Source organism: Myodes glareolus, chromosome 7 (genome assembly GCF_982192425.1).
Source record: "Myodes glareolus chromosome 7, mMyoGla1.1, whole genome shotgun sequence".
NCBI lineage: Eukaryota > Metazoa > Chordata > Mammalia > Rodentia > Cricetidae > Myodes > Myodes glareolus.
In genome coordinates, this window is record NC_142032.1 from 49,758,623 (window position 1) to 49,820,770 (window position 62,148).

At 38.5% G+C, this 62,148-nt stretch overlaps 3 protein-coding genes across 4 annotated transcripts; all 3 read right to left on the reverse strand.

Moving 5' to 3' along the window:
* Positions 1-412: 412 nt before the first annotated feature.
* On the reverse strand, positions 413-28,616 carry LOC125397994 (glycine N-acyltransferase-like protein Keg1). Of its 2 annotated transcripts, none has more exons than XM_048430550.3 (6): positions 28,464-28,616; positions 18,302-18,391; positions 16,539-16,646; positions 8,281-8,407; positions 4,075-4,246; positions 413-1,708 (listed from the first exon to the last, which is right to left on the reverse strand). In XM_048430550.3, exons 2-6 carry the CDS (start codon positions 18,377-18,379, stop codon positions 1,306-1,308), a joined length of 888 nt encoding a protein of 295 aa, XP_048286507.3. In that variant the 5' UTR covers positions 18,380-18,391; positions 28,464-28,616; the 3' UTR covers positions 413-1,305. The 2 variants fall into 2 exon arrangements, with proteins under 2 accessions (XP_048286507.3, XP_085549779.2); XM_085693653.2 differs by lacking the exon at positions 28,464-28,616 and adding an exon at positions 26,674-26,796.
* Positions 28,617-37,661: 9,045 nt separating this feature from the next.
* On the reverse strand, positions 37,662-38,612 carry LOC125398022 (olfactory receptor 5B3-like). The gene has a single exon (XM_048430579.2). It carries the CDS (start codon positions 38,598-38,600, stop codon positions 37,662-37,664), a length of 939 nt encoding a protein of 312 aa, XP_048286536.1. The 5' UTR covers positions 38,601-38,612.
* A 6,861-nt stretch (positions 38,613-45,473) lies between these two features.
* Positions 45,474-46,412, reverse strand: LOC125398021 (olfactory receptor 5B3-like). Its single transcript, XM_048430578.3, has one exon. It carries the CDS (start codon positions 46,410-46,412, stop codon positions 45,474-45,476), a length of 939 nt encoding a protein of 312 aa, XP_048286535.3.
* Between the last annotated feature and the right edge of the window lie 15,736 nt (positions 46,413-62,148).

Below are 62,148 nucleotides of genomic sequence, written 5' to 3' on the forward strand. Positions count from 1 at the left end.
TGAATGTGGCTGGCCTGCAGTCTTTCTGAGAAGCCATTGACAATGACACTGGGACTGGTTTCTTCTGCATATACTGGATTTTTGGGATCCAGTCTGTTTGGATGCTCACCTTCCTGGACCTGGATGGAGGGGGGAGGAACTTGGACTTCCCACAGGGCAGGAGACCCTGACTGCCCTTGGGGACAAAGAGGGAGGAGGAGAGGGAGGGGGGGAGTAGGAGGGCGTTGGGAGGAGGGGCGTAAATGGAAACTTTTTATAATTTAATAAAATTACTTTCAAAAAAAAGAATAGTTTTATTAAATATGAATGCTAGAATGAAGAAACAAAGCTCAACTGTTAGAACAATGCTAATTTCTTCTTCCTAGTGTGGTAACAAATGGTGAACGTCATTGTAAATTACAGAAAACTAGTCTTTTTCTTAAAATTGCATTTATTTACTTATGATTATACATGCCACAGAACAACTGTGGATGTCAGAGGACAACTTGATGGAATTGGTTTTCTTCTTGATTGCAAGCATCTGTACTTGATGATCCCAGGTTTATTTCTTAATAATTCTACAATTTCACCACACACATTGTGCATCTATGTATGCATATGTAGTAGTTTTACATAAAAAATATAGCAGCTAGGAACTGACCTGATAGAGAATAATTTTGAATAGGTATTTATAGATGACAAGCTACTCCTCCAGTCAATAAAAGAAAAACAACAGAATACAGAAGCTGTATGAATGTGTGTGGTGCAGCAGGTCACAAAACAAATCTACTTGCTAATGGGCATGGATCAGAAGCTATAAAAGCAAAGTAGAAAGGAAAATGATTTAGTTAATGCATTAGAGCAGTGTTCTCAACCTTCAGATTGTAAAACCATTGGGGTTTGAATGACCCTTTCACAAGAGTTGCCTAAGACCTTCAGAAAACACAGATATATATTTTATGATTCATAACAGTAGCAAAATTACAGTTGTAAAGTAGCAACAAAAATAATTTTATGGTTAGGGTTCACCACAACATAAAGAACTGTATTAAAGGGTCACAAACTAGGAAGTTTGAGAATCACTCTGTTAGAGGCATCCTGAGAATGTGAGACTTGTGACAGAGTTAGAGCAGGAGACAGTGACCTTCTGCATGACAAAGAAATGGAATTAAGTGTGTGAGCAATGTGAGGGCAGAGAAACAGTGTGTGCAGTTCATGATATACCCCTGCTTTCTAGAAACATTTGTCCACCTAATGACAATTTAGGTGTTCACTCAGCTGTTTTCTTCATCTACAAGGATGGTACCCTCACCACTCTTTTCAGCTTCATAGAGGCTCATAATTCCACTGGTTCCAAGTACAGGGCATGGGGACATGAGCCAGCCTGGCAACTACTCTCTGTACATTGAAGTTAGCTTTATCCACATGTGCATACATGGGGAAGCCGAGATCATTTATAGTCTGAATCTGGTGAGAGGCAACGTGGTGAATGAGACCCTGGTTCCGGTACTGAGGCAAGGTGCCTCCCATTCTCAATTCTCCAGTGTGGTCCATCAGGCCCCAAGACACAGGAATCCCCTCAGGCCCCATAATACAGGAGCTGGGGAAGGTTTGGATACAGCGTTCAATGAACTTCTGACTTTTCTCATTGCCACCAAAGTGCCAGATGCTATTCACCAACACAGCATGTGTAACATTCAGGGAGGTGAATTTGAACAATTCTTGATTACTGTTGGGAACAAGAGGAAAGAGCAGCCCTTAGTCACATAGGTTATGAATAATTTTATTCATTTTCCCCTAAATTGCTGCAAGAGGCAGAGAGTAGAATCACTAAGACTGTGTGCTCTGTAGCCAGACTGACTGAGCTCCTTTCAACATTGTGTGTATGAAGTACTGATTAATTGTTCTTCACCTTTTGTGTTTCCCCATTTAGTGAGTAGGGCTAATAAGCAACTTGCAATGGTGTGGGAGGCTTCAGGACTCATTTTGGAATGAGCTCTGTTGGTGGAGTTAGACACTCTTTTTCAACTCTGGTCCACTCATCCATGTGCTAATCAAACTATTCCACCACTAGATTCTGCTTTCTGTCAAGAGATTGGGCTAACTTTAACTAGGACAAAAGTTCCCAGTAGCTTTTGGATGGGTGTTCTCCAGGTTGCCGTGTAGTATACAGGAGAACAGGGTACTTTCAGGAGGAAAATTCCACAAAGGGCTTTAGAATTGAGCATCCTCAAGTCACATACTCACTGCTGGCTTCTGGATCTCCTCAGCATTATGTTAAACATAAGTGGGGACAATGTAAAATGTGTTCAAAATATTTTTATTAGGATTCAGTTGTTGCATGAAGAGAATTCACAGAACACTGTGTGCCAGCTCCTGATGATCCTAACTCTTGCAGGGTTTTCCTTATTGGTAGAGGATGAATCAAATATCAAATCTGTAGAATAAATTAACTAGTTTCAAATACTCATGAGTGCCATGAGTAAAATAAATGTGAACCCTGTGCAGTGGTGACTTACTGAAGTGTTTTACCCAAGACTCTGATGAAGTAACTTGTGAGTAGATGTAGATAACAAAGTAAGCCATTAGTGTAAAGACTGGTCTTCATAGGAGAGACATTTTAGACAGAGAGGAGTTAATCTTGGAGACCTGAGCTCATGAAGGTCAAGTAGATATTGCAGTAAAGCTATGGCATAGCATCAATACCTTCTGCATTTAGCTCCAACACTAGAAACAATATTAAATCATTCACATAATGCTTCATGTCGTCTAACCAATATTACAGTGTTAATTGACTTTCTGAGAGAGAGAAGGAAAGAGCATGAGAGTGAGCTAGTGAGTGAGTAATAGAGAGAGATAAGAGAATTTGAATGAGGGTCCCTTTCCTCTAAATTTAACCAAAATAATTAACTTGAAGTAAACTGATTTGAACCAATCTGTCAAATTCTAATGTGTGTCTTCCTTTTCTATGTTATGTGGGAAATAACACTGAAATGACAAAAGTTTGCTTGTGTTATTTTATCTTACCTCAGTCTTTAAAATTAACCTTTAGTCTGTAAAATCAACTCTTTATACTATATCCATAAGAAAACTAGTTTGAAAGAGTGACTCAACCTCTGACTTTAGACTCATGTCTATAATACAGGTTATGTTTTAAAATTAAACATGTAGTTTTTTTTTAAATGACTGGATGCTTTTGTAGGTAAGAAACAAGATAAGGCCTAAGAAGTAGATAAAAATCTCTGCTTAGAGGGCTGAAGATTTCAGAAAGATTTGAAAGCATGTCAGAAAGCATTGAAATCAAGTTAGCAGGACAGAGATGTGATCCTTATTTAAATTTTATTGTGATTAGAAAGCTATTCTGCAGAATATGGTTGGATAGGTTCCAGGGCAAAAGCTAGCAGAGGTAATGAGGGCATGGCTAGTTAAACAGTAAGCTGCATTCAATTGTATAGAGAAGTAAAATTTTTAATTGCGTGTGTATATATGTATCTGTATATATATGGATGTTACATGTTCATGTATGAAAATCAGAATACAAATTTTGGGAGCTGGTTATCTTTCTCATCATGTAGGCACTAGGAATTGAATTCAGGTAATCAGATTTGTTAGCAAGCACCTTTACCAGCTGAGACATCTTGTTAGTCCTTTATGCAGATAATATAGCTTTAAAAAGGATTTTTGAACATCAAATCTAAGACTTCAATATAAGCTCATCTCAGTTATTCTGTGCATCCCATATCTATTGACAAGTGTCATCACAACAAATAGGAAAAGACACAGAGGACAAAGAAGGTAATGTGAAAGTGAGTTTAGTGAGTGGAGCATTGCAGCCCAAAGCCAAGGTACTCCTGGAATGGCAATGTGTGTTAGAAAAGACTATAAGGAAATCTATCCTGTGGATTCCTATGTAGCACAGCCTTGCTCAGATCTTGATTTCTACCTTCTAGACTCCAAAACAATGATGAATCACATGTGCTCTGATTTTTGCCCTATCCTTTAAGGTGGCCTTCTAACGATCACTTCAGAAATCTAACACAGAAGGCTGTCATTAGTAAGACAGTGATTGGTGCAGAACAGCTTTGAAACACTTACATGGGCTTGTACTTGTCCCAGCTGCGTACTAAGTTCTTCCCATCCAGCAAGGAAGGAGCCAGTTTCTTTGCTGTTTCAAGTATCATATAGAGAAAGCACTGTGTATGCTTCACCTTGCCCAAGTTAATGGCTCCAAGAGTTTCTATCACTTTGTCCAGACTTGACTGTGAACCTTGATGGGGAAACGGGTCAGAAAATGATATACCATTATTCATCTTAACATTTGGGAAAGACTATTCAGTGGAATCAAAGGGAATATGAGCATAGAATCATCAAATCTTGTGTTAAATCATGACCAGCTTCATATAATAAAGGTTATATCCCTCTCTTTTTCTAAATTTAAGTTTTGGATGATATCACAAACCTTAACTACTTAAGACTACAGTTATATTCAGGAGTTATGAAATTAGGGAGAAACATGGTGCCAGGGAATCTCCCAGGAAAACACAAGGATGACCCAAGCTAAGGCCCCTAGCAAGAGTGGAATTGATGCCTGAACTAGGCTTTCCCTGTAATCAGACTGGTGACTTCCCTAATGTTCATCATAGAGACTTCATCCAGTAACTGATGGAAACAGATGCAGAGGTCCACAACCAAGAACTGTGCCAAGCTCCAATAGTCCAGCTGTAGAACGATGAGGGATTATAATGAGCAAGGAGCTTCAAGATCATGATGGGACACCCACAGAGACTACTGACACTGACCCGAGTCTCTGGGAGCTCAGGACTCTAAAAAGGCAGCTAGACAGCCTGCATCGGACTGACCTCAGCGTTCTGCATCTGGGTGAGAGCTGAGTAGCTTGGTCTGTTTGTGGGCCCCTAATAGTGGGACTAGGATCTGTCTCTGATGCATGAGGTGGCTCTTTGGGATCTATTCTCTATGGTGGAATGCCTTATCCAGCTGTGATGCAGTGGGGAGGATCTTGGTCCTGCTTCAATTTGATATGCCCTGCTTTGTTGACTACCATGGGAGGAATTACCACTTCTGAATGAAGACTGAGAAAAAGTGGATTGTTGGTATTGTAGAAGGAAGATGGGAGAGGGAATGAGAAGAGAGGAGGAAGGGGAAGCTGTGGTTGGTATGTACACATATAGCTACGAAACAAGATGCGGTAGAAGTATGGTAACTGAAATTGAAGGGACATTTCTATGTACTTAATCCATTAAATTGTCACTATAAGGTTCTCAGTATCTTCTATTGCACTAATATGACTTCCTTAACCCTTAATTACTTTGGTTCAGTCATAAAACTTGCTTGGGTTTGTGGGAAGAATGTGATTTAGTAAACATGGTTCAAAGAGTGCACTGAAGTTGACTTTCACTTTCTGTTCCTGATCCTGTGACATTTGCATGTCACTCAATTCCCTTCCAATCCAATAACAGCATTATTATGAAATACCAGACTTGGGATCAAAGTGTGCTATTTCTATGAGTTCATCATTACCCTCCAGGCAACTGAACTCATATGGGTGAATCCAGGAGCGACTAACAGAGCTGTCTAATGGAAATCGATCCAATTTTCCTACCCATACAATTGTAAGCTAAAATAATTGTTTTAACAGATATTGAAAATTTGAGCCAGGCAGTGGTGGCGCACACCTTTAATCTCAGCATTCGGGAGGCAAAGGCAGGAGAATCTCTGTGAGTTCGAGGACAGCCTGGTGTACAAAAGTTAGTTCCAAACAGACTCCAAAACTACAGAGAAACCCTGTCTTGAAAAACAAACAAAAAAAAACCCAAAAACAAAAGAAGCAGCAGCAGCAGCAGAAAAAGAAGGAGGAGGAGGAGGAGGAGGAGGAGGAGGAGGAGGAGGAGGAGGAGGAGAACAAGGAGGAGGAGGACAAGGAGGAGGAGGAGGAGAAGAAGAAGAAGAAGAAGAAGAAGAAGAAGAAGAAGAAGAAGAAGAAGAAGAAGAAGAAGAAGAAGAAGAAGAGAAAGAAAGAAAAATGAAAATTTGAAATTCTCTCAAAGTAGATAGAATATTACTGAGAAGTTTCTATTAAATGTCTCATTTAGTCCTTAAAGAGTCTATGTTTGGAATAGTATTATAATCTTTTTTTTCTCACAAATCTTTGGTCTCTAAAACAGAAATTACTTAGTCCTTCTCACACAGCTTACAACTGTTTCCGTCAGGATTCAATCTTAGATCATACCTCTTTAGAAGGCATAGTCCTATTTACTAAAATATTTCTTTGAAAATGTGACAATATAATAAAACAGTGATGGAATGTGAGGTTACATTGCCACCATGTTTATGTTCTTTAGTAAAATATGGGCATGCTAAAGGAGAAATCTTAAGTCCTAAGGCAGTAAGAAATTACATTAAAATTTCCTTTGTATACTTTACACCCCGCAGCTCTTTTTTTTTCCATTCAAAAAATTTCCACTTCCTCCCCTCCTCCCATTCCCCTCTGGCTCTCCCACTCCCTCTCTTTCTTCCTTCTCTAGTCTTAAGAGAGCTAAGGGTACCCTGCCTTGTGGAAAGTCCAAGGCCCTCCCCAATCCATCCAGGCCTAGAAAGGTTTGCATCCAAATAGACTAGGGTCCCAAAAACCAGTACACACAGTAGAAACAAATTCCAGTGCCATTATCAATGGCTTCTCAGTCAGCCCCCATTGGCAGCCACATTCAGAGAGTCAGGTTTGATCACATGCTTATTCAATCCCAGTCAAACTGGATTTGGTGAGCTCCCATTAGATCAGACACACTATCTCAGTGGGTGGACCAACCCCTCGTGGTCCTGACTTCCTTGCTCCTCTACTCCCTATGTTCTTCAACTGTTCTTCAACTGGACCTTGAGAACTCAGTTCAGTGTTCTGATGTGGGGCTCTGTCTCTATCTCCATCCATCCCCAGACGAAGGTTCTATGGTGATATTCGAGATATTCAGAAGAAGGTTCTATGGTGATATTCAAGATATTCATCAGTGTGACTATGGGACAAGGTCAGTTCAGGCACCCTCTCCTCTGCTGCCCTAGCACCTAGCTGGGGACATCCTCGTGGATACCTGGGATCCCCTCTAGAGTCAAGTCTCTTGCCAATCCTAAAATGGCTCCCTTAATTAAGATATCTTCTTCCCTGCTCCTATATCCACCCTTCCTCCATCTCAACCCTCTCACCCTCCCAAGCTCTCCCCAATCCTTCCCTTCTCCTTTCTCTCTCCCCCTCTCCCCTTCCCTCCACCCCACTCCCATACCAACCCCCATGCTCCCAACTTTTCCCCGGCGATCTTGTCTGTTTCCAGTTTCCAGGAGGATCTATACATGTTTTTCTTTGGGTTCTCTAGGTTTGTGAACTATAGGCTCAATGTTCATTATTTATGGCTAGAATCCACTAATGAGTGAGTACATACCATATTCATCTTTTTGGGTCCTGGTTATCTCAGTCAGGATAGTGTTTTTTATTTCCTTCCATTTGCATTCAAAATTCAGGATGTCATTTTTTTTTACCACTGAACAGTACTCTAATGTGTACATGTGCCACACTTTCTTTATCCATTCTTCCATTGCGGGGCATCTAGGTTGATTCCAGGTTCTGGCTATTACAAATAATGCTGCTATGAACTTAGTTGAACAAATGCTTTTGTAGTATGATTGGGCATCTCTTGGATATATTGCCAAGAATGGTATTGCTGGATTCTGAGGTAGGTTAATTTTCAGTTTTCTGAGAAACTGCTACACTGATTTCCAAAGTGGTTGCACAAGTTTGCATTCCCACCACCAACGAATGAGTGTTCCCCTTACTCCACATCCTCTCCAGCATAGGCTATCATTGGTAATTTTGATTTTAGGCATTCTGACATGTGAAAGATGGTATCTCAAAGTTGTTTGATTTGCATTTCCCTGATCGCTAAGGAAGTTGAACATGACCTTAAGTATCTATTGTCCATTTGAACTTCTTCTGTTGAGAATTCTCTGTTCAGTTCAGTACCCCCATTTTTAAATTAGGTTATTTAGAATTTGAATGTTTAGTTTTTTTAGTTCTTCATATATTTTGGAAATCAGACCTTTGCCTGATTCGACACCTTGCAGCTCTTGATAGTTCCCCCTGCAGATGGTAGACGCTGAGCAAAGAAACAGATAACAGCATGCTAATTGTCTATACCTTGCAAAAATGTGTGTGGGATGGAAGATGTTCAAAAGGAACAGTGACTTCCACCATGTGTACACAGCAGATAACAACAGCCACATATACCCTGGTTCTCTTACTTTGAATCTGTAGATGTTGTTTCCAGTTAATGACTTCTGATGAGCTGAGGAACTTCTGACAATTCTCGGGATCCTTAGAGTAGATTAGGTAAGTATTGGTGTAGTGGTCAAGATCATCTTGCATGTCCTGTTTTCAAAAAGAATGAACCAAAATGTTTATGGATGTGTTTGTGTTCGGTTATGATGGTATTCAGAATTCAACTCCACTGTGAGAAATTAAAATTCTAAAAGTAATGGCTCCTGTGGATTTATGTTGTAATTATTTACAGTGCAAAAACAAGAAAAGTCTTGACTCAATTCAAAGTAAAATCACCCTGAAAAACATTACCCAAACTCAAGGGAAACTAGAGTGCTATAAAATTCATTAGAAAAATCAAATTAGCAAATTAAAAGAATATATTGCTAAAAGAATACTCCTTGCTCTGGGCTATGAATACTCTGCTATTAAAGTCTATACTGAAAACAGAATCAGAATATGAACCCATAAATATGGAAGCATTCTTAAAGCTAGTAAACTAGGTAATCCTTCAAAAATAGCTTATTATTATTTAGTAAATGACAACCTCATAAAGCAAGTAAATGAGCATATATATATGTATATACATATATGTGTACATATATATATATACAAATTTACAAACCCAAAATGGGACTACTTAATTATCAAAGAATATATTGCAGAAATATTACTTCTACTAACATATAATCTGAATGCTTTTACTCTTCAAATTTTGATGAGATATTGACTAAAATGTTGTATACTGTATAATGATACTGATGATCAAACTATTAATTTTATTGTTCTGCCTTATTAAATATTTAAGTTATCTTCAACACTCCTGTTGGCAAATTTTTTTCACTTGGTATTGAGGGTAAATTCTAATTCTCTCCCTGTAACATCAACCACCCAAACCATTCTTTTTTCTGCCTTCTTTTATTGACTTTGCTGTAGATAACTGATATAGAAAGCAGAGTAGCATCTCAATGGGAAGTTGATATTACAATGAAAATTCATGATGGACTGAGAATGAGCTGGATTATTTTAAGTCCAGTTATCCTTAAAGACAAGAAATCTGGGTGCGCTGGGCCTGGGCTGTAAGCACAACCTGGCAGAAGGCAGTTCCTGTGCTTCAATAGACTGCCTGAGGAAAGGTAGGCCCTGTGTCAGCTCAGCGACATTCCAGGACAGCAAGGGGCACTGATCCTCTAGCAGACATCCTTTGGAGGGGTGAGTTTGCTCCTGACCCATGGCAGAAGCCCAGCAAGGAGGAGTTCAGACTTTCCCCAACCCCCTTGACTCCCAGGTCACCCTGCAGGGGTGGCCCCACCCTGCTAAGTTCTCTTGCCTCCTATCCCAGCTTTCACCCAGGTACCCCTTCCTCTATTTCTCCCTTCCTCCTGGGGCCAGAAAATTTCCCCAGGGCCTGGGTTGTAAGCGCAACCCGGCAGGAGGCAGCTCCTGTGTTTCAATAGCCTGCCTGCAGAAAGGTAGGCCTTCTGTCAGTGAAGTCCCTGCCCAACAAGGGAACCTGACCTGGTATCAGAAGATCTAATAGAGAGCATTTGAAGGAAGAGATGGGCAGACACCAAGGCAACAACTCCTCCACAATCTGAAAAACAACATGAAAACACCAGATCCTAGCAACCCTACAATAAAAGGACTTGAACACCTTAATCCAGAAGAAGTGGGAAAAAGTGCCATTATGAAAGCAATAGATTCCTTTAAACAGGATATGATTAACTCCCTTAAAGAATTGGATGAGAAGTATAACAAAAATTTGAAGAAATGAGTAAATCCGTAAATGATACCCTGGGAAACCAAGAAAAAACAATCAAACAGGTAATGGAAACAGTTCAAGAATTGAAAACTGAAATGGAGGAAATGAAGAAAACACAAACCGAGGGCCGACTGGATATGGAAAATCTAGGTAAATGAACAGAGACTAAAGAATCAAGCATAACCAATAGAATATAAGAGATAGAAGAACGAATCTCACATTCTGAAGACACCATAGAGAAAATAAATGCTCTGATCAAAGAAAACAGCAAATCCAACAAATTCTCATCACAAAACATTCAAGAAATCTGGGACACAATAAAAAAAACCAAATCTAAGAATAATAGGGATTGAAAAAGGAGAAGAATTGCAGATCAAAGGCCCAGAAAACATATTCAACAAAATTATAGAAGAAAACTTTCCCAACCTAAAGAACGATATTCCTATGAAGGTTCAAGAAGCATACAGAACACCGAATAGACTTGATCAAAAAAAAATCTCCTCACCATATAATAATCAAAATACAAAACATACAGATTAAAGAAAGATTATTAAGAGCTGCAAAGGAAAAAGGTCAAGTAACTTATAAAGGTAAACCTATCAGACTTACACCAGACTTCTCTATGGAAACCATGAAAGCCAGAAGGTCCTGGATAGAGGTACTGCAGAAACTAAGAGACCATAGATGCAAACCCAGACTACTATACCCAACCAAGCTATCGTTCACTGTCAATGGAGAGAACAAAATATTACAGGATAAAAACAAATTTAAACAATTCATAGCTACAAATCCAGCCTTACAGAAAGTAATAGAAGGAAAATGCAACCCAAGGAATCCAACATTGCCAACACGTCCTATAATAACTCAGGCATCTAGCAGCCCTTCACAAGCACAACTCAAAAAAGGGAAGCACACAAACTCTAATACACAAAAATAAAATAAAATAAAAAATAATAACTGGAGTCAATAACCACTGGTCATTAATATCACTTGATATTAATGGACTCAACTCAACTATAAAAAGGCACAGACTAAGAGATTGGATACGAAAACAGGATCCAACATTCTGTTTACAAGAAACACACCTCAACCACAAAGACAGACATCTACTCAGAGTAAAGGGTTTGGAAAAGGTTTTCCAAGCAAACGAACCTAAGAAAAAAGTGGGTGTGGCCATTCTCATTTCCAACAAAATTGACTTCAAACTAAAATCAATCAGAGGAGACGGAGATGGACATTTTATACTCATAATAGGAACAATTCATCAGGAGGAAGTCTCAATCCTGAATATCTATGCCCCTAATATATAAACACCCACTTATGTAAAAGAAAAACTTTTAGATATGAAGGCAGTCATCAAACCACACACACTAATAGTAGGAGACTTCAACACACCTCTCTCACACCTGTCAATGGACAGGTCAATCAGACAGAAACCCAGAAGAGAAATAAGAGAATTAATGGAGGTATTGAATCAAATGGACTTAACATATATCTACAGAACATTCCACCCAAATAGGAAAGAATGTACTTTCTTCTCTGCATCTCATGGAACCTTCTCGAAAATTGACCACATACTTGGCAACAAAGCAAACTTCCACAGATACAAAAAATATTAGTAACTGCCTGTGTCTTGTCGGATCACCATGAAATAAAGTTAGAATTCAATAACAATTCTAACACCAGAAAGCCTACAAACTCATGGAAGCTGAACAGACAACGACTGAATCACCCTTGGGTCAAGGAAGAAATAAAGAAATTAAATCTTCCTTGAATTTATTGAAAATAAAGACACAACATACTCAGGCTGGAGATGGCTCAGTGGTTAAGACAACTGGCTGCTCTTCTAGAGGTCCTGAGTTCAATTCCCAGCACCCACATGGTGGCTCACAATCATCTGTAATGGGATCTGGAGCCCTCCTCTGGCATGCGGGCGTACATGGAGGAAGAATGTTGTATACATAGTAAATAAATAAATCTTTGGGAGTGGGGGGAGCGGGAGGGTATTGGGAGGATGGGAGAAAGTGGAAAGAGTGTTTTCAGATACTTGAATAAACAAAAAAAAACCACAACATACTCAAACCTATGGGACACTATGAAAGCAGTTCTAAGAGGAAAGTTCATAGCACTAAGTGCCCAATTAAAGAAAATGGAGAAAGCACACATTGGAGACTTAACAACACACCTGAAAGCTCTAGAAAAAAATGAAGCAGACTCACCCAGGAGGAGTAAAAGACTGGAAATAATCACACTGAGGGCTTAAATCAACAAAATAGAAACACAGAAAACAATCCAAAGAATCAACGAAACAAAAAGTTGGTTCTTGGAGAAAATAAACAAGATTGACAAACCCCTAGACAAACTAATCAAACGGCAGAGAGAGAACACTCAAATTAATAAGATCAGAAATGAAAAGGGGGACATAACCACAGACACAGAGGAAATTCAGAGAATCATTAGATCTTACTACGAAAGTTTATATGCCACAAACTTGGAAAATGTACAAGAAATGGACTGGTTTTTAGATAAGTACCATTTACCAAAGTTAAATCAAGACCAGGTGAACAATCTAAATAGACGTGTTAGTCATGAAGGATTAGAAGCTGTTATTAAAAACCTCCCGACCAAAAAAAGCCCAGGACCAGATGGTATCAATGCAAAATTCTAACAGAACTTCCAAGAAGTGCTAATACCTATACTCCTTAATGTATTTCACAATATAGAAACAGAAGAGTTATTGCCAAATTCTTTTTATGAAGCTACGGTTACGCAGATACCAAAACCACATAAAGACACAACCAAGAAAGAGAATTACAGGCCAATCTCAGTCATGAACATCGATGCAAAAATTCTCAACAAAATCCTGGCAAACCGAATCCAAGAACACATTAGAAAAATAATCCATTATGATCAAGTAGGCTTCATCCCAGAGAACCAAAGAACTCCTACAGCTGATTAACACCTTTAGTAATGTGGCAGGGTACAAGATCAACTCCAAAAAATCAGTTGACCTCCTATACACAAAGGATAAAGAAGCTGGGAGGGAAATCAGAGAAACGTAACATTTCACGGTAGCCACAAATAGCATAAAATATCTTGGGATAACTCTAACCAAGGAAGTGAAAGTCCTATTTGACAAGAACTTTAAGCCTCTGAAGAATGAAATTGAAGAATATACCAGAAAATGGAAAGATCTCCCCTGCTCCAGGATTGGGAGGCTCAACGTAGTTAAAATGGCAATTCTACCAAAAGCAATCTATAGATTCAATGCAATCCCCATCAAAATACCATTAAAATTCTTCACAGACCTTGAGAGAACAATAATCAAGTTTATATGGCAAAACAAAAAACCCAGGATAGCCAAAACAATCTTATACAATAAAGGAACTTCTGGAGGTATAACCATCCCTGACTCAAACTCTATTACAAAGCTACAGTATTGAAAACAGCTTGGTATTGGCATAAGAACACAGAAGTCGACCTATGGAATTGAATAGAAGACCCAGATATTAACCCACAAACCTATGAACACCTGATTTTCCACAAGGGAGCTAAAGGTATGAAATGGAAGAAAGAAAGAATCTTTAACAAATGGTGCTAGCATAACTGGATGTCAACCTGTAGAAGAATGAAAGTAGATCCATATCTATCACCATGCATAAAACTCAAGTCCAAATGGATTAAAGACCTCAACATTAATCTGACCACTTTGAACCAGACAGAAGAGAAAGTGGAAAGTAGTCTACAAGACATAGGCACAGGAGAGCACTTCCTAGGTAGACCCCAGTAGCACAGACAATAAGGGAATCAATGAATAAATGGGACCTCCTGAAACTGAGAAGCTTCGGTAAAGCAAAGGACACTGTCAGTAAGACAAAAAGGCAACCTACTGACTGGGAGAAGATATTCACAAACCCCTCATCAGACAAAGGTCTCATCTCAAAAATATACAAAGAACTCAAGAAACTAGACACTAAAACTCTAATTAAAAATGGGGTACCGATCTGAACAGAGAATTCTCAACAGAAGAACTTTGAATGGCCAAAAGGCACTTAAGGTCGTGCTCAACATCCTTAGAGATCAGGGAAATGCAAATCAAAACAACTATGAGATACCATTTTACACCGGTCAGATTAGCTAAACTCAAAAATACCAATGACAGCCTATGCTGGAAAGGATGTTGAGTGAGGGGAACACTCATCCATTGTGGGTGGAAATGCAAACTTGTACAGCCACTGTGGAAATCAGTGTGGCGGTTTCTCAGGAAACTGGGAGTCAACCTCCCTCAAGACCCAGCAATTCCACTCTTGGGAATATACCCAAGAGATGCCCTATCATACTACAAAAGCATTTGTTCAACTATGTTCATAACAACACTATTTGTAGTATCCAGAACCTGGAAACAACCTCGGTGCCCCTCGATAGAAGAATGGTTAAAGAACGTGTGGGACATATATACATTAGAGTTTTACTCAGCGGTAAAAAACAATGACATCTTGAATTTTGCATGCAAATGGTGGAAATAGAAAATGCTTTACTGAGTGAGGTAACCCAGACTCAAAACAGGAATATGGTATGTACTCACTCATAAGTGGATTCTAGCCATAATTAAAGGTCTTTGAGCGTATTAGTCGTGATCCTAGAGAAACTAAATAAGAAGGTGAACCTGAAGAAAATCACGTAGTTATCCTCCTGGATATTGGAAGTAGATAAGATTGCCAGGCAAACTTGGGTGCACGGGGGTGGGGGCGAATGGAAGGGAAGAGGGTTAGTGAAAGGGAATTAGGGGAGGGTTGAGGAAAGCTTGGGGGATTGGGATGGGGGGAGGGAGGAAAAATGGATATGGGAGCAGGGAAGTATATATCTCAACTAAGGGAGCCATTTTAGGGTTGGAAAGAGACTTTTCTCTAGAGGGGTTCCCAGGTCCAAGGAGAGGTCCCCAGATTGTTCCCTGGACAACAGAGGAGAGGGTGCCTGAACTGTCCTTGGCCCATAACCAAACTGATCAATATTTTGCATATCATAAATAGAACCTTCAGCTGGCGATGGATGGAGATAGAGACAGAGACCCACATTGGAACACTGGACTTAAATCCCTAGGTCCAAACGAGAAGCAGAAGAAGGGAGAACGTGAGCAAGGAAGGCAGGATCAGAGGGAACCTTCATGCGACGATGGATGGAGATTGAGACAGAGACCCACATTGGAGCACTGGACTGAGCCCCCAAAGTCCAAATGAGGAGCAGAAGGAGGAAGAACATGAACAAGGAAGGCAGAACCGTGAGGAGTGCGTTCATCCACTGATACAAGGGGACTGATCTAATGAGAGCTCACCATGGCCAGCTGGACTGGGACTGAACGAGCACGTGATCAAACCGAATTCCATGAATGTGGCTGGCACTGGGACTGTCTGAGAAGCCATTGATAATGGCACTGGGACTTGTTTCCTCTGCATGTACTGGCGTTTTGGGATCCTAGTCTGTTTGGATGCTCACCTTCCTAGACCTGGAGGGAGGGGGGAGGAACTTGAACTTCCCACAGGGCAGGAAACCCTGACTGCTCTTAGAGCTGGAGAGGGAGGAGGAGAGGGAGTGGGAGGAGTGGGAGAGTATTGGGAGGAGGGGCGGAAGTGGAAACTTTTATAAATTAATAAAATAAAATAAAATAAAATAAATGAACTCAGAGATAATAGAAAAAAAAAGACAAGAATTCTGTTTTACCCCAGGATAACAGTTGAAAATAGAACTAAGAACTAACTTGTTACAATATACAAACCTAGCTTAGGTGATGCATTTTTCTTTACAGATTTCCTTCTTTTATTGTATAAATATAAATATTTTGCTTTCACATATGTATGTATATCACATGTGAGTGATGCTTGTTGAGATCAAAAGAGGGTGTCAGATTCCATATAACCACGTGGGTGCCTGGATCCAAATCCCAGTCCTCTGCAAGAACAGCAAGTGCTCTTAACCACTGAGTGATCTCTCCAGCCCTCGGGAAATGTTGTTTTGATGTTTATAACAAAGTATCAAGCCGTTTTTTGTGTATCAACATGATCTTACATTGATAATACTTTTCATCAGTTGCTTCTAAATCCTACAAACAAGACGTAAGAAATAATGAAGCGATAAAGTGTGCTTGCAGTTCAAATCAGTCATACTGATGGAGGAACTATGGTGCTAAGTAAAACAAAAGCGTGGATAAAAATGAAAGTGTTCCATCTGTACCTTTAGTTACATTCTCCATGGCTTATTACTATACGTTTGTGTATTTCCCTTCTTGAAAGTTTTATAACATTCTGTAATTTTTGTAGACTTTTGTGAATTATCCTTTAGGCAGGGTATTGGTTGACATCAGTATAATTCATTTCTATTTTTCATGATGGGAATAGGCGGTGGCATCAACCATCCAGTCAGACACATGCTAGGAATGCAACACGTGTAGAGATCCAGGCATATTTACTCTATATTGCAACTTACCTCCTCCTGGGGTCGAATAACAACAGTGTTAAAATCAGGCCACTTGTCCACCAGAGCCTTGAGCTTGAATGGGTTTCCCTGATTCATGTGGAAGACAGTCCCATAAACCTAAGTATTACAAGTCAGCAGAAATGTCATCATATTACAAAGAGATAGGAAGATGCGGCATATTTGACTAGAACAATGATCATTCCTATGAAAATATGAAAATTTGTTGGAAAGATGTACTAGATGAATTTTTCAAATGGTTCCTAGTGTACAGTTGCTTGTTCTAACAAAAGTGTCTTTTAAAAATTGAGATAAAATATAAAAAATGATGTGATTTACTAATAAACTCATTAACTCTCTTCATGTACAATCTAATAAAAATTTGTTTATGGATATAAGATTTATTTCTTTTCACGTGCAGACAAATTTTATGAAGCTGAGACATTGCAGAAATGGTTTCCATTCATGGCAAGTGGTTTTTTTTACTATGCCTAGAAGAATTTTGTAATTGCTGCATTAATATTCATACTATGTCATTTTTAGATCTGCATCATCTAGATGTTGATATGTGTTTCATATCAACTATTTCTCATCTAAGTTAAGATTTAGCCAGGGTTAGTGATACATGTCTGTTAAGTCAGATAATAGGGAGGCTGAGGCGCTCAGGTTGAAAATTCAAGGACTGCCTGGAATAAACAGGGAGTCCCAGGTCAACTTATAAAAATTGGGTTTCCATGTCATTAGTATATTTTATGTCAGACAATTTTACCTCATCTCTTCTGAGAATATATATAGGCCAAATCCTAGTTCACTAAAAATTTCCATAGTGAGTTATGTCAAACATAAAAAGAGAGCTAGAAGTTCTTATACATTAAATCATTTTCTCATTGAAATAATATATGCTACAGAGGCATCTGGTGATACATATTTTAACAGATTTTATACTTTAAAAAAGCTTCCTCTCATGGGAATGCAAGCTTGTACAGGCCCTTTGTATGTCAGTGTGGCAATTTCTCAGAAAATTAGGAAACAACTTATCTCAAGACTCAGTAATAAAGCTTTAGATTATGTATCCAAAGGATGCTCAATACTGCCACAAGGACATGTGCCCAGCCCACAGATCACAATCCAGAGAACCTAGACAACAATGAGGACACTAAGAGAGATTTACATAGATCTAATCTACATGGGAAGTAGAAAAAGACAAGATCTCCTGAGTAAATTGGAATCATGGGGACCATGGGGGAGGATAAGGGGGGAAGGGGAGAGGCAGGAAGAGGAACAGAGAAAATGTAGAACTCAATAAAAATAAATTTAAAAAACATCCTGATAGTAGCCACAAAAAAAATCTTCCCCTGCTAGAGCCATGTTGGGGATACAACTAAATCAAATTTTAAATAAGATCAAAATCCTTATTACTTAATTTCTTATGATTTCAACTAAATAGTGATTTGTCATTTAAGACTCAGGAAAATTATTTATTCTCCACTGGCAATTAAACCTAGAACCTTGCACAGGTTAGGCAAACACTATTGTTGATGTATATCTTCCACATTCTTTCAAGTTTTTATTTTGTGACTGAGTCTCACAAAAATTTTGAATTGTCCTTTGAGAGTAAACAGTGACATTTGTTTTTGGCTATGGGGAGCAGCAATTTGCCTTTTTAATGTTGTGCAGTTGACATTATTGAGACTTCTTTATGCTCTGGTAGTATAAGCATAGGTGAAAGGAGTGTCATGGTGCCAGTTTTCTCTAAGAAAACATTCTACTCTCACCTTTAAGGTCTCAGGCAAGTGCTTCCTCAGGGAGTTCTCCAGAACCTGGAGCATCTGAGAACCCTGTAAGTAGAACATCTCTTCTGATACCTAAGATGAAAAGATCAGCGACAATAGCAAGTCAGGAGTGGGAATATCTTTACCATGTGTCCAGACTACCTCTAAAATAAGGAGTCACAGACATATAAACATCAGGAATTTATTTCTCACAGGACTGGTAAATCCATGCTCAAGACATTGGCATGTTTCTTGTCCTGTAGAACTCTGTTTTCTGTTAGATACACCCTCTAGCTGTGCCTTCTTGGGATGGAAAAAGTAGGTTTGCTCTCAGGAGCTTAACCTATGAAGGCATTCAAAACATCTGAAAAGGTAGCACAGAACCATTCCGAAGGGCCTCCAGCTCCTTCTATAACCCATCATTTTGGCAAGACCTTCCAACATAGGACCCTTAAAGAGATGCAAAGATTTAGATCATAGCAATGCTAAACCAGTAGGATCTGGATCTACACAAGACTTTCCTCATATCTTCTTTTTAGGACATATGATTTCATGGTCATATCCAGTTTCTTCACTGCTGAAGGTATGTATCAACTGTATGAGTTCCCTGGTAGAATTGTAGAATTTTTGTGGATATATATGTATGTATATATATAAAATCTTACCATCTGTAAATTGTAAATCTTACAATCTTACCTTGACTTTTTCCTTTCTAACTTGTATTTTCCTTGATTTTATTCAGTTGTTATTGCACTAGCTAGATCTCCTAGTACTCTATTGAATTTTTATTGCGAGTGTGGACAACCTTGTCTTGTTCGAATTTACTAGAATTGTGTTTAGTTTTTCACTATTTAATTTGAGTTTGGATACAAGTTTGCTGTAAGTTGCCTTTATTATATTGAGGTATATTTCTTGTATCCCTATGCTCTCCAAGACGTTAATCATGAAGGAGCTTTGAATTTTCTTAAAAGGCTTTTTTTTGGTAGGGGACATCTGATGAGATAATCGTAAGATTTTTTTTGACATCAGTTTGTTTATATGTGGGACTACATTGATTGAATTTTAGATGCAAAGCAGTCCATTCATCTCTGGGGTGAAACCTACTTGGGTATGATGGATAATATTTTTGATGTGTTCTTAGATTTGGTTTGCATTCTAAAAAGTAGTTTAACATCTGTTCTCATAAAGGAAATTAGTCTGTAATTCTCATTCTTTGTTGAATCATTGTGTGGTTTGGATATTAGGGTGACTGTGCCCTCATAAAATGCATTTGGCAATGTTCCATCTGTTTCTATTGTGAAATAATTTGATGACTATTGGCATTAGCTTGTCTTTGTATGTTTGGTAGATTTCTATGCTCAAAACATCTGACTGTGGGCATTTTTTTGGATTGGGAGACTTTAATTTAGAGGTTAGAGGTCTATTTAAGTTTATGCCCCTTTTCGTTTTTTTATTAGAAACTGTTGTTCATGAAATACATTTTGATCTTCTTTCCTTCTGCCCCAACCCCAATTTCTTCCAGGTCCTCCCCACCTCCTTACCCACTCAATTTTATGTTCTCTGTCTCTGTCTCTCTCTCTTTCTCTCTCAAATATAAACCAGCTCAATTTTATGTTCTGTCTCTGTCTCTCTCTCTTTCTCTCTCAAATATAAACCAAACATGAATGAAAAATAAACAAAAATGAAAAAGCACAGCATGAAACAAAAAATGAAACTAATAGAAAAAGTGGCAAAATAACAATAAAAATGGCAAAAAAGAAAAAAAAAGTTTCAAATAAAGGTTTTTTGTGTGTAGTTAGTATACACAGTGACACCTCCTTTTAGAATACTTCTGACAGAGGCTTTTTCCAAAAAGAGTCATTTTCCAAAAGCTATCTCCTTGATTGTAGGTGGGAACCTGTGCTCACAGTGTTTTCCTATCTCATGGTGGGACCCCATCGGATCTGAATCTATGAAAGTTTTGGTTTGCTGTCATAGTCTCTGTGGGTTCACGAATACATTAGATCCATTTTGTCTGAAAGACACCATCGCCTTGGCGTCATCAATCCTCTCTGACTATTATGATCTTTTAGCCTTCTCTTTAGACTTCTCTGAGTCTTGAAGGGGGTGTTGATGAATATAAGAGGGTATAAGAGGGATAATAGGGAGGGGAGAAGAGAAAAATGTAGAGCTCAATTAAAAATAATAAAAAGAAATAAAAAAGAAAATGTCTTATTTATGAAAAAGACCTCCAAAATCATCCTCAGCACATTGTCTAGTTTTGGATCTCTGGGCTAATTCCCATTTACTAGATGAAGAACTTTCTATGATATGAGTTGAGAGAGTACTGATCTATGGGTATAGCAGTATGTCATTACAAATAATTTTATTTCTATGTTCCTTTAGTAGAAAATACAATATGTTTTCTTCAAGGTCATGGTCTATCCAAACTTGGGTTCTTGGCCATAGTATATCCATCAGGCATGTGCTACATTTCACAGAGAAGACCTTAAAGGTGATTTGACAAAGTGGTCGGTTACTCCTATAACATTTGTGCCATTATTGCACTGGTATGTCTTGTAGGTAGGTCGCTGTTTTATGTCACATGGTTTGTGGCAAGGAAATGTTAATGACTGCCTTTCTCTTCCAGTGTTGTGCAAAGTATCTCCCAGTAACATGGACACTATTCAGAAGTGTGGAAGTTCTAGTCCAGCAACAGCTTAACGTCTCTATTCTCAATGCTATAAGTAAGTGTTGGTCTTAGCATTAGGGCCTTAACATTAGATTACAGAGAGGAACCAATTAATTTAGCAATAGTCTGTGATATTTGGGGATTCCATGGGACCCCTTGGCCATTAAGTCAAAAAGATGCTAAGTGATCCAGGCTCAGGAGGTTTAATTTCATGGCTTATGATATCTAGTTGGGGCTCTGTCTCCCATATTATTTAGAGACTCCGTTTAAATTAATTTCATATACATGTATATTTTAAGAAGCTTCTACATCAGTAAATTTCTGTTTTTCAAGCAACATTTAGCACTCCTTGTCTTGCTCTTTTCTTACCATTCTTTTATTGTCTGTAGTTTCTATATAGTATTCTTTTCCTCATTTATGGTAATGTTAATACATGCGTTTTATTTGTATTTCTTGGTAACATTAGAGTAGAGATATTCAAATTGGACTCTATAGTATTTTGACCAAGATAATTCAGTCTTTGTTTTTGAAGACAATCGTGTATACTGTTGATCATATAACAAAATCCACAAATTTTTAGTAGATGCTAGTAACAACACTTTATCTATTGGTAAAAAGCAGTGAAAAGGTTTCTTACATTTCTTCTAATGTCCTGAAGCATAACAAAATAGTAGGGGGCTAATATTCCTATAGGCAACTGTTTTTTTCTCTGGAAACATTTCTCTGAAACTGTCATAGACACAAAAGGCAAAGTAAATTTGATACAAAACCATAGGCATTGTTATAATGTCAGCAAATTGGATAGCATGAGAATGCTTGAGAAAGAGTGCTGAGGAGTTCCATCCAGACTGGTGAGTCTGTGCTATTCAGGGCAGACTGTCCTGGTAGAGAGCACAGTCCCCCTGCCCAGCTTCTACTGCAGGGTCTTCTGTATTCCACTTGGCCCTGCCCTGACCCCACGGTCGCTTTTTTGTCTCCTGTGTCCTTGGAATACTAGATGTCCCTATTTCAGTGCTGAGGTGTTCCATCCAGAGGGTGCTGAGGAATACCATCTATAGGGACAGGAACAGTTCCTGCTCCTGCACTGAAGAGATCCACCCAGAGAGTCAGTCACAGCAAAAACTGAACCAAGACACCAAGACACTCCTGGCTCCATTTGAAGGAAGAGATGGGCAGGCGCCAAAGAAAAAATTCTTTCAACAACCTGAAAGGCAACATGACATCACCAGAATCCAGGGACCACGAAACTAGGAGAATTGAACACCCTACTCCAGAAGAAATAGAAGAAATCGACTCTAAGAGGGACTATATGAAAATATAAGAGAAACTTAAACAGGGGGTGAAAAATCTGCCATAAAGAAATGAAGATAACAAACAAAAAAGTAGATGAAATGAATAAATCTCTCAAAGATACCCAAAAAAATAAGAGATCCAAGAAAAAGCAATCAAACAGGTAAGGAAAACAGTTCAAGACTTGAAAAATGAAATGGAGGTAATGAAGAAAACACAAACCAAGGTAAGGCTGAATATGGAAAATCTGGGCAAACAAATAGGAACTGCAGAGACAAGTATTACCACGAGAATACAAAAGATAGAAGAAAGAATCTCAGACACTGAAGATACTGTAGAGGAAATAAACTCACTGATTAAAGAACAAAACAAATCCAACAAATTCTTAACACAAAACATCCAGGAAATCCGGGACACCATGAAAAAGCCAAACCTAAGAATAATAGGTGTAGAAGAAGGAAAAGATTTACAGCTCAAAGGCCCAGAAAATATATACACCAAAATTATTGAAGAAAACTTTCCCAACGAAAAAAAGAAGAATATTCCTATGAAGGTACAAGAAGCATACAGAACACCAAATAGACTGGATCAAAAAAAAAAAAAACCTCCCTCAGGACCCAGCAATTCCACTTTTGGGAATATACCCAAGAGATGTCCTATCATACTACAAAAGTATTTGTTCAACTATGTTCATAGCTGCACTATTTGTAATAGCCAGAACCTGGAAACAACCTAGGTGCCCCTCAATAGAAGAATGGTTAAAGAAGGTGTGGAACATATATACATTAGAGTTTTACTCAGCGGTAAAGAACAATGACATCTTGAATTTTGCATGCAAATGGATGGAAATAGAAAACGCTTTACTGAGTGAGGTAACCCAGACCCAAAAAGAAGAATATGGTATGTACTCACTCATAAGTGGATTCTAGCCATAGTTAAAGGTCTTTGGGTCTATAATTTGTGATCCTAGAGAAGCTAGATAAAAAGGTGAACCTGAAGAAAATTTATATAGTAGAAGACTGGAAATAATCAAACTGAGGGCTGAAATCAACAAAATAGAAACACAGAAAACAATCCAAAGAACCAATGAAACAAAAAGCTGATTTCTAGAGAAAATCAACAAGATTGATAAACCCCTATCCAAACTAATCAAACGGCAGAGAGAGAACATGCAAATTAACAAGATCAGAAATGAAAAGGGGGACATAACCACAGACACAGAGGAAATTCAGAGAATCGTTAGATCTTACTACAAAAGCTTGTATGCCCCAAAATTGGAAAACATGGAAGAAATGGACACTTTTTTATATAAATACAATTTTCCAAAATTAAGTGAAGACCAGGTGAGCAGTTTAAATAGACCTGTAAGTTGAAAGGAAATAGAAGCTGTCATCAGAAGCCTCCCTACCAAAAAAAGCCCTGGCCCAGATGGTTTCAATGCAGAATTCTATCAGATCTTCCAAGTAGAGTTAATACCTATACTCCTTAATGAGTTTCACAAAATAGAAACAGAAGAGTCATTGTCTAACTCCTTTTATGAAGTTACAGTCACCCTGATACCCAAACCACATAAAGACTTAACCAAGAAAGCGAATTACAGACCAATCTCCCTCATGAACATTGATGCAAAAATTCTCAATAAAATACTGGCAAACAGAATCCAAGAACACATCCAAAAAAATTATCCATTACGATCAAGTAGGCTTCATCCCAGAGAGGCAGGGCTGGTACAACATACGAAAATCTATCAGCGTAATCCATCATATAAATAAACTGAAGAAAAAAAACCATATGATCATTTCATTAGATGCTGAAAAAGCATTTGACAAAATTCAACACCCCTTTATGATAAAGGTCTTGGAGAGATCAGGGATACAAGGTTCATTCCTAAATATAATAAAGGCAATATACAGCAAGCTGACAGCTAACATTAAATTAAATGGAGAGAAACTCAAAGCCATCCCACTAAAATCTGGAACAAGACAAGGCTGTCCACTCTCTCCAGACCTCTTCAATATAGTGTTTGAAGTTCTAGCAATAGCAATAAGGCAGCATAAAGAGATCAAGGGGATTCAAATTGGAAAGAAAGAAGTCAAACTTTCATTATTTGCAGATGATATGATAGTATACAAAAGCGACCCCAAATATTCTACCAAAGAACTCCTACAGCTGATCAACACCTTTAGTACTGTGGCAGGATACAAGATCAACTCCAAAAATTTAGTTGTCCTCCTATACATAAAGAACAAAGATACAGAGAAGGAAATCAGAGAAACATCATCTTTCACAATAGCCACAAATAGCATAAAATATCTTGGGGTAACTGTAACCAAGGAAGTGAAAGATCTGTTTGACAAGAACGTTAAGGTTTTGAAGAAAGAAATTGAAGAGGATACCAGAAAATGGAAAAATCTCCAATGCTCTTGGATTGGGAGGATTAACATAGTAAAAATGGCAATTTTACCAAAAGCAGTCTATAGATTCAATGCAATCCCCATCAAAATCCCAGCAAAATTTTTCACAGACCTTAAGAGAACAACAATCAAGTTTATATGGAAAAACAAAAAAACCCAGGATTGTCAAAACAATCCTATACAATAAAAGTACTTCTGGAGGCATTACCATTCCTGACTTCAAATTCTATTACAGAGCTACAGTAATGAAAACTGCTTGGTATTGGCACAAAAACAGAGATGTTGACGAATGGAATTGAATTGAAGATGCAGATCTTAATCCACAAACCTATGAACACCTGATTTTCGACAAAGGAGCTAAAACTATACAATGGAAGAAAGAAAGCATCTTTAACAAATGGTGCTGGCATAACTAGATGTCAACCTGTAGAAGAATGAAAATAGATACATATTTATCACCATGCACAAAACTCAAGTCCAAATGGATTAAAGACCTCAACATTAATCTGACCACATAGAACCTCATAGAAGAGAAAGTGGGAAGTAGTCTACAAGACATGGGCACAGGAGAGCACTTCCTAGGTAGAACCCCAGTAGCACAGACAATAAGAGCAACAATGAATAAGTGGGACCTCCTGAAACTGAGAAGCTTCTGTAAAACAAACGACACTGTCACTAAAACCAAAAGGCAACTTACTGATTAGGAAAAGATCTTCACCAATCCCTCATCAGACAAAGGTCTGATCTCTAAAATATAGAAAGAACTCAAGAAACTAGACACTAAAACTATAATTAACCCAATTAAAAAATGGGGTACTGAACTGAACAGAGAATTCTCCACAGAAGTTCAAATGGCCAAAAGACACTTAAGCTCAACTTCCTTAGCAATCAGGAAAATGCAAATCAAAACCACTTTGAGATACCATCTTATACCTGTCAAAATAGCTAAACTCAAAAACACCAATGATAACCTATGCTGGAGAGGATGTGGAGAGAGGGGAACACTCATCCATTGGTGGGAATGCAAACTTGTGCTGCTACTGTGGAAATCAGTGTGGCGGTTTCTCAGGAAACTGGAAGTCAACCCCCCTCAGGACCCAGCAATTCCATTCTTGGGAATATACCCAAGAGATGCCTTATCATACTACAAAAGCATTTGTTCAACTATGTTCATAGCAGCACTATCTGTAATAGCCAGAACCTAAAAACAACCTAGGTGCCCCTCAATAGAAGAATGGTTAAAGAAGGTATGGAACATATACACATTAGAGTTTTACTCAGCAGTAAAAAACAATGACATCTTGAATTTTGCATGCAAATGGATGGAAATAGAAAACACTTTACTGAGTGAGGTATCCCAGACCCAAAAAGAGGAATATAGTATATACTCACTCATAAGTGAATTCTAGCCATAATTTAAGGACTTCGAGCCTATAATTTGTGATTCTAGAGAAGCTAAATAAGAAGGTGAACCTAAAGAAAATCATATAGTTATCCTCCTGGATATTGGAAGTAGACAAGATTTCCAGGCAAAACTTGGGTGCATGAGGGTGGGAGGTGGATGTAAGGGGAGATCGGTAGAGAGAGGGGAGAAGGGGAGGATTGGGGAAAACTTGGGGGAATGTGATGGGTGGGATGGAGGAAGGATGGATATGGGAGTAGGAAAGTAAATATCTTAATTAAGGGAGCCATTTTAGTGTTTGCTAGGGGCTTTTCTGTAGAGGGGTTCCCAGGTCCAAGAATAGGTCCCCAGATTGTTCCTTCGGCAGCAGAGAAGAGGGTGCAGTGCCTGAACTGGCCTTGTCCCATAGCCACACTGATGAATATCTTGCATATCACCATAGAACCTTCATCTGGCGATAAATGGAGATAAAGACAGAGACCCACATTGGAGTACTGGACTTATCTCCCAAGGTCCAAATGAGGAGCAGAAGGAGGGAGAACATGAAGGATGTCAGGATCACGAGGATTGTGTCTACCACTGAGACATTGGGACTTACCTAATGGGAGCTCACCAAGGCCAGCTGGACTGGGAGTGTTGGAGCATGTGATCAAAATTGACACTCTGAATGTGGCTGGCAGTGAAGGCTGACTGAGAAGCCTAGGACAATGGCACTGGATTTTTATTCTACTTCATGGACTGATTTTGTGGGAGCCTGGTTTGTTTGGATGCCTACCTTTATAGACCTGGATGGAGGGGGGAGGACCTTGGACTTCCCACGGGGCCGGGAACCCTGACTGTTCTTAAGGATAGAGAGGGAGAGGGAGATGGGGAGGGGGAGGGAAAAGGAAGAGGGGGAGGAGGTGAAAATTTTTCATAAATAAAAATAAATAAATTTTCAATAAATAAATTAATTAATTAAAAAAAAGAATATTTGAGAAATATGGAGAAACATACACAGACAAATAACAAATAATACTGTGCAATGGCAACACAAGTGATGTCCAGTTAAAGGAGCAGATTGCAGTCTGAAGAGGCTTTAGGAATGGGAACTCTTAGCATTGTTAGTGGATATAATTCATTGTGGTCTTTGGGGTCTTCAGACAGAGTTTTTACTTTATTGAAAATATATGCAGAACTAGTCTGAGATAATGAATCCAAAGAATAGATTTTATAAAACTTTAAGGAATGGAACAAAAATTCAGTGATTTTATCCAAACTATAATGAGATTGTATAATCATAAGGTCATGGTCTGTCACTACTCAAAGTAACAATTAATATAAAAACTATTATACATATGTAGAAGTGGAGACGTATTAAATTAAAAGGATGAAACATAAAATAAAGTAGTGCACAGACTTTGGTTAGTTATGCATGAGTTTATGTACATTTCACATGCATTAATCATCAGAATATGGAAGAATACAAAAAATAAGATAAAAATAAAAATTTTAGAAATAGCTCAACACATGAGCAATATAGATCAAATCTTTTAGGTTAGCTTTCTTTTTAAATAATATCGATTAGCAGTGAAAGCACTTTATGTTCTTCATATTTCTCATCATATTACATCATACATTTGTCTGAGACATTTTACTCTCCTGGTAAGTATCCAATGAAAAACAAAAAGAATTAAAGACATTATCATCTGCCCAGCATCTCTGTGTCATTGGAACTGAATAACAGTTGCTGGAGCATAATACTTCTTTGCAAATTTTGCTAACGAAATGTACTGCCAAGCTTTCACAATATCTCCACAGTTTTTATCTGTTTGGAATGGAAACCTGCCATAGATCTTTCAAGAATTTTGACATCAACAAACACACCTAACTGGATAGAAAAAGTCCAAAAGGCCTCAAAACTGCACAAAGAACTACAGTCCGGGGAAGAAATCTGGGAAATGAAGAGGTTTCCTTCCCCAAGGAAACCATTTCATTATTCAGTGTCAAATCAGTCATAAAATACATGTGCAGCTACAATTTTACAGAACAGGTTAGTCATATTTAGAAATTTATATGTACATAAATTTTACCTACAGTAAAAATTAGTTCAAAAAGAGATCATGAAATTGAAAGGGAACAGGGATGGGTATATAGGAAATTTGGAGGTAGGAAAAGGGAGAAATTGTGTAATCAAATTATAATCTGAAAATGAAAATTAAAGATTTTTTCCTATGGTACATATTAGTAGGTATATGCACTTCTCAAGTTGAATAAACTACCCCTTTTCACTGGATAAGCACCCACAAAAAAGATCAATATTTCCTTTCTAAAACCAACGTTTGATTTTTCCCACCTTGTATAAAAGAAAGGACAGGGAATCACCACTCTTCAGTGATAAATCCTTACCTATAAATCTGCATCCACACAGGAAGCCTCCTCAGAACAAATAACAAGCAGCAGATCTTTTCGGAAATGCTCGCATTCACAGTGTTTTAGTGAATGTTTTACAAAAATATTTAGACTGAGGATGTACTCTGGACCTTGATTTTCATTGAAAAGTAGGAAAACAAAACTCTGGCTGTCTTGAGAGTCCGAAGATTGCTGTATCTTCACAGATGTGTGCCCAGGAAGATGACTATGCAGATCTGAGATTCCGATTGTGTATGCCCTCTCAGCTTTTTATACATCATTTCTTTGACCCACAGGAAAACAGCTGACTAGGACTAGACAGAATCTGTGATTGTCTAGAAAATATCTCTCCTCATTGCCTGATGTGGAATTTCCCTCTGTATGCTGCAAACATGTTTATTAATCTCTGTTTACATTTCTACCCTTCCCAGTTTCCTGTTGCAGTAACAAGAGGGAATCCAGAAGTATTGGGTGAAATTAGTTCTGAAAAAATTAGAGTTTCTTATCTGTACACTGTGGGACACTGGCCCAGATATAAACCATTTCTTGTACCAGAGTGGAGGTGTGGGAATAAATGAGGTACAGGTCACATGACAATATCAGGAGGGAGTCTCAGGGTTCATTCAAATCCTGAAGGTTACCCATATTTATTATCCAAACAGTTTTTATATCAAATCATAAACTGAGAGGGAAATTCATTAACATTCTATTTCCTAGGTAGCAGGGGAAATGATCTAGGTCACGCCCATAGCTGTGATCCTTGCCAATCCATTCCCCTGCTCCTGCTCATTTTCTCACATAGACTGAAAAACACCTCTTCCCCGAGTGACCTCCTAAATTACAATAGAAGGAGCAGAACGACATTATCACATGCTGACCACTTGCTTAGGGTGGCATCAGGTTGTCTCACTATCAAAAGGCTAGGTGACCACTGTAGCTACCAAGGTTTTTCCCTTCTCCTGGCGATTCGCAGGGCCGTGTGACCTCTGGCTCCCTGGAGACTCTGCACTAGCTCTGGCTTGAGGGGATAACTTAGCAAGAACCTGGTTCTCTTTGTTATGGTGATTCCACTTGTATTCAAGGTCTTAGCAATGGGCCCATAGCCTGGCTCCCCAGCTGACCCTGCCCAAGGGGCCGGGAAGCTTTAATCTTCTCCTCCTGCTCCTGGATGGGAGGAGGCCTTGCATTTTCGATCCTTCTAGCCCACTGGTATATATACCGGTCTTGAGTTTAATAAAGTTGCCATTTACTTTGGTAAATGAGCAAAGGTCTCTTTTGTGTGTGTCTCTTTTTCAACCCTCAGGACAATCGTCCATTCTTGTGGGCTCGAGTTCGGGAAAGAGCGCAGCCTGAACCGGGTGTGGGTATCCATTGGAAAGTGCAGACTCTTACAACCACCTCTGTGTGGGAGTTGCAAATCATGCCTTTCAGGTCCACAGAATTCTGACTGCCATACAATGTAGGAATATGGGCCTGTATAAACCTGCCCCTACATTTTATCCCTTGTATTAATTTTAGTAAAACCTGTGCCTCTTCAACAGGACAGATGATTGCATATGCTTTAGGAAAAGACTCTTACATTTACCCACACTTACGCATCATCAGAAACAAGCATTCTAATCATACAAGTTTCAGTCTTAGGCATCTGGGGAGAAGAAGCTTCAAACCCATCTCTGACTGCCCACCTCTGTGAAACAAAACAGATTAAGGGAGAGAAATACCTTTGGGTTCTCTGTCATAGAAATGACCAGACCCTAAATTTATCCATTATATCACCGATTCCAAACTATGACAGCATCAGGGTGCTGCAATAGTCTCTGTGGAGCCCAGGGAGCAAAGTCTACACCAGATTGTTCAGATTCCCAGATAAGCTTGCTCTTAAAGTGCACTGCCAGATAAGTTCTTTTGTAAAGACTGAAGTAAGTTTCTACCTCTTCAAATCTACAAAAGGCAAAAGAAGACTGTAAAATCAAGGACAATCAAGGAACCATCAAAATGCATCAACGGGTACCCAAAATAAAGTGTTAGTGACTCATAACTAGAGTGAGATGCATAAGATCCCAGACAAGAAATTTGAAATATCTGCTTTAAAGATGTTCAAAGAGTTTTCTAAATGTTTATTGTTTAATAAAACTTAAAATAAGGTAGAAATACAATAATTGACCCAACATAAAAATAAATATTTATTTACATATTGAAATAAAAACTTTTAAAAAATTAAGTGAATCCTGAATCTGAAACACAATAAATAAAATTGAAAACATAATGGAGAACATTGACAGTAGAATAGATCAAGTCAAAGAAATAGTCCATGCTCTTGAAGATGGGACATTCGAAAATATCAATTTAAAGAACAAAATAAAAGATAAATAAAATAGATCAAAGAAACAGTTTTTGTTTTGAATTATTTTGTTTGAGGGACTGAATTATAAGCTCAAATGGTTCATGACATTGGAATTTTGTTGCTCCCACTTTGCCTTTCAGAGATAAACGATTCATCATAAGGTTCCTCCCCAGACTTTTGCATTTTAATCTTTAACTTCAAAGCCTCCAGAAATATGGGACAAAAATTTCTGTTAATTATAAGTTACTATTTTTGACATTCTGCTATAATGGTGCAGATTGAGACAAAGTGTATTTTCAACAAACTCTGCTATCAGAATTGAGTATCCATACACAAATAATATAAATGTCAAATACAAACTGCAACCATATATCCCACAAACCAATCTCTATGCAAACATTTTTTAAAAGCATTGTATTTTTATTTTTGCTGCTTTTCATTGAAAAAATTTCCAGATATTTTTATAACATTTTTCCCTACTTCTATTCTTTCTGAATTCTCCATACCTAACAAAATTTATGCTCTTCCTCTATCTCAGAACAAACACAAAAAGCAACAAAAGCACAATAAAAGAAATCAAATACACAATCAAAAAACAATAAGAAAAACATTCCCAAAACAAAGCAAAATGAGACAAAAAGTCTACAAAAAACCATTGAGTTTGTTTGGTGCTAGACAACTACTAGTGGGTTTGGGGAATGCTCTGATATGTGATTAATACATCCAGTGAGATTCTGTTGACGACAGCAGATGTTTTCTTTACCAGTGGCTGTCAACTGCAGATGGCTTATTTGTTAGGAATGGGAGCCCATGTCCATGTCCCCTCTCAGCGCTGGGACCTCATCTCACTTGAACATGTGCATTCCTTGTGCATGCCACCAGTCTCTGTGGGTTTATACATATTGACTCAGTCCTGTTGTGTCTGAAAGTTACCCATCACATCCAACTCTTATGGTCTTTCTGTCCCCTCTTCTACACAGATCCCTAAGCCTGAGGGCAGGGTTTTGATGATGTCCTATGTAGGATTAAGCACTTCAAGTCTCTCATACTCTGTGCACTGTCCCATTGTACATCTCTACAAGTTTCCATTTACAACAAGAAGAAGCTGTTCTGATGAGGACTGAGCAAGGTACTGATCTATGGATATATCAATAAAACATCATTAGGAATCATTTTATTGCTGGACTCCTTTAGCAGAAAAATAATGTTTTCCTCTTAGATCCATGACCTATCTAGTTTTAGCTTCTTGGCCACATTAGCAGTGCCAGGCAAGGGTAACAAGCAGGCTCATGTAATTAAAACTGATCAAGCTAATGCATTTACTTGGATTTAGATTGCAGCTGAAGTGCTGATGAACACTGTGAAAACAAGGCAGAGTGGAGGGGCAGCGTAAATGGGAGTCAGACTCTGAATCTCTTTACAGAGAGACCTAAATGTAATCAAGGAAACTTCCATCCAAGGAAGCAACAAATTCAAGCATCCTGAGGTGGTGACATTCTCGCAGTTGAGAAGAACTTTAAGGAGATCAGTGTGAGTGGAGTGAGGGGACAGATTATATGAGTGACAAGAGATGGTACAACTTTATTAAGGATAAATGAGCATCACTAGCATTCAGAAGACTTTGCAGAGGGAAATCATGGGAAACATGAATGTGCCAGGGCACTTTCAAAGCAGTGAAAGTGCGGGTAATCATGGACAATAAATTAACAGTGCCTTTGTTTTCAATCCACTTTCATTATACACTGCCTAATTTTTCCTTTTGAAATGTATACTATAACAAATAAATGTCTCTAAATTAGTTTCACAAAGAGAAAAGAATAAATTCATTTAATATACTTTTTAACCTTGGAGGGGGAACTAGAATAGATTTTGCAGGTGTACTGGGGATGGGTAGAGATGGGAACAGGAGTGATCAGGTGGGTAGGGAGTGGTCGAAGGAAAGAGTACTGGAATAGGTGGCCACTTAAGGAGTTATATAAAAACCTAATGCTCTGCAAACTTCATGTGCTACGGACTGGCTCAGGGAAGCCACTCAGACCGTAAGGGAATCAGGGAGAAGGCACAGGAGAAATCAGGATACGGCGAAGAAAGTGACACACAGACACTCTCAATGTTTTTGAGACATGCTGTTGCAATTTACTTACTTCCGTGCAGGATTATATATTTCTTTTTTACAATCAAAGAACTTGGCAAAGGCATACATCATCTTTTCATAAAACAGAAAAGAACAGCATAAAACAGTTTACAAAAAAAAATCTTTGAAGATGTTTTGACTTGGGCACAAGGACTTCTGCTCTCTCACACTTTACAAAACAAACTCTCTCCTTTTGCCTTCATAGAGATCACTGCCCTTGAGCTAGAACATCTTTATCAGCTTGCAGGTGGATGGTTGGTTTGAGCTAAGTGACCTTGTGTGCCTGGGTGAGAAAGAAAAAGGCTACTATCTCCCTGGGAAAGCTTTCTGCTAGGGAAATTCTAATACACAGTCTTGAATTTCTCTGAAGTTTACTTTATATCACTAACTTCAACTCTCCTCCCTTCTCAATTCTCAGGCTCAGATATTGTCAGCTTAGGTTAGGTCTTTTTCTTCCCACAAGAAAGGTTTCATAAGCCTTCTATTTACAACTGTACATATTTTTCAGGCAAATGCCAAAAGCTTCTAAGGTTTTTCTTAGTAAAATTAACTCCTTTTGTTCCACATCATCAAGGAATTGTTCTAATGATGATTCTGGCAATTCCCAGAACTGGCTACTTTTTTAAGGCTTTAATTAATAGTGGAGCAGAATTAAAAAATGTCCTCAGCAGTCTTGTTTGTATCCGCAACTGCCTGGAATAGTCTGATCTGTTAGCAATATGCAAGAATCACAAAGAACACACAGACAAGGGGAAAAGACAGACATATGGCTCCAAGGACAGCCAGGTCGAGTCAGTACTAATGGTGACTCAGGTAGCATTATACCACAACTGATTGCCAAGGGACCGCCTGGAACACACAGCTCCGAGAAGCACGAATCCCAATCCTTCCGGCAATATTTGCCCATCCAGTCAGCATTTCTGCTACACTGGCGAGACAGCCGTGGATGTAGCAATCATGGAACCTATGAGGGTGACTTTAACAAGATTTCCTCATAATGGAGGGCTTGGAGCCTGAAGTGGCCATCTTTTATATTCAGACTAGGCTCCCAGTGGTTAGACTTGGATACTAGCCCAGTCACACACACCTTCTACCCATAACCTGTTCTACCTGTAAGATGTGCTGGTGCAATGGTGGCTCAGAGCTTGTGGGTTTTGTCAAGAAGCCCAAGCCTTAAGACAGACTTCATGCCCAATACAGCCTACAGGTCCTAGATCCAGTAGTGGGATGGTTCAGAGATTATCTTAGGGTTTCTATTGCTGTGAAGAGACAATGTGGCTCTGGCAACTCCTATAAAGGAAACACTTAATTGGGGCTGACTTACAGTTTCAGAGGTTTAGTCCATTACTGTCATAGTGGGAAACATGGTGGCATGCAGACAGATACAGTGCTAGAGAGGAGCTGATGGTTCTACATCTAAACAAGCAGGCAACAGGAATGAATGTCACACTAGACATGGCTTAAGCATTTAAGACCGGAAGGATTACCTTCTTGTGATGTATGTCCTCCAACAAAGTCACACCTACTTTAATTAGGACACACTTCCTAATAATGCTGCTCCCTGTGAACTTACAGGGGTCGTTTTCTTTCAAATCACCACAGAGATCAAGAGTTAAACATGACTGACAAAAAACAAAATAGCACAACAAAAGTCAATGTAATCATTTCTAATGATATTCTGCTTTATTCATAACTTAGTGCCTACCCTGGTTGTCATAAAAGAGGCTTCCTCTAACAACTTGATTGGAACAGATGCAGAGGCTCATAGCTAAACACTATGCAGAGCTCTTATCACCCCATGTCAGAGGGAGAAGAAGAATTATAGGAGCCAGAGGGGCGGAGGACACCCAAAGAACACAACCTGCAGAATCAGCTAAGCAAGATTTATTGGGGTTCACAAAGGCTGAAGTGGCAGTCACAGAGCCTGCGTTGGTCCGCTCTAGGCCCTCTCAATTCATATTGTGGCTGTTTGTGTAATCTGATCGCCTGGTCTGTTATTTGGGCACTCTGTCCCTTTAAGAAACAAACCCTGGCCACTGCCAGCTTCCCCCTTCTGCCAAGGCAAGCAGGTCTTCTACCCCCCCCACACACACACCTCTCTCTCTGTCTGTCTGCCCTTCTTCTGGAGAGGCAGCTTCTGCCACTCTCTCTTTTTCCCCCTTCTCCCCTCACTCCCTTCCCCTTCCCCTTCATAACACATTAAATAATCTCTAATACCAAAACTCTCTCTGCATGACTTTTCTATTTAAATGTCTGTCTCCTGCTGAGGCCTCAGGCCACCAGCCAGGGGACACACCGAGGCCATGGGTGACCCACAGCTTCACCTTTTGGGGCTAGCCTTGGGTCACCAGCATTATGAATAAGAGTTTGGCTTGGTGTCTTTGCAGGGACTCCTAATAGTGGAATTGGGGGTGTCTCTGATTTTCTTGTACATAAGATTGCGGGGGGTATATAGAAGGTGACAACTAGTATCCAGAAGGTCGACCCACCAGAAGAATGACTCTCTGATAGAGAGCCCCACCTGGAAAAGTTGTGTAGTTACTGACTGTAAATGAACAGATGCTCTTGTCTATAATTTCTCTCATGTGTCTCTTCATTTCTTCTGTAAGAACTTCAGTTCTTCCCTAAGAAGAGCTGTGGGTGTGTTCCCACTGCTTGTGTGTTTATCTCGTGCATATAATCCATCTATTAGGCACACATATAGTTGTGAAGAGTCAGGAAGATGATTTATGCTTAATCTGTATATTTTTGGTGAATATAAACGATATTAAAACATTTTTCATTACTCAAACTTACATAGAAAAACAATTGTATTCTCCTTCACAAAGACAGCTAATTTTAGACTTCAGAACACATTTAAACCAATCTGATTGGCCCTGAGATGAATATTTGGATGCCACTAGAGACAAATACACGAGGTCAGTTTCCCAGGTGTTCATTGCTCACTCAAGGTCAGAGCTTGAGGCAGCTTTAGTAGACATAACTTTCTCAGCAATTAACTTTTTGCCCTAGTCCCAGCCTCAGTTTGTGTTATGGGCTCACGGTTCAACAAACTGTTTACTTTCTTTTAGGCTACATGCATGGCCAAGCATTACTCAAAATGACCTCCGTGGCCTGAGAAAAACTCTATGATTTATGTGTTATGAGAATGGTCTGAAAATGTAACATCTAACTGTCCAGACTTGTGTGCGAGGAGCAGCAGTGAAGAAGGAGGCTGCTGCAGAGAGCTATGTAGAAAGTGAAAGTCACCATCAGAAAGTATCTGTGTTTCCTTATTTTCCCCTCAGATAGAAAAAGTCTAGTATCTTGTTGTATTCATGGTTTTCTGCATGTCCTGGTGCTGACTGGAGGCTGCTTCCCTCTTCAGTTAGCAATGCTTTTGCCTGATCATGAGACCCCTTTTCTCCTGCTAGGCTGCCTTGTCCAGCCTTGATGCAAGGGTTTAAGTCTAGTCTTATTGCATCTTGTTATGTCATGTGTGGTTGATATCACTGGGAGGACTGTTCTTTTCTGAAGGGAAAGTGAGAAGCAGTGGATCTGGGGAAGGAGGGAGGTGGGGGATCTAGAAAGAAGGGAGTATGGGAATATAGTTTAGATTTCTATCGCTCAACGAAATACACCCAAAATATGGACACATGTATTTAAACCAGCATCACTTGGAGGTATTAGAGAAGTTATTCAGCAAAGAAAAAACAATTGTAAGTGATATTTCAATACCTTAATGAGCTATCTTAACTTATTTTTATTGGACACTAGCAGTGGAACTGAGATGTGTCAGAGGATAAAGTACTTGTCATACAAACATGAGAACAAGAGTCAGAACTCACATAAATGCCAGGGAAGCATAGGGGCCCATTTGTAATACCAGCGCTGAGACCATGGGGGTACATCTGCAATACCAGCACTGAGACCATAGAAGCACACTGTAATACCAACACTGAGACCATAGCGGCACATGTGCAATACAGCACTGAGACCATAGGGGCACATATGCAATACAGCACTGAGACCATAGGGTCACATCTGCAATACCAGCACTGAGACCATAGGGGCACATCTGCAATACCAGCACTGAGACCATAGGGGCACATCTGCAATACCAGCTGATAGAGGTAGGATTCCAGAGAAAGGTTAATAGCTAGACTGACTACTCTGCCAGGTCTATGTTCATTTGCCTGCCACAATGAATTATTTGAAGCATTGAGAAAGAAACCCATCTTCTGGTCTCCACATGTGTGCTATCATCCACAATATGCCCACAGATATGCAAACATGAATACATAAAAACATACACACAACAAAGAGATGCAAAAAATACCCCCCCAAAAAAGACCCAAAAGGAGTGTTCCATTTATGTCTGAATACTTTTCTGTTCCTATAGTGTGTGCCCATGTGGGTCACAAGAACACTTCTCCTCATGGGCTTTTTGTTGCCTCTTGTTTTACAGGTTTGTTAGCAGTGACATATAGAAATGATAAATAAACACTATGATCTATGATTGTTTAGAAAAATATAGCCCACATATATTAAAATTCCCTTTAGCCATTCTAAAGCAGGTATTGCATTTACATCATTGCTTCCCTTTTCTAAATTACAAACATTTGAAAGGAGAAGGATATTCTACTTAACATCAGGGTAGACCAGATATGTCACTAGGTATCTGGAGAAGACCTGAGAGCCCTGAAGCTGCATTACAGCACACCACTAAACACTAAGCTCAAAAGCCTAGGGAATACTTTGTCTTCTCCACAACTTTCTTGAATGCACTTTTCACTTCTTTGTTCCTCAGGCTGTAGACTACAGGGTTCAGCATGGGGATGACCATGGTGTAGAACACAGACACAATCTTGTCAGTGTCCATGGAATGGCTGGAGCTGGGCTGTAAGTACATGAAAATAAGCGTCCCATAGAAAATGGAGACAGCAATAAAGTGAGAAATACAGGTGGACATAGCTTTTTGGTATCCTGCAATTGAGCGCATCTTGAAGATGGTGATGAAGATGAATATGTAGGATATCAAAATAACAACAAGTGCAGAACATATAACAAAACTTGCCCCATAAAGAAGCACGATCTCACTGATCTTTCTATCAGAGCAAGAGAGAACCATGACTGCTGGAACGTCACAGAAAAAGTGATGGACCACATTGGACTTACAGAAGGAGAGCCTGAATGTGTCCCCAGTGTGGACAGAGGAATTCAGGAAACCACCAGCGTAGCAGGCTACAGTCAGACATGCACACATAGTAGGAGTCATTATGGTGGTGTAGTGCAGGGGTTTGCACACTGCAGCATAGCGATCAAAGGCCATTGCAGCCAAGAGAAAATTCTCTGCCGTAGCAAAGACTACAAATAAGAACATCTGAGCGGCACAAGCACTGTAGGAAATGACTTGGTTTCCTATAAGAAGTCCAGCAACAACTGTTGGAGTGACAGCTGAGGAGTAAAAGATGTCCACCAGAGACAAGTTACCAAGAAAAATATACATGGGAGTGTGGAGTCGAGAGTCCCAGAGAATCAGCACAATCATCCCTAAGTTTCCAACCATGTTCATGAAGTAGATGAGAGTGAACATGATAAAGAGAGGAGCCTGCAGTTCTGGTGTATTGGTTAGTCCTAGAAGGATGAACTCTGTAACCTCTGTCCTGTTCTCCATCAGTGTTATTTGGGAATCAGGAGACGCCCTGTAGCAAAGAGAAGTAAGAAGAGTTTATTAAGTACAAAGGATATTACTAAGCAATTGATGTATCTTCACACCAAAGTCATGGTTTATTTCATTATAACAAGAATATGTGTTTCAAACACTTTTATAACTAGGGCCAATGAGATGAGTCACCGAGTTAAAGTGCTTGCCTTGAAGTCTGATAGTCTAAATTCAATACTCAGGTCTTACAGTGCGAAAACAAAGAACCAAGCCTCAACAGATGCCCACTGATCTCTATACAATGACTGAGAAACACACACTCACACACCTCACACACACACACACACACACACCCAACAAAAAAAATGGATGATTCTCTATAATTAAAGCAGAAGGTAAATGAGAAATTTCTGGCAAAAGGACTTAGATCAATAGAATGAAATATTTTTAGAGGCCATCACTTCAGTTTTAAGTCTTTCATATTTGTGGACTGATACTTTGGAAAGTCAATGATTACCCAACATAACATTTCTGAAGATTGTAGAACAGCAAGATCACCATTTCCCATGCCTACGCATTTACAGACTTCTGTGTGAAATGTGTTAAGGATTGCTATCTGGACACTTCTACACATTTACTCCCATATTTCTGACCAAATTTGAACAGTGGCTACTTCTCTTAGATTTCAGAACACCAAATGCCAAGTATTAAATACACTGACAAAACTAATTTACAAACCAAAAGTTGTTCCCAGAGAAAAAATGGTTATCAAGTTCAGTTGTGTAACCTAAGATTAAGTCAAGTTGCAGTTCATAATTAGCCATTGTCTTTCCTGGATCACTTCAGTCTTAAATCTTTGTCCAGTAAACTAACTAATTGAGAAATATACACATAACAGATCTAGTAAGATGATCAGGGCAGAAGGGGCTTCTATAAGCACATTCATAGTTATAATAAAGGAGAGAAAGGTACCAGGTAGCATCAGGTAGAAAACTTTGGTTCTGGGGAGAATTGCATGCCTGACTTACTTTTGCAGCCAAAGAACCATTGGCTGATCCTGTCTTCTAAGCCAGAACTTCTGTATCTACAAAATAATGGTGATAATGTGTTCAGTGTTGAGGTATTGTTTTCTAAATCTAATGAGAAAATTTAATTTTTTAAATGAACAAAGCACTAATATCTAGCAGAACTGCATGATTCCGAGCTATGCAGTCATCATTGTCATCATGGTCGTTGTCGTCACCATCATCATTGTCGTCACCATCATCATCATTGTCATCATCATCATCATCATCATCACCAGGTATTAGAATGGAACTCTGCTCTTCTTGAGATCTGAGGAAAGTTTCTGGAAACATATAGGGCATCAAATGTGGATGAATGGAAATCTCATATCCCAACTTCCTTTTTTTACACACAATCCAGTGGGTCTTAGGTGAACCCCAATCACTCATGCTCTGTTTATTTGATTGACTTTTTTATGTAATCCATATGAGACACTCTTTTTTAAAATATTTTTTTACATATCTCTATTTCAGCTTTAGTAAATTTTCCTTCTTTTGCTTAGGATGCCATAACTTGATTAAAGTAAAAACTTCTCCAAAAGTTGAAAGTTCATAGTTTGTGCATTATATTTAGAATCATGACTTATTTTAGTGAAAAATTTCTTTTTGAAGTTTTTGATGGAATCTTTTCTAATATAAACATAATATCTTTAAAATGCTTTATTGGAATTTTAAGCCCTTAGACAAGTATCTATCCACTACCAACTAATACTTCTTCTAACCCTTCCAGAAGCTCACTTGACAAGCCTAGCAAATAGGACCTTCTGCAAACCTTAACAGACACAGCTACAGATACATGATAGGTATTACAAAATGCCACAAGAGCCCAGTGAAGAAGTATGTCTATGATTTCATGTGCATTTAATTGTGCTTGTATGAGAATAAAACATATTACCATTCATTGTTTGTGAAACTTAGTGATACTCTAGTTTTTTACAACTAGTTTCAAAAATTGTGATTCCATATTTAAGTAGTTAAATCTTTACAAAACGTTGTTTTACTCAAAGTTACAGTCTATGGATAAATGTCTTGGTAAATTTAAAATGAGATTATTGGATTTGGGTGGGATTCACTAAAATGAATATTAGCTCTTTTACTCCTAAGTTGTAGTCCTTTCTTTAGTCTAAAGACACATCATTTTCACTTATATTTTTTAAGTTCCAGTGATAGATCAGCATATAGCAAATAAAATCAAATTATTACTTGACCATCTAGCACCTCATCTCTACTGTTTCTCTAGGATTATTAGAAAGCAGGACACTGATATTTCATAAGCAACATTCAACTCTTCAGTGACAAAATTTCAATGTTTGCAAGACAGATCTAACTCTGTGTCTTAGAAAAGGGTTTTGACCCTTGAACTCTGTGCTCAAATGACTCACAGTGGTCCTGCTAATACTACTTTTGTGTGAGCTGGACTTTTCACTAAAAGTGGATGGTGATTATAGAAGCTTACCTTGCTCCTTGAAAAAGAGTGACAGTCAGTTCTGAACAGTGTGTTTGCAATGAGAAGTCCTTCCATGGAATTATGCATATCATCAGAGGAGGCTCTCTGGCAGGGAACAATCAAAAGGTGCTGAACTAACTAAAGCAAAAAAAAAAAAAAACCAACAGAGAAAAGACATTCAAACTCCCCAGCCATGAGATTACCATGCATTCCCTGTGTCCTGAGAGGGCTCTCTTACTTCCTCTTTACTTGTAAAAGAAAGGTTATAACATTACTTCTCCCATATAATCCATAGAGTTGTGTCTGTAGAGCAAAAGCGGGAGAAGGTACACAGAAGAGCTTGCTAACTGGTTATTTCTCCCAGGTTGTTCAGAACAGGTTTTACCTTGGATGTTTTTCTCAACCATTGTTGAAGATTCCAAGAAATCTCCAGTTGAAAAGAAAAGCAGTGTGTGGAAGGAAATATCAACATTCAGATGACTGAATGCTAACCAAAGTGGTCAGCTTGCCATCTGGCTCCTATAAAGTAGATCACCAGGATTAACTTCAAAGGGCAGTGCTCATAAGCTAGCCAGGCATTATGGAGACACTGAGCTCTCTGGAGATGCTCCCCTTGAGGGTACCTGTAGGTCCTTATTTCACCTTTATAAGGAAGAAACAATTAAACTCTTGCTGAATCAAAGATACATGGTTTAAATGTACCATGCACTTTTATCACCCATTATTTCCTTTATTCTCAAGTTAATGTATAATTTATAAACACCAATAAATAAACGATTTAGTATATATCCTTCACAATTTGGTCAAAGGTGTTACTACTCCCATGATCATTCTTCACTAATTTTTTAAAAGCTCTTGCAGACTCTGCTATTCTCTCATTTAGTAGACCTTCAAAACATCAAACCCTTTGTGTCCATATAATTTACCTTTGTGGCACCGGCTTTAACCAGACCCTTGGGAATTGTAATCACTGCTTTTGGTCCCTTTTACTTAGATTTTTACACTTGCGGTCCACTTGCAGTTTTGCCTTATTGGTCATAGAACCTTTTCTAATGTGCATTTATATTGTATTAAAAGCTGTTGGTACATTGTTTACCCTTCAGTTAAGCAACACATACTGTTCTGATTATGATTGGTTTGTTTTCTTGTGATTTGTGACAGGGCCTCCCTATAGCCCAGACCACCCTTAGCCTTCTCAGTGCTGGAATTAAAGACAGGCACCACCTTGCTCAGCTATTTCCACTGGTTGCCGACTGCAAACAAAGATAGCCTAACTCTTATTTTTCTAAAGTTTTTTTTTATGATCACAGGCAATACTAGAAAATACTTTTTAGCCTATTCTGTGAAGTCAACATTTCTTGAAACCAATGGTAGAAAAAACATAAAAGAAAGAAAATTACAGACAATATCTCTCCTCTCTTGAATATCCACAATATGTATGTGAATAGTTTAAATGTGTTACAACCTATTATTATTACTATGTCATTCCAGGAATGAAAAGGTACTTCACTACATGAAAGTCAACTACATAATAAAACAAATTATTATAATGAAGGGAAAATAAAAACAAATGTTTTGCTAAACTTACTAAGCACTTGTCAAAGTTTTCTTTCATGATAAATAAAGGTAGGGCTAAACACGAAATTCATAACATATGTGACACTCAAGAGGGAAAGTACAGAAACCTCTCATGTAATATCAAGCACAAAGCAGATATTTCGTTTTCATTAGCTTTGTAGAAATGTATAAGAAGATCTGGCCAGAACAACAGTCATGAAAACTAAATTGACACAACTATATGATACTGACAAAATGAAATTGTATATATTTTAAGATAATTTGATCTTATAGCTTAACTTTTGGTGCTCAAAATACATTAGATAAAAATCCTTAAAACGTGTCAAGATTCGAGAACATCCCCATCTTAGCATGCTAGCAGGCGATAATACAAAAAGGGAATTGTTCCACTGACAGCAAAAGTCCTCTAGTTCCTATCCAATTTGACATTTTTATTCCATAATTCCTTTCTCATTAACATACCAATGAACAATTATGGAATTACTTTATTTGTTTAGTGAAGATGAATGAATAATCCATGGACAGGTGATCACGACTCTCATGTTTCCAAGCAACCAGAAGAGGACGTTACAAATGGGAACAAATGGATTCAGTGCTCTGCTGGGTTAGAGCCAGATATTAACATAAGTTTCTCTTTAGCTTAACATCATCAGGACTGTGAGATACGAAAATAAGTATAGCTTTGTGTATACACATGTAAATATGCACACTAAACTAGAGAACTTTGCATGTATTCAGTTCATAAAATCTTTCCCTATAAAGACCATACGATGGCAGCACAACAATGCTGAAGGGTTAACTGTTGTTTTTTGCTTTTTTGTTTTTGTCTGCAAGTGGTAGACAGAAAAGGGCAGACAACAATGCTGAAGGGTCAACTGTTGTTTTTTGGTTTTTTTTTTTTTTGTTTTTGTCTGCAAGTGGTAGACAGAAATCATCTATGATTCCCCTTTTAAAAGTCAAAAAAGAGAGAGATGATTCAGTTGAAATGGGAATTTTAGAAAATAATTCAAGTAACCCACAAATGGAGCCTGCATTTGTAGTGTGAGAATAAAGACAAAAATGTCTGAAATATTCCGAAAATAGTCTGTGCTGCTACATGTCTACATATAATAAAATGTGTTTATGAGGCTTTATACTGTGGTTATTATGCTTCATCAGTGTTCTGAACATTTCATGATACAGCCGGACTCAACTGTTTTAATTTATTAATTCATTTAGCAAATATGTATAGAGTATCTATAGTAGGTCAAAATTCTATACAGGTACCATGAAATACTGTGTAATTAAAACAGGATCAAGTTAATCCTCTCGTTTAGATTTAGATTGCAGCCTAGATGAGGATGAGCACTGTGAAGACAAGGCAGAGTGGAGGGGCAGTGTGAATGGGAAGGAAAGTGACGGTCTTATGAAGGAGTCAGACTCTCAGTCTCTCTACAGGGAGACGTGAATGTAGTAAAGGAGACTTTCATCCAAGAAAGCAACAAATTCAAGCATCCAGAGGTGGAGACATTCTTGTAGTTGAGAAGAACTTTAAGGAGAGCAGTGTGAGTGGAGTGAGGGGACAGATTGTATGAGTGACAAGAGATGGTACAACTATATCAGGATAAATGAGCATCACTAGTGTTCAGAAGACCTTGCAGAGGGAAATCATGGGAAACATAAATGTGCCAGAGCACTTTTAAAGCACTGAAAATGTGGATAATCATGGACAATAAATTAATAATCCTTTATTTTCAGTCCACTTTCATTATATTCTACATATTTTTCCCTTTGAAATGTATAATGCAAAATTAAGCTTCTATAAAATGTCCTAGACACACAGGAATATTAGTTCATTTAAGATACTTTATCTCTCAACAAAATATACCAAGAATAAAAGTATATTTCTACATCACTAGCAGCACTTGGAGTCAAACCTCAATTAAACAGAAACAACCATAAAGCAGTATTCTCTTCCCACAATAACTTATTTAAATTGTTTTTGGAAACAAACAGTGAAACGGGGAAGTGACCCAACTGATAAAACATGTTATGCTAATATGAAGACCACAGTTTAGATTCTCAGAACCCACATAAATGCTAATGGGGAGTGAGGGCCATCTATAATTACAGCACTTGTAAGGTGGAAACACGGAATTACCAGAGGAAACTAGCTTTCTAGACTATTGATGGAAGAGATCTTGGTTTAATTAAAAGATACTCAATCAATAAGGTACACAGTCAGTCACTGATGAAGACTCCCAGTGTCACCTGTAAGCTTCTACAAACACACACACACACACACACACACACACACACACACACAAGCACACACAAAATTGAACACACAAGCTCTCATATACATATGAACATTAAATGTATATGCATGCAGAGCATGGATGAACACATACGTGAAAGAGAATACTTGCAGGATGCCATTCTACTATAGTTATGTTTCTACACCTATATATGTGTGTCCATGTGGGCTATGTGGGTCACAAGCAGACACTTCTTCTCACGGGCTTTTCTTTTCCCCTTGTTTTATAAGTATGTTAGCAGTAGCATATAGAAATGATAAATAAACACTGTGATCTATGAGTGTTTAGAAAAATATAGCCCACATATATTAAAATTCCCTTTAGCCATTCTAAAGCAGGTATTGCATTTACATCATTGCTTCCCTTTTCTAAGTTACAAACATTTGAAAGGAGAAGGATATTCTACTTAACATCAGGGTAGACTGGATATGTCACTAGGTATCTGGAGAAGACCTGAGAGCCCTGAAGCTGCATTACAGCACACCACTAAACACTAAGCTCAAAAGCCTAGGGAATATTTTGTCTTCTCCACAACTTTCTTGAATGCACTTTTCACCTCTTTGTTCCTCAGGCTGTAGACTACAGGGTTCAGCATGGGGATGACCATGGTGTAGAACACAGACACAGTTTTGTCAGTGTCCATGGAATGGCTGGAGCTGGGCTGTAAGTACATGAAAATAAGCGTCCCATAGAAAATGGAGACAGCAGTAAAGTGAGAAACACAGGTGGACATAGCTTTTTGGTATCCTGCAGTTGAGCGCATCTTGAAGATGGTGATGAAGATGAATGTGTAGGATACTAAGATCAGGAGGAGTGCAGAACAGATAACAAAACTTGCCCCATAAACAAGCACCATCTCGCTGACACGTCTATCAGAGCAAGAGAGAACCATGACTGCTGGAACGTCACAGAAAAAGTGATGGACCACATTGGACCCACAGAAGGAGAGCCTGAATGTGTCCCCAGTGTGGACGGAGGAATTCAGGAAACCACCAACATAGCAGGCCACGGTCAGACATATACACACAGTTGGAGTCATTGTGGTGGTGTAGTGCAGGGGTTTGCACACTGCAGCATAGCGATCAAAGGCCATTGCAGCCAAAAGGAAATCTTCTGTGGTGACAAAGGCTGCAAATATGAACATCTGAGCAACACAAGCATTGTAAGAAACAATTTTCTTTCCTATAAGAAGTCCAGCAACAACTGTTGGAGTGACAGCTGAGGAGTAAAAGATGTCCACCAGGGAGAGGTTGGCAAGGAAACAGTACATGGGAGTGTGGAGTCGAGAGTCCCAGAGAATCAGCACAACCATCCCTAAGTTTCCAACCACATTGGTGAAATAGATAAGGGTGATTATGATAAACAATGGGATCTGCAGTTCTGGGGCATTGGTTAGTCCTAGGAGAATGAACTCTGTTGTCTCTGTCCTGTTCTTCATCAGTCTTCTTTGGGAATCAGGAGATGCCCTGTAGTGAAGGTAACGTAGAGGGGTTGCCAAGATATTCAAATGTCTTTGTACCACTACCAGGAATTATTTTATTATTAAAAAACACATGGATCCCAAAGATTCTTAATGTCTAAGACCAGTGAGATGGTAAACGTACATCTCTCAAGTCACAGACGACTTGAGTACAAATCTCAGATTCCGCAGTGAAAGGGAAGGGGTAGCAACACATGAAAATTATCCTCTGTCAATTGCATAAATACCACAGCATGCATGCACCTACACACATATGTCATAAACATAGTGATAATAGAAATCACAATATTAGAAATGGGCAAGGTCTCATTATGGACTTCTGATTGCCCTGGAACTCATGAAGATCCAGCTGACTTCAGACTCCTAGAAATCAGCCTCCTTCTGCCTTCTATGTTCTGTGACTAAAGGTGTGCTTCATCATATCCATCAATGATTGAATACTTTATATCAGCATGTAGAGGAATTTAAACAATTTAATGAAGCGTTGTTGGAGTTCACCACACCGATATTTTAGTCTTGCATATTTCTGAACTAATACTTTGAAATTTAATAGCACTCAGTACTTATTTTTATATGTGTATTTGTATGTCTGTGTGTGGGAAAGTGCATGTGTGTGCAAGTGCTTGTGGAATTCAGAATTTTCAGTTCCTCTGGAGCCGGAGTTATAGGTGATTATGAACCATTTGATGTGGGTGCTGGTGACAGAACTCAAGTCCTCTGCAGGGGGTCATTTTTCAGCACCATCTTGAAATTTTAATGGATTGTCCAATGTGATGTTTGTGAAAGAAATATATCAGTTATATTACCTTTTCCCATCCTCAAGCTTTGGCATACTCCATGTGTGAATGTGGCATGAACTACCCCATGGATATATTTGCATATATTTTCCTTGATTTCTCAACAAATCTAAATCATCAAGTACTTTTTCTTACATGACATAAAAGCAGTGACTGAATATTATAATCTTGTTGAAAAATAAATTAATGTGCAAGCCAAACTTTGATCTTGAACAAAGTGATGATCAAGTTCAATGGCTTAAACTAAATTCAAACCAAGTTGCAATGCATACATCAAGAGCATTGTCTTTGCTAGATCACCTCAGTCTCAGGGTTTTCCCCAGTGAACCCAGTGAGAGACACAGGCAAACATCTATTGAGATGACTGGAAACAGCAAGGGCTTCTACAAAGACAGAGGTAATTATTGCAGGAAGGGTAGGGTATGTGGCAGCACAAGGGAGAGATCTTTGGCTTGGAAGAGAACTGCATTTGAGCCTGAACTTGCAGCTCAAGAACCACTGGTCCTTGCCCAACTCTTTCAAGCCAGATTTTCTAGAACTACAAAATAAAGATGATAATGTGTTCATTGGTGAGGTATTATTATCTAAATTAAATGAGAAATGTATTTTTTAAGTGAGCAAAACACTGATGTCTAACAGAGATGCATGATTGGTAGCTATGTCACCATCATCATCATCACCAGGTATTAGAATGGGACTTTTGTCCTTCTTGTGATCTGAAAAATAGTTTGTAGCATTGTGTAGGGCATCAGGTGTGGATGAGTGCTGAAGTCTGGAAATTTCATTCCCCAAATTTCCTTTCTACACTCTCAGCTCAGTGTTTCCTTATGTGAACCCCAGTAACCAATATGACTGTTTTATGTATTTCTTTTAATTTTTTTCTTTTGATTTAATATTTTCTTTCATATATTTATTTCAGCTTGAGTACATTTTTTCTTTTGCTTAGGGGTGCCATTACTTGATTGAAACACATACAGCATCAAAAGTTGAAAGATCATAGATCGTGAGCTATATTTAAGTTCATGAATTGTTTAAGAAAAAAATCTGTTTGAAGCTTTTGATTGAATCTTTTCTATTGTAAATACAATACTCTAAAATCCCTTTTTTAGAGTATCAAGTTCATAGAAATGTATCTGTCCTCTGCCAGCAACAGCTTCTTATTGTTCATCTCCTTTCCATTTCAGCAACTCACCTAACAAGCCTAGCTCTTGAGAGCTGCATGCAAGACTTAACAAAACAATCACTTCTGAATATATTAGATGCTACAATATATATTAAGGAATTAGTTTGTGTGTAACTTGTTAACATACAAGCGTGATTTTTTCTGAGTTAACTGGGGAAAATAGGGATATTTAATGTATCTGACTTTACAAAGCAATTTCCCTTACAGTTTGACACATTATAAAGAACACATCATAGCTCTCTGGGCTGGCGAGCACCTCAGTGGAAACAACACATGTACAGCTTGCATGTGGCATGGCACCTCAAGGGTTGAAGGCCCTGATCTTTATGACTCAGTCTCCATTTTTCTTTGTAGTGGACACGATGTCCTTGTGCTCTCAGATAAGCACGAGGGAAAACAGGAATGTTAAAAACACAGGGTTTTATGTTCCACGGAGTACATATATACCTGTTTTTCACTCAGGAGGCTGGAGATTAAATACTTAATAGCCTGGTGCCCTGTACTATCTGTAGGGCCAGGCCACCTCCCAGGTCTCCCAAACTATTATGTTTATTCACATTCTTTCTTCCTGGGACTTTATCTCTTATTTATTTATAAAAAGAAAACATACTATCTTTATTTTATTTTACGTACCAATCCCAATTCCCACTCCTTCCCCTCCTCCCATACCTCTATTTGCCATCTGACTCAACCACCCCATCCACTCCTCAGAGAGGGTAAGGCACATTGCTTTGGGGAAGGTCCAAGTCCCTCCTTACTATATCTAGGCTGAGCAAGGTACAAGCCAGTACAAGCAGTAGGAATAAATCTTGGTGCCACTGCCAGTGGCCCCTCAGTCAGCTCAGTAACAAAACTGTCACCCACAATCAAAGGGTCTAGTTTGGACCTATGCTGGTTCCTTAAAATGAAGGTCAGGTCTTTTGTTTATTCATTTAAAATCCTTTTAAGATTAAAAATTAATCATTTTACTTTACTCTTTAATCTCCAAAACAAAATTGGTACTAGAGAGATGAGTCAGTGTTTAAGATCACTGAACAGTCTTACAAATAACCTAAGGGCAAATCCCATCACATGTATGCCAGCCCATGGTCATCTGTAACTTCAGTTCCAAATGGGTCCAATGACTTTCTCTGGTCTTGACCAGCACTGGACATATGTGGTGTAAGACATACACACATACACTCAGGCAAACTATCCATATAAATAAAAATAAATAAATATCCAAAAATAAGTCTCCAATGATAAATCAATATATAACAAATAATATTAAATTATTATGGGATTCTACAGGAAATTATGGGATTTGGGTGGGATTCATTAGAATGAATATTAGCTCTTTTTTCTTAAGTTATAATCCTTTCTCTAGTGTAAAGACACATCATTTTAACTTATATTTTTAAGTTCCAGTGGGATATCAGAATATAGCAAATAAAATCAAATTATTACCTGACCAGCTAGCACCTCATCTCTACTGTTTCTCTAGGATTATTGGAAAACAGGACACTGATATTTCATAAGCAACATTCAGCTTTCCAGTGAAAAAATTTCAATGCTTGAAAGACAGATCTAACTCTATGTCTTAGAAAAGGGTTCTGGCCCTTGAACTCTGTGCTGAAATGACTCACAGTGGTCCTGCTAATACTACTTCTGTGTGAGCTGGACTTTTCACTAGAAGTAGATGATGATTATAGAAGCTTAAAACTTGCTCCTTGAACAAGAGTGACAGTCAGTTCTGAACAGTGGGTTGGCAATGAGAAGTCCTTCCACGGAATTATGCATTGCATCATTGGGAGGGGGGGTCTCAGGCAGGGAACAATCAAAAGGTGCTGAACTATCTAAAGCAACAAAAAACAGAGAAAAGACATTCAAACTCCCCAGTCATGAGATTATCATGCATTCCCTGTGTCCTGAGAGGGCTCTCTTACTTCCTCTTTACTTGTAAAAGAAAGGTTATAACATTGCTTCTCCCATATAATCCATAGAGTTGTGTCTGTAGAGTGCAAGTGGAGGAAGGTGCACAGAAGAGCTTGCTAACTGGTTATTTCTCCCAGGTTGTTCAGAACAGGTTTTACCTTAAATGTTTTTCTCAATCATTGTTGAAGATTTCTAGGAAATCTCTGGTTCAGAGGACAGCCAGTGCGTATACGTGAATACCAACATTCAGATCACTGAATGATGACCAAAGGTGGCCAATGTGCAGTCTGGTCTTCTAAACTGATGTTGGACTTCAGAGAACAATGCATGTAAATGAGTTGGGCTTTATTGATTCATTGAATTCTCTGGGAATGATCCCCATAAGTCATCTGTAGGTCCTCATTTCACCTTCCTAAGAAAGAAACACTCCCAGGTGAGACCAACTAGAGAATTTAAGTGTATCTATCTATCTATCTATCTATATTTATATCACCCATTATTTCTTCTTTATCACTAATGTATAATTTATAACCAATAATAAATAAACATTTTAGTATGTAGAGTATGCAGTTTTGTAAAAGATATATTTTTGTAATCCTACCATTACTACCCTTCCTATGTGTTTTCAGAGTTATGTTCTTTCACGGGCTTGCTCTGGAAAATACTAAACTCTTCTTGTCCACACAATTTAATCTTTGTTACAATGGCTTTAGCGAGATGCCAGGATATGGAATCATTGGTTCAAGTCCTTTCACTTATATATTATATTTGTGATCTGTTTGTATTTTGCCTTATAAATGGAAGAACCTTTTTTGTAATGAAGTTGTATTTCATGATATAAACTTTATGCATTGTTCCTCCCATACATCAATTAAGGAAACTTTGTATTGTTTTTATTGTGGGGTGTGTGTGTGTGTGTGTGTGTGTGTGTGTGTGTGTGTGTGTTGTCACATAGTCTCTTTAAAGCCCAGACCATCTTTAGCCTTTTGGATGCTGGAAATATAAACATGCACCACCTTTCTTATCTGCTTTCTCTGCTGATTTAAATGAATCTGGCCTGACTTTACATTTTCTTAAAGCTTTTTCTTTTTTTAATACTTACTTATTTTCTTATTTTCTTTTTTTAATTGATTTTTATTGAACTCTAAATTTTTCTCTGCTCCCCTCCCTGCCTGTCCCCTCCCCCTCCAACCCTCCCCCAAGGTTCCCATGCTCCCAATTTACTCAAGAGATCTTGTCTTTTTCTACTTCCCATGTAGGTTAGATCTACATAAGTCTCTTAGTGTCCTCCTTGTTCTCTAAGTTATCTGGAATTATGACTTGTATGCTGATTTTCTTGCTTTATGTTTAAAAACCACCTATGAGTGAGTACATGTGATAATTGTCTTTCTGTGTCTGGGTTACATCACTCAAAATAATGTTTTCTAACTCCATCCATTTTCTTGCAAAATTCAAGATGTCGTTATTTTTTCTGCTATATAGTACTCCATTGTATAAATATATCACATTTTCCTTATCCATTCTTTGGTCAAGGAGCATTTAGGTTGTTTTCAGGTTCTGGCTATGACAAATAATGCTATTAACAAAGTTGAGCTCATGCTCTTGTGGCACGATTGAGAATCCTTTGGATATATACCAAAAAGTGGTATTACTGAGTTTTAAGGAAAGTTGTTTCCTAATTTTCTGAGAAATTGCCACAGTGACATCCAAAAGGGCTGTACCAGTTTGCATTCCCACCATCAATACATAAGTGTTTCCTCTTCCCCACAACCTCTACAACATAAGTTGTCATCAGTGTTTTTAATCTTGGCCATTCTTACAGGTGTAAGATGGAATCTCAGAATTATTTTGATTTGCATTTTTCTGATGACTAAGGATATTGAACATTTCCTTAAGTGTTTTTAAGCCATTTGAGATTCCTCTGTTGAGAGTTCTCTGATTAGGTCTGTACTCCATTTTTTTAAATTGGATTTTTTGTTCTTTTGATGACCAATTTCTTTAGTTCTTTGTATATTTTGGAGATCAGAACTCTGTCTGATGTGGAGCTGGTGAAGATCTTTTCCCATTCTGTAGGCTGCCGTTTTGTATTGTTGATTGTGTCCTTTGCTTTACAGAAGCTTTTCAGTTTCAGGAGGTCCCATTTATTGATTGTTTCTCTCAGTGTCTGTGCTGCTGGGGTTATATTTAGGAAGTGGTTTCCTGTGCCAATGAGTTCAAGTGTACTTCCCACTTTCTCTTCTATAAGGTTCAGTGTGGCTGGCTTTATGTTGAGGTCTTTGATTCATTTGGACTTGAGTTTTGTGCATGGTGATAGATATGGGTCAATTTTCATTCTTCTAAATGTGGATATCCTGTTATGCCAGCACCACTTGTTAAATATTCTTTCTTTTTCCATTGATATTTTCTGCTTCTTTGTCAAAAATCAGGTGTTCTAAGGAGTGTGGATTAATATCCAGATATTCTGTTCTGTTCCATTGGTCCTCCTGTCTGTTTTTATTCCAGTACTAACCTGTTTTCAGTACTGTAGTTCTGTAGTAGAGTTTGAAGTCAGGGATTGTGATGCCTCTAGAAGTTCTTTTATTGTACAGTATTGTTTTGTCTATCCTGGTTTTTTTGTTTTTCCATATGAAGTTGAGTACTGTTCTTTGGAGGTCTGTGAAGAATTTTGCAGGCATTTAGATGGGCATTGCATTGAATATGTAGATTGCTTTTGGTAAGATTGCTATTTTTACTATGTTATTTCTGCCTACCCAAGAGCATGGGAGATCTTTCCACTTTTTGGTGTTGTCTTCAATTTCTTTCTTTAGAGATTTAAAGTTCTTGTCATATAAGTCTTCCACTTGTTTGGTTAGAGTTACTCCAAGATAGTTTATGCTATTTGTGGCTATTGTGAAGGGTGTTGTTTCTCTGTCCCAGGGTTTCTATCATGTGTACAGGAGGGCTACTGATTTTTTTTTAGTTAATGTATTCTGCTACATTACTGAAAGTGTTTGTGAGTTGTAGAAGTTCCTTGGTAGAATTTTTGGGGTCACTTATGTAAATTTTCATATCATCAGCAAACAGTGAGAGTTTGACTTCTTTTCTGATTTTTATCCCCTTGATCTCCTTTTGGTGTCTTATTGTTCTAGCTAGGACCTCAAGAACTATATTGAATTGATATGGAGAGAGTGGGCAACCTTAACTTGTTCCTGATTTCAGTGGGATTACTGGGAGTTTCTTTTCATTTAGTTTGATGTTGTCTGTTGGTTTGCTGTATATTGCCTTTATTATGTTTAGGTATGTTCCTTGTATTCCTGCTCTCTCCAAGACCTTTACCATAAAGTAATTTGGAAGCTCAGTCAATCACATTCTGTTTAGGGTGTGGCCCCCTGAAGCCAAGAAGTAAAGATAAAAGCATCCAGGTGAGCTCACCCTCTCTCTCTTTGTCCCCCTCCCTAACCCCCTGTGCTTCTGGTGTTCATTGGATTCTTGGTTGTATAAGTGTTCCTTTTCCCCAATTATTAAATCTTTTGTATTAAACAGGTCTGGTTAATTCTAACTGTCGATTGACCATGTCCATCAGTAAAGGGATGCTCTATCTTGTCAAAAACTTTTTCGGCATCTAATGAGATGATCATGTGGTTTTTATTTTTCAGTTTGTTTTTATGGTGGATAACGAGGAAAATTTTTCATATGTTGAACCATCCCTGCATTTCTGGGATGAAGCTGACTTGATCATGGTGGATGATGGTTCTGACATGTTCTTGAATTCAATTTGCCAGTATTTTATTTAGTATTTTGCATTGATATTCATGAATGAGATTGGTCTGTAATTCTCTTTCTTGGTAATGTCTTCCTTTGGTTTGGGAATCAGGGCATTTGTAGCCTCATAAAAAGAGTTTAGCAATGGTCCTTCTGTTTCTATTGTGTGAAATAATTTGAGGAGTATTGTTATTATTTCTTTTTTGAAAGTCCTATAGAATTCTGAACTTAAACCTGGGCTTTTTTGTTGTTGTTGTTGGAAGATTTTGATGACTGTTTCTATTTCTTCAGCCATTGTAGGTCTGTTTAATTTGCTTATCTGGTCTTGATTTAATTTTGGTAAGTGATATTTATTCAGAAAGTTGTCCCTTTCCTTTAAGTTTTCCAATTTTGTTGAGTACAGTTTTTCAAAATATGACTGAATGATCCTCTCTATTTTCTCCATGTCTGTTGTTATGTCCCCCTTTTCATTTCTGATTTTGTTAAATTAGATATTCTCTCTCTACCTTTTGATTGGTTTGAATAAAGGTTTTCTATTTTGTTGATTTTCTCGATTAACCAACTCTGTCTCATTGATTCTTTATATTGTTTTCTTTATTTTATTTTGTTGATTTCAGCTCTCAATTTTGTTATTTTCTGCCATCTAGTTCTCTTAGGTGAGATTGTTTCTTTTTGTTCTAAAGTTTTTAAATGTTCTGTCAATTCACTAGTGTGGGATTTTTCCAGCTTCTTAATGTAGGCATTTAGTACTATGAACTCTCCTCTTAACACTACTTTCATTGTTTCCCATAAATTTGGGTCTGTTGTGTGGTAATTTTCATTGAATTTTAGAAAGTCTTTAATTTCTCACTTCATTTCTTCCTTGATTCGTTGATGATTCAGGTGAGCATTGTTTAATTTCCATGTGTTTGTGGGTTTTCTGGAATTAGTATTGCTGTTGACTTCTAGTTTTAAAGCACGATGATCTGATAAGGTACATTGGGTTATTACAATTTTTTTGTATTTGTTGAGGTCTGTTTTGTTACCGAGTATGTGGTCAATTTTTGAGAAGGTTCCATGAGGTGCTGAGAAGAAGGCATATTCTTTTCTGTTTGGATGGAATTGCTATAGATGTCTGTTAAGTCCATTTGAGTCATAACAACTGTTAGTTCTCTCATTTCTCTGTTCATTTTTTGTCTGACTGACCTGTCCAGTGGTGAGAGGGGAGTGTTGAAGTCTCCCACTATTAGTGTGTAGGATTTAATGTATAATGCAAGCTTTAGAAGTATTTCTTTTGCATATGAGGATGCCCTTGTATTGGGGGCATAGATGTTCAGTATTGAGATTTCCTCTTGATGGATTTTTCCTGTGACTAATATAAAATGTCCTTCTTTGTCTCTTTTGAGGGATTTTAGCTTGAAGTCTATTTTGTTAGATATTAGGATAGCTACACCCACTTGTTTCTTAGGTCCATTTGATTGATATATTTTTCCCAACCCTTTACTCTGAGAGAATGTCTGCCTTTGAGGTTGAGAGGTGTTACTTGTATGCAGAAGAAGGATGGATTCTGTTAACATATCCAGTCTGTTAGCCTGTGCCTTTTTATAGGTGAATTGAGTCCATTTACATTTAAAGGATATTAATGACTAGTGATTGCTATCTCCTGTTAATTTAGTTTTCATTGTTGGTGATGTTAATTTGTGTGTTTTCCCCTTCTTTGGGATTTGTTGTTATGAGACCATTATTTGTCTGTGTTTTTGTTTGTGTAACCATCTTCCTTGGGTTGGAGTTTCCTTCAAATATTTTGTGTAGGGCTGGGTTTGTGGCTAAGTATTGGTTAAATCTAGTTTTGTCATGGAGTATCTTGTTTTGTCCTTCTATAGTGATTGAAAGTTTTGCTGGGTATAGTAGTCTGGGCTGGCATCTGTGGTCTCTTAATGTCTGCATAACGCTTGACCGCAACCTTCTGACTTGCATTGTCTCCAATGAGAAGACAGGTGTAATTCTGATAGGTCTACCTTTATATGTTACTTGGTCTTTTCCCTTTGCTGCTCTTAATAGTCTCTCTTTTCTCTGTATGTTTAGTGTTTTGATTATTATGTGACAAGAGGATTTTTGTTTTGGTCCATTCTATTTGGTGTTCCGTAAGCTTCTTGTATCTCCACAGGCATATATTTCTTTAGGTTGAAAAAGTTTTCTTCTATGATTTTGTTAAATATATTTTCTGTGCTTTTGAGTTGAACTTCTTCTCCTTCTTCTATATCTATTCTTAGATTTGGTCTTTTCATGATGTCCCATATTTCCTGGATATTTTGGGTTAAGCTTTTGTTTGGTTTAATGTTTTCTTTAACTGATTAGTCTATTTCCTCTATAGTATCTTCAGTGCTTGAGATTCTCTCTTCCATCTCTTGTATTCTGCTGCTCATGCTTGCCTTTGTGGTTCCTGATCATTTTCTCATGATTTCTGTTTTTATAATTCCCTCAGTTCATTTTCTTCTGCTTCATCTATCTTTTTTGTTCAGGTCTTGCTGTTGTAGGGTCTTTAGGTTTTAATGTAGGTTTTAATGGTGCTGTGTTTCTCTTTGTGGTTTTGGGTGTGTTCTTACCTTTTCTACTCATCTTTTCCTCTAATAGGTGTGGTTTGGGCTGTCTGAGATTCTGTTGCTTAATTGTCTATGTGCCAGTGAATCCAAAGCTCAGATGGTAGTTCTTTGTGGTACAGTCTGTACCACAGTTCTAGTTACACAGTTGATTACTCCATGTTCCTGGAGGTAGCTCAGTGTTCCTGGGATTTGCTCTGCTCCCTTGGAGTTTGCTGTATCAGGCCTTCTTTGGCCTAGTTTACCAACTTTGACCTGTTTCTGTAAACCCTGGTCTGGACCCCCTCCTGCAGAAGTCCCTGGCTTGGAGTTGGTCCTGCAAATGTCTCTGGCTCTGGTCTACTGCCTCCGATTTCCCAGGCTCCGGTGTGTCCAGAACTGCAGAGGACCTAGCTCAGGCTTACTCCCTCACAGGTCCCAGTCTCACGCGCGGACCTGCAGAGATTTCAGGTTCCTGCCTATTCCCTTTGATGTCCCAGACTAATGCCCGTACCCACAGAGAGGCCTACTCCCTCTGAGGTTCCAAACTCACACCGGACTCCATGGAGACCTCTTGTTCCTGCCTACTCAGTCGAAGGTCCCAGATTCACGCCCAGACTGGCAGAGGTCCTGGCTCAGGCCTAGTTCCTTGGAGGTCCTAGACTCATGCTCAGACCCACAGGGGTCCTGGCTTAGGTCTACTCCCTTGAAGGTCTCAGATTCATGTCTGGACCCTCAGCAGTCTCTGACTCTGTCTCACTCACTCAGCAGTTACACCCCTGTACCAGTTCCTGCTCCGGTGGGGATCGCTGTCCCTAAAGCTTTTTCTTATGAACACAGGCACTACTAAGAAATCATACCACACTCATTCTGTGAAGCCAGAATTTCCTGATACCAACTCTAGTCAAAAATGTCAGGAGAGTAAAATCGGACAATATCTCTATTTAATATATATTTAGCAATACAAAAAATAAAAGAAATTCATCAGTTTTTAAACTTAGTTTCTCTAGTAGTTTGAATGATAATGGTTCCCATTGGCTTTTATATTTTAATGCTTAGTTACCAACTAGTGAAACTGTTGAGAATGGATTAGGTAGTGTGGCTTTCATGTAGGAGGTATGTGACTAAGAGTGGGCTTTGAGGTTTCAAAAGCCCAAGTCACATCTCTCTCTCTCTCTCTCTCTCTCTCTCTCTCTCTCTCTCTCTCTCTCTTTCTCTGCCTGTTGCCTACAGGTCAGGATATAATGCTCTTAGCTACTGCTCTAGTGCCATGCCTGTCTATGTCCTACCATTATGATTAAAGACCCTCTAAAATTATAAATCTTCAAGTGAATGCTTTCTTTTATGAGAGTTGCTTTGGTCATAGTGTCTCTCTAGAGCAATAAAACAATAACTAAGACTTAAGAAACCATTAATATTTTATTATTAGAAATATATAGGTACTTCAATATGTAAAAGTCAATCATGTAATAAAACAAATTAATATAATATAGAGAAAAGAAAATGAGAATAATCTTTTTACTGTATGATAAATATAAGTTATTTCAATGCTTTCTTTTATGATAAAGTTGGGTAGATAGCTAGTAACAGATGTGAATTACACAAAGTACAAAAATAATGGTTAAATCTCATAGCTAATGTTATACTCAAGAGAGAACTTGGGTCCGCAGTAAGTGCAGAATATGCTGTTAGCCACTGATCCATCTCTCCAGCTCTATTTAGAAAAATTAATGAATTACCCAGTTTGACAAATCTGAAATAAGTAAAAAGGAAAGTAAGAAAACCTGTTATATAAGTTTTCCAACAACACAAGTGTTATTGTTTTTATCTGTTTGGCTCAAAATTGTTCCAGAAGCATCTATCCAGAGCAAACAGTCAAAAAATAAATCAAAAGACAAAAAGGGATAAATGAAGCTAGAGCTATTTTTACATTTTTACTCATTTTTTTTGCTGTTTGAGAATTTCATACATCCTGTTTTCATCAAATCCATCCCATTTGCTGTCTCTGATTCCTCTCTTTTCCCTCCATCAATTTTCTCTCTCAACTTCATGGTTTTTCTTTGAACTTACTGAGTCTACTTACTCCTGCCTATACATGCATTGGTGGAGGGCTACCTACTGGAGCTTGAGTACTTCTCAAGGGCACCATGTCCCCGAGGATGACTGACATTCCTCTCTCCATCAGCAAGCATCAGTTACCAACTGCTCCCCCGCTCCTCTCCCATTAAGGCTAGCATTCTGGCTGTCTTAATCTTGTGGACTTCTTGTGCATGTAATCAGAGCTGCTATGAGTCTCTATGCAATGGTGCTGGTATGTCCAGCATATACTATTTTTCTTGCAGCCATCAACTACATCTGGCTCTTACAGTCTTCTGACCCAACTTGAACAATGTTTCCTGACCCTTGCAGGGAAAAACTGTGATCTAGAAGCTTCATTTAGACTTGGGCACTCAACGGCTTCTTATTCTTTGCATATTAACTGGTTGTAAGTCTCTATATTAATTACCATCTACTGCAAAAAGAAGGTTCTCTGATGAGGATTGAGAAGTGCACTCACTTCTTAGTACAAACATAAGAACTTGGCCAGGAGGCATGGTGGCATACAACTTTGATCCCAGCACTAAGGAGGCACAGGCAGAAAGATCTCTGTGAGTTTTAGGCTAAACTGATCTATTTCAATTTTCATGTCTTCAAGAACAACATAGAGGCATCCTGTCTCAAACTAACAAAAACAGATAAGAACTTAGGTAGCAGTTTATTACTATGCCTATTTGATGTGGGATTCTCCTTTGTATGCTGCAAATATATTTTATTGCCATTGGTTAATAAAGAAGCCACTTTGGCCTGTGGCAGGGCAGTATAGAGGCAGACAGCGGGTAGGGGAGTGGATGAGACTGAATGCAGGGAGAAAGAAGGCAGAGTCAGAAGATGCTATGTGTGGGGGGCAGCTATGATAAGCTAAGTATGAACAGGTCACTCAAAGGAAGTTCTTTATTGTTGAAAGAAGAGCAGTGGGCTGCATCCCACCACCCAGCTAGCTTAATCCCCAAAATAACGACATGGAAATTGTATTAATTAAACACTACCTGGCCCATTAGTTTTAGCCTCTTATTGGCTGACTCTCACATCTTGATTCAACCCATTTCTAATAATCTGTATCACCACTTGACTGTGGCTTACCGGGATGTGTCTAACCAGTGTCCATGTTGGGCAGGAGAAGCATGGTATCTGCCACATTTCCCTTCTTCCCAGCATTCTGTTCTGTCTAATCCGTCCACCTAAGGGCTGCCCAATCAAAAGGCCAAGGCAGTCTCTTTATTCAACCAATGAAAGTAACACACAAACAGAAGAACCTCCTACACCATTTCCCCTTTTTCTGTTTAAACAAAAAAGAAAGGCTTTTACTTTAGCATAGTAAAATTACATTCAGCGAAACAATTATCAAGCAAATATTACAGTTTCAATATTTAGATCTATTTTATCTTTTATCATAACAAGGGAAAATTATAACTATTTATCTATTTTTTAACTTCATCAAAGACTCCAGAAAAATAAAATATTACCTAAATAAACCAGTAGTAAGCAACTTCCAAAACTCTAGAAATGACAGAGACTTCTTGCTGTCTGGACAGGCACCCAAAGTTATTTTGTACCATTAGGGCATTCATCTTCAGCCTAAAAGCCCATAGTATCCAGCAGACTTTTCCATGAAGCAGGAAATTTTAAAGGCAGTTTAGTCACTTTCTGCTGTGTCCAGTAGAATGTCTTGCAGATTCTTTTATGAACCAGGAACCCTGAAGGAACATCTCTACTTTAGGCAAGTTCAGCAGTCCTCTCTCTGTGGGTTCTTTTTGTCCAGCTTATGCAACAGTCCAGGCAAAAGCAGTTTCTTGCCCAAATGGCTAGCAAACTCCATAAGGAACCTCTTTGATGTCCACCTTCCTCAGGAAGTAGCTTGGTGCTGTCAGGAGCAGACATGCCTCATTATAATGAAAAGCCCTAAGTTAGTAAAACATTAAATGCTATATTCTGTAGTCTTTGAAAGATATGAAGAATGCTTATCTAACTGAAATATATCTCTCTATATATCTAGAAAATCTAACTAGCATGACTACAAACTTGACTATTATAGATGATTATCCATTAACAACCTAGATTTCCTAATTATACATTACATTTTTAATGAACTACACAATCACAATACCTTAATCAAGATTAGAAATATGCATACAACAAGATTGACCTTAAATTTATATCAATATAGCCAAATCCATACCAATACAAATTATTTATCTCTAAATCATATCCCCCTTTTAAATGTAAAAGAACATTTATAAACAATATTTGGGAATATGGGTGCAGTGTAATTATTTTGGGGGCTAAGCAAGTCAGACGGTGGGACTCAGCCCACTCCTCCTACTACACTTTATTTCCAACTATTATCACCTGCCAGAGTAGAACCTGGCCCTCGCTAAATTTAGTAAGAGGCCTGAGTCTCAGTAGTTTACCCTGAGGCAATACCTGATTACAGGACCTGACCACCGCCCAAGAACAGACCATCCTAAGGAAATGCCTAACATTCCAACCACTGTAGATAGGATCACCTGCCATTGCACATTCACCAGGACACCCCTAGACAAATGTTAGCTAATCAAGGGTTCTGAACCTCAGAAACCCCTCACACCCACCTTTACTACTATAAAAACCCAATTCTCATTGAGCTCTGGGCTCTCCCGTTATTCCAATGCATTGTTTATGTGGAGAAACCAAGTTTACAAACTTGGCTTTTTGCTTTTACACATAGGACTTTGTTTCCTTGCTGGCCTTGAGGGGACTTCACGAATTTGGGCACAACACTACATAGGCACCAAAGGAGACAGACACCCAGGAACCTTATTGGTAAACTACAAGTCTCATGAAAACTACAAAATAATAAAAATGGATTACTTAAAGATGTAAGAGATAGTTAATAAAAAGCCTGAGCTAATAGGCCAAGCAGTGCTGTAATTAATATAGCTTCTGTGTGATTATTTTGGGTCTGGGCAGTTGGGAATGAACAAGCAGCTTCCACCTACACCCATTTAATAGTTTTATGTTCCTTGTGATGTTTGCTGTGACCTGAAAGCCATGAAGCAAAGCTTTGAAAGGTGTATTAAAAATACTAAAAAATAGAGTTCTATCCAGAGAGGTGAGTGGGTGCTAGCTGGGCGGTCTGTCCTGGAAGAGAGCACAGCCCCCCCCCACAGCTTCTGTGGCAGGGTCCCTGGTGTTCCAAGGATCTCCTCCCTGCCCCCACTGCCGCCCTTCTGTCTTCTGTGTCCTTGGAATACCAGCTGTCCCTGTTTCAGTGCTGAGGAGTTCTATCCAAAGAGGTGAGTGGGTGCTGGTCGGGGCGGTCTGTCATGGAAGAGAGCACAGACCCCCCCTCAGCTTCTGCGGCAGGGTCTTTGGTGTTCCACAGATCTCCTCCCTGCCCCCACTGCCGCCATTCTGTTTCTTGT

Bases quoted from the DNA above. Each gene is read 5' to 3' on its own strand.
- LOC125397994 (XM_048430550.3), bottom strand. From the start codon at position 18,379: ATGTTCTACTTACAGGGTTCTCAGATGCTCCAGGTTCTGGAGAACTCC. The intron at 8,408-16,538 runs GTAAGTTGCAAT...TTTTGAAAACAG, and splicing joins TTATTCGACCCCAGGAGGAG to GACATGCAAGATGATCTTGA. The intron at 1,709-4,074 runs GTAAGTGTTTCA...TGTTCCCAACAG, and splicing joins TGGGACAAGTACAAGCCCAT to TAATCAAGAATTGTTCAAAT.
- LOC125398022 (XM_048430579.2), bottom strand. From the start codon at position 38,600: ATGGAGAACAGGACAGAGGTTACAGAGTTCATCCTTCTAGGACTAACC.
- LOC125398021 (XM_048430578.3), bottom strand. From the start codon at position 46,412: ATGAAGAACAGGACAGAGACAACAGAGTTCATTCTCCTAGGACTAACC.